At 40.1% G+C, this 72,089-nt stretch overlaps 3 protein-coding genes across 3 annotated transcripts in view; 2 read left to right on the forward strand and 1 right to left on the reverse strand.

The window, feature by feature from the left end:
* Nucleotides 1–11,610: 11,610 nt before the first annotated feature.
* SLC25A14 (solute carrier family 25 member 14) lies at nucleotides 11,611–46,674 on the forward strand (the record flags this gene model as incomplete). Its single annotated transcript, XM_082681720.1, has 10 exons — nucleotides 11,611–11,742; nucleotides 16,648–16,741; nucleotides 18,889–19,036; nucleotides 21,204–21,298; nucleotides 22,697–22,782; nucleotides 26,067–26,162; nucleotides 31,165–31,289; nucleotides 32,087–32,222; nucleotides 45,208–45,288; nucleotides 46,292–46,674. The coding sequence occupies 10 exons, from the start codon at nucleotides 11,611–11,613 to the stop codon at nucleotides 46,331–46,333; spliced, it is 1,035 nt and encodes a 344-aa protein (XP_082537846.1). The 3' UTR covers nucleotides 46,334–46,674.
* An 8,825-nt stretch (nucleotides 46,675–55,499) lies between these two features.
* On the reverse strand, nucleotides 55,500–56,507 carry GPR119 (G protein-coupled receptor 119; the record flags this gene model as incomplete). Its single annotated transcript, XM_082681347.1, has 1 exon — nucleotides 55,500–56,507. The coding sequence occupies one exon, from the start codon at nucleotides 56,505–56,507 to the stop codon at nucleotides 55,500–55,502; it is 1,008 nt and encodes a 335-aa protein (XP_082537473.1).
* A 15,176-nt stretch (nucleotides 56,508–71,683) lies between these two features.
* The window catches only part of RBMX2 (RNA binding motif protein X-linked 2), a 9,141-nt gene continuing 8,735 nt past the window's right edge, over nucleotides 71,684–72,089 (forward strand). Inside the window, exons 1-2 of the mRNA XM_082681298.1 lie at nucleotides 71,684–71,734; nucleotides 71,912–72,027. Coding sequence (XP_082537424.1) covers nucleotides 71,730–71,734; nucleotides 71,912–72,027 — 121 coding nt within the window. The 5' untranslated portion in view covers nucleotides 71,684–71,729. The remainder of the gene's footprint in view (nucleotides 71,735–71,911; nucleotides 72,028–72,089) is intronic.

The raw sequence follows: 72,089 nt of genomic DNA on the forward strand, positions 1-72,089 counted from the left end.
TACTACACAGGGGCATGAATACCAGGAGGCAGGCATCAATGGGGACCATTTTAGACACAATATTTGTAGGTTCTATAATTTATAGTTTATTGACATTCTCAAAGAACCAGCTTTTCTTTGTTTTTCTGTTTTTGATGTGTTTGAATTCTGTCATCTTTACTTTGGGTTTAAGTTGGCTTACTTTAGGTTTAATTTGCTTTTTGTCTTTTAATTTCTTATTTATTTATTTATATTTTTGGCTGCATTGGGTCTTCGTTGCAGCGCACGGGCTTTCTCTAGTTGCAGTGAGTGGGGGCTTCTCTTTGTCGCGGTGTGTGGGCTTCTCATTGCGGTGGCTTCTCTTGTTGCGGAGCATGAGCTCCAGGTGCACAAGGTTCAGTAGTGGCGTGCGGGCTCAGTAGTTTTGATACACGGGCTTAGTTGCTCTGCTGCATGTGGGATCTTCCCAGACCAGGGCTTGAACCCATGTCCCCTGCACTGGCAGGCAGATTCTTAACCACTGCATCATCAGGGAAGTCCCTGTCTTTTAATTTCTTAGCGTGAAAGGTGAGGTCATTTTTTCCAGATCCTTAATGTTTTCTAATATAGGCATTTAGTGCTGTAAAACTTTCTTCAAACCATCACTTTAACTGCATCCCATAAATTTTTCTATGTTTTCATTTTCTTTTTAGCAGTAGAGTTTTTATTTATTTTTTATTGAGGTGTAATTGACATATAACATACTAGTTTCAGGTGTACAGCATAATGATTTGATATTGTATATATTGTAAAATATTCACCACAATCAGTCTAGTTACCTATGTCTTCATTTTATTCAGTTCAAAATGCTTTATAATTTCCCTTTTGTTCCTTTTTGATGTCTTTCTTGACATGCGTTATTTAGAAGTGTGTTATTCAGATTTCAAATACTTGGGGGTTTTCCAGAAATCTTTCTTTTACTGATCTACTTTAATCTTTAATCTAATAAAATGTAATTTAATTTTATTGTGTTCAGAAAACATACTTTGTATAATTTAATAATTTTAAATTTTTTGTTAGGCTATTATTTATTTATTTTTTTAAAAATTAATTTTTATTGGAGTATAGTTTTTTCTCTTTAAGATTTTTTTGATTTGGACTATTTTTAAAGTCTTTATTGAATTTGTTACAATATCGCTTCTGTTGCACGTTTTGGTTTCTTGGCCGCAAGGCATGTGGGATCTTAGATCCCCAACCAGGGATCCAACCAGCACCCCTGCATTAGAAGGTGAAGTCTTAACCACAGGACTGCCAGGGAATTCCCTTATTGGAGTATAGTTGATTTACAATGTTGTGTTAGTTTCTGCTGTACAGCAAAGTGAATCAGTTATACATATACACATACCCACTCTTTTTTATATTCTATCCCCATATAGGTCATTACAGGGTATTGAGTAGAGATCCCTGAGCTATACAGTAGGTTCTTATTAGTTATCTATTTTATATATAGTAAAGTGTATTAATTTTAATACTTTTAAATGTGTTGTGAATTGTTTTATGGCCCAGAAAATGGTCTGTTCTGGTGAATGTTCCCTGGCCGTGAAAAGAATGTATCTGTTGTTGATTGGAATGTTTTATAAAAGCCAGTTAGGTCAACTTGATATAGTGTTAACTCTTCTATAGCCTTACTGATTCTCTGTCTACTTTCACTATCAATTATTGACAGGTGTGTTGAAATCTCTGTGTGTTTTTGTTTATTTTTTATTTCAATTCTGGTTTTGCTTCATGTCTTTTGAAGCTCTGTTATTAGGTGTGTAAATGTTTAGTATTATATGTCCTTTGTAAAATTTATCCCCCTTTTAATAATCATATCAATATAATGTCCTTCTTCCCTGGTGATATACACTTTTTAATTGGATTATTTAAATTTTGTTGAATTGTGAGAGTTCTTTGTCTAGATACTAACCTGTTATCAGATATATGACCTGCAAATATTTTCTCCCTTTCTGTGAGTTATTTTTTCACCTTTTTGGTAGTGTCCTTTAAGGCACAAATTTTGTAAAATTCTGATGAAGTTCAATTTATCTAAATTTTCTTTATTGCTTGTTTTCCATAATATTTTCTTATTATTGTTTTACTGTCTGGAGGACATGTCTCTCATTTCTGATATTGGTAATTTATGTCTTCTCTCTTTTTTCCTGATCAGTCTGGATACAGGTGTATACGTTTTATTGATCTTCTCAAAGAACCAGCTTTTGGTTCATTGATTTTCTCTATTTTCTATTTCCCTGATTTCTGCCCTTAACTTTATTATGTCCCTTCTTCTGCTTACTCTGAACTTAATTTGTTCTTATTTTTCTAATTTCCTAAGATCAAAGTTAGGGTCATTGATTTGAGGCCTTTCTTCTTTTCCTATATAGGGATTTTGTGCTATAAATACTGCTTGAGCTGCATCCCACAGGTTTTGTTGTTTTCATTTTTCATTTAGTTCAAAATATTTTCTAATTTCCCTTTCGATTTCTTGTAGCAGTGAACTCCAGGAATATGTGTGGAATATCTATGCTCAATGATGGGAGAGTTGGTCACATATGCACATCTTGTTAACAACTGGCCATGACCAGAAAACTCAGGACCCTAACATTCTTGTTGACTCCAGCAATGAAAACAGGTTCACATCATCAAGCTTGATATTTGTGCAAAGCAACCCTAACAAGATGGTACAGCAATGTCTATTACTCCAGGTGTACACAACAAAATCGTCAATCCATTGGTGATATAAGGAATACTCTGACAGACATATTCTCATGGGTTGGCTAAGGGTCAATCATAGTTCTCTTGGAGACATGCAAGGAGTAAGTCACCAAGCCTGCTGTGTGAACTCTTTCCTCATAACACCCAAACATGAAATTTCCCTATTGGTAACTCCTGCCAATTTGAGTCACAGGTCTCAGTCATGGGGCAGTGAAAGATGGTTGGGGATTGGGCACCATTTGGTCTGTAATCACAAATAACCAGGAGCCATTTGTTTTAATGGAAATTACTCTCTTTTTCATTTAAAAATGTAAAGAATAGACACGTCTGCTTTTTTGTAGTCTTGCTTTTTCCTGAAAACGTCAACTTTCCCAGACTCTTAGAATAAAATCCAAAGTCTTTACCAGGATATAACAGTCCTACCTGGTCTCCCCGACCCCTGTTACCTTTCTGACCTCATCTCCAACTGCTGTCCCCCTTCATCCCTCTGCTCCAGCCACCCTGGTGAACTTGATGTTCCTCAAACACAGCAGGGTCACTCTTGCTTAGGGACCTTTGCTGTTGCCGTTCTCTTTGCCTGGAACGTTCTCAGAGATCCTTATAGCTCACTCCCTCACCTCCTTCACACCTCTCCTCAAATATCACCTTATTAGAGAGGTCTTCCTGACCATTTAATGTAAAACAGCAGCCCCTGCCATTCTCTGTGTTCTTTCCCTGCTTCATTATTCCTCACACTCGACAATGTTATTAACCTGAATATTTACTTCCTTTTTGCCTGCTCCTCCCCCAACCAGACTGTCTGCTCCATGGAGGCAGGGAATGTTTGTAGTTCACTGCTAGATCCCCATGCCCAGCACAGTGCCTGGCACACAGTAGGTGCCTGTAGGTACCTATCAGTGAACGAATGAATGAATCTGATATAGATATAGACATCTATCTATCTAGATGTATATATATATATATATATATGTATACATAGATATAGGGAAGGAAGGCATTCGGAACACAAGATTCCTAATCCTCAGCTCCAGACTATAGAGGAAAATTGCTCAATGAAATTCTTAACTTTCAGGATTTGAGTATGCAAATATATTTAATATCATAAAATCTCTTTTATAAAGATGATTTGGCTTTTTTTTTCTTTTCATTTTTTCTGATTAGAAGTAACAGTTTTGTAAAAGAAAATGTAAGCAATGCAGAAAGGACTAACTAAGGTGGAAAGTGAAAGTCCTGTGGACTGGAGGTGAGGAGAGAGGGCAGACTGGGTGAGTACACTGTGCCTTGGGATGGGACACAGTGGGAAACAGCGGCTGCATTGGAGCAGCTGTGTCAATAGGGCTCATCAAAATGTCCCCACAGATAAATTGGCCACATCAGACTGTCTTGCTTTGCTGTTTATATCTTTTACCTATTTTTCTAGGAAAATATCTTTAAGTGTTTGTATTTTTTTAAGTTATGAAGCTCATTGTATATTAAAGAGCTTTTAGTCCGTCAAATTTCTTATAATTTTTCCCCAAATTATTGCTCATCTTCTAACTTTCTGGTGTTCTCTGCCATTCAGAAATGATTTTTATTGTGAGATAAGTTCTAGTAATCCTTTGCTTTTATTGTCTCTGCCTCTGATAGCATGCTTAGAAGGTCTTCCTCAGCCCAGGATTATAAAAATGTTCACTTGCATTTTCTTCTAGTACTGTCATGGTTAGATTTTCTTTTTCATGTTTAAATTGTCAGGGGACCTGGAATTTACTTGGTGAAAAGACATGTCTGGAATGCTTGTGGTGCGCCAGGCTCTGTTCCAAATGCCTTATGTGGATCATCACATTTGAATGCTTAGTAACTCAGGAGGTGGGTGCTAGCAGGAGTGTTGTTTTCACAGAGGAGGAAACTTAGGAACAGGGAGGGTGGGTACTTATCCAAGACCACACAGCTGGTGAAATCTGGCCCATCAGTGGTAAAGCCTAAACAGGGTTGTTGTAAGGAATAGAGTCAGCATGTGAAAGGTTTGTGGAATATGGTAGTCAATAGAAGGTAGAGTTTATTATTATTATTACATAGTTCTCATAAACATAATTTCTGATGGATGCATATTATTTGAAAAATGGTATATATTTAAGGCAAGTATATCTCTAAGATATCATTCCTTCAAAAACATGTTTAGAATTCCATGGTAACAAACAAAACCTTTATTTTAAGAAATAATTGTCATAAAAAGAAATCCTGGAAGAATGTTATCAATATGTGAAGAGTTTTATGGGATGATGGGATTAGAGGTTTTTACAAAAATCTTTGTCTTTATACTCCAGTTTTCTTAAAAGAGCATGTTTTTAAAATGTTCTGATCAGAAATTTAGCCACAATAACTGTTTTTTTTTTTTAAAAAAAAAGCTATGAAAAAATGATGCAGCTGCTGTGGAAAACAGTTTGGCAGTTCCTTAAAAAGTTAATTATAGAATTACCATATGGCCCAGCAATTCCACTCCTAGGTGTATACCCAATATAATTCAAAGCAAGGAGTCAAACAGATTGTTGTACACCAATGTTCAAAGCAGCATTATTCACAGTAACCAAAAGATGGAAACAACCCAAATGTCCATCAACAGATGAATGCATAAACAATATGTGGTACATACATACAATGGAATAATTATTGTACGAAGGAAGGAATTTCTGATATAGGGTACAACATGGATTAACATTGAAACCATTATGCTAAATGAAATAAACCAGACACAAAAGGACAAATATCGTATGGTTTCACTTATATGACGTATCTAGAATAGTCGAATTCAGAGAGACAGAAAGAATAGTGGTAATTAGGGGCTGCAGGGAGAGGAGAAGGGGAAGTGATTGTTTAATGAGCTTCTGTTTGGGATGATGGAAAGTTCTGGAAATGGATAGTGGTGGTGGTTGCACATTGTGAATGTACTTAATGCCACTGAATTGTACACTTAAAAATGGTTAAAAGGTTAACTTATGTTATATATATTTTACCATAAACAACAACAACAGCAGCAGCAATGACAAAAGGAGACAAAATTAGACTATCACATAGAGTGCTGGGCTTAAACGAGATAATTCATGTGAAGTGCTTAGCATAATGCTGGGCTTATAGGGAATCCTCAATAAAGGAAGGACAAATGTATTTCTAATAATTGGAACCATTTAAAGATGGAAAGAGCTTCCTTGGGGATGAGATAGTGAGTTTCAGCTACTGGAAGTGTTTAACAGGAGGCAGAACAGACTTCTAAGTTTTGTATGCAAATGAATCGCCTGGGGATAGTGTTAGAATGCAGATTCTAATTTAAACAAGTCTTTTGTGGGGCCTGAAATTCTGCATTTCTAACAACATCAGGTGATGTTGATGCAGCCAAGTGAGCTAGATGATTTTTTGGGGTGGGTGGATGCTGGAGAAGGTATGTGATAATCTATCAGGTGGAGCATAAAGTTAGATCTCTGCTGTCCAGTACGGTGGTCAGATTGCCACACGTGACTATTGAGTATTTGAAATGTATCTAGTCTGAGATGAGTTGTGAGTGTAAAATATACAAGAACTTAGTATAAAAAGAAACTGTAAAACATCTCATTAATACTTTTTATATTGATTACATTCTGAAATGATCTTATTTTGGTTATATTGGGTTAAGTAAAATGTTAAATTTTTTAAAACGGCTATGAATGGAAGGTGATCGGGCAAAATCTAGAGGGTGTCACAGAGTTAGAAGAGGATTTTCTTTCTTTGGTAGCCTGGAAAGAACATGAAGTTAATAAGAAAGGGAGAAGTTGGCTCTCCAGGATCAGTAAGGGGGCGGTGAGTGAGAGAGCAAGGTCTACAAGGAGGCTGGAGGTAAGGCAAGGTTTATGTGGCATGTATACAGTTATAGAAAAGACGGAAAGACTGGAAAGAAACACATAGAAATGTTAACGCCAGTATCTGGGTAGTGGGGATGACATTTACATTTTATTTTTACTTCTTTTGTAATATATGTTTTTGTATTTTCCTTTTTCCTCCATAAAGAGGCATAACTTGGGCTTCCCTGGTGGCGCAGTGGTTGAGAGTCCGCCTGCCGATGCAGGGGACACGGGTTCGCGCCCTGGGCCGGGAAGATCCCACATGCCGCGGAGCGCCTGGGCCCGTGAGCCATGGCCGTTGAGCCTGCGCGTCCAGAGCTTATGCTCCGCAACGGGAGAGGCCACAACAGTGAGAGGCCCGCGTACCCGCCCCCCAAAAAAAAGAGGCATAACTTTTAAAACCGGGGACTTTTAAAATCGGGGAAATATAGAGGGACCATAAATTAGAAGTAGCCGGAAACACTGACTTTAGCACAAGGCCACCCCGCAGGAACTTGTGACAGGAACATGCAAATCACAAGAGTGATAGTATAAGCACGTGTGTAGGCATAGAAAGAGGCCTGGAAGGAGGTGCTCCACACTGTTAAGAGGAGTAGTCTTTGGATGTTTGGCTTTCAGGTAATTTATACCTTCTTTCCACTTTTGTATACAGTTCAAATGTTTTATAATGACTATGTACTTTTTTACAATCAGAGAAATGAAGCTATTGTACTTTCAAAAAATAGGTATAGTCCTTTATCACAGAAAATAATAGTCCCACTATATTCTGCGTGGATAAAACCACATCTTAGGATCTTGTCTACTGCTGGCCTGGAAGAAGCAAGTGGCCGTACTGTGAACTGCCTATGGAGAGGGCCACATCGTGGGAAACTGGGGACTGCTTCAGGGGCTGAGAGTGGCCTCTGGCCAACAGTCAGCCAAAAACTGAAGCCCTTGTGGTACAGCTGCATAGAAGTGAATTCTGCAACAACCTGAGTGAGCTTGGAAGTGAATTCTTCCCCAGTTAAGTCTCGAAATAAAAACACATTCTGGCTGACACATTGATTGCAATCTTGTGAGACTCAGAGCCCGAGGACCCAGCCAAGTCACGCCTGGAACTCCTGACCTGCAGAAACTAAGAGACAGTAAATGTGTGATGTTTTAAGCCACTAAATTTGTGGCATTTTTTTTTAACACAGCAATAAAGAACTAATAGGGCCTCCCACCAGCAGTGTCTGAGAATTTGAAATGCTTTCCATCAAACCTCTTGTTTTTTTTTTTTTTAACATCTTTATTGGGGTATAATTGCTTTACAATGGTGTGTTAGTTTCTGCTCTACAACAAAGTGAATCAGTCACACATAAACATATGTTCCCATATGTCTTCCCTCTTGCGTCTCCCTCCCTCCCACCCTCCCTATCCCACCCCTCCAGGCGGTCACAAAGCACCGAGCCAATATCCCTGTGCCATGCAGCTGCTTCCCACTAGCTATCTACCTTACTACGTTTGTTAGTGTGTATATGCCCATGACTCTCTCTCGCCCTGTCACAGCTCACCCTTCCCCCTCCCCATAACCTCAAGTCTGTTCTCTAGGAGGTCTGCGTCTTTATTCCTGCCTTACCCCTAGGTTCTTCATGACATTTTTTTCCCTTAAATTCCATATATATGTGTTAGCATACGGTATTTGTCTTTTTCTTTCTGACTTACTTCACTCTGTATGACAGACTCTAGGTCTATCCACCTCATTACAAATAGCTCAATTTCGTTTCTTTTTATGGCTGAGTAATATTCCATTGTATATATGTGCCACATCTTCTTTATCCATTCATCCGATGATGGGCACTTAGGTTGTTTCCATCTCCGGGCTATTGTAAATAGAGCTGCAATGAACATTTTGGTACATGACTCTTTTTGAATTTCGGTTTTCTCAGGGTATATGCCCAGTAGTGGGATTGCTGGGTCATATGGTAGCTCTATTTGTAGTTTTTTAAGGAACCTCCATACTGTTCTCCATAGTGGCTGAACCAATTCACATTCCCCCCAGCAGTGCAAGAGTGTTCCCTTTTCTCCACACCCTCTCCAGCATTTATTGTTTCTAGATTTTTTGATGATGGCCATTCTGACTGGTGTGAGATGATATCTCATTGTAGTTTTGATTTGCATTTCTCTAATGATTAATGATGTTGAGCATTCTTTCATGTGTTTGTTGGCAGTCTGTATATCTTCTTTGGAGAAATGTCTATTTACGTCTTCAGACCATTTTTGGATTGGGTTGTTTGGTTTTTTGTTATTGAGCTGCATGAGCTGCTTGTAAATTTTGGAGATTAATCCTTTGTCGGTTGCTTCATTTGCAAATATTTTCTCCCATTCTGAGGGTTGTCTTTTGGTCTTGTTTATGGTTTCCTTTGCTGTGCAAAAGCTTTGAAGTTTCATTAGGTCCCATTTGTTTATTTTTGTTTTTATTTCCATTTCCCTAGGAGGTGGGTCAAAAAGGATCTTGCTGTGATTTATGTCATAGAGTGTTCTGCCTATGTTTTCCTCTAAGAGTTTGATAGTTTCTGGCCTTACATTTAGGTCTTTAATCCATTTTGAGCTTATTTTTGTGTATGGTGTTAGGGAGTGATCTAATCTCATACTTTTACATGTACCTGTCCAGTTTTCCCAGCACCACTTATTGAAGAGGCTGTCCTTTCTCCACTGTACAAACCTCTTGTTTTGACAGTCCTTTTAACTTCGGCCATGCTGGTGGGTGTGCAGTGTGATTTTAATTTTAATTTTCTAGATGACTAATAATGTTCAGCACTTTTTCATATGCTTATTGGTCATTTGGATCGACTCTTTTATGAAGTGTCTTTCAAGTATTTTTCCGATTAAAAAAATGAGTTGCCTGTCTTTTGGTCACTGAGTTTAGGAGTTATTTATACTGGATATGAGATGTGGGATACATGATTAAAAATCTCTTCTCCCAGCCTGGAGCTTGCCTTTTCACTCCCTTAATCATGTCTTTTAATGAAAATAAAAATGTTCTCAATTTAGTTTGTTTTTCCCCCAGTTTTATTGCGATATAATTGACATAATATTGTATTAGTGATGTGAACTTCACCTCAATTAATAAAAAAAAAGGTCTTCTGACTCCAAATAAAATTCTCTTTTCATTTTTTAAGACCAAATGTTTCTCTTGGGAGAGTAGAAAGATGAAAGCACGTTTTGGTTCAACATAAGTGAGAGTTTTCAGAGTTGTCAAATAGTGTAATGGGCTGACTTGTGATCTATACTTACACTGGAAGCATTCTAGCAGGGACCGGACAACTGTCTATAATGAATATTGTAGAAGGGACTGCTAAATCTCCTTCCAACATGAAGATTCAAGGATTCTATTCTCTTGAAGAGCTTATCTCTTGGAGAGATCAGAATTTGAGCATAACACAAGACAGAGTATAATCAAATATAGGTCTGTGTGGTAGAGACTACAAATAGAAGGCGATAATGTTGGAAACAAACTAAGCAAACTGCAAATATGTCAAATAAAAGTGTGCTATGTGTTTATAATGCTATTTTTAAATTCATCTATTGTAGATCTTTTAAAATAAGTCATTTGAAAACAGTGCTCCTTTTTAACAAAATTTACCTAGGTGGTTGGTGAGATTAGCCGGTAGTGGCAGTGGCTGAAGAGACAAAAGTGCAGTGCAGTCTCGTAGAAAAGCTAAGATAGTGATTTGGTCACAAAGAGAGCCAAAATTCTACAAGGTTGAGCAATCTGGATGTGAGGGACAGGCCCAGGCCACAGCCACAGCTGGACATACAATTCATGTCACTGGAGAGAGTATAGTCCTTCCAAATAAGAAAGACTCTAAGCTACAACCCCCTTAGTGTGGCTGAAAGGGAGTACTTTGCTGAGACGTAAATTTAAGGGTATTCGCATTTTGGAATGCATGTACGGGTTTCTCACATTATCTCTACATTTAGTAAGGAAGTTTCTGAAGGTAACAAGGGTATTATTAAAGTTGAAAGCAGTATAGCAGTGGTTAAGAGCCTGGGCTCTGAAGTCAGAACTGAATTTGAGGTCTTAACTTCTTAAGACCTCAGTTTTCTCAGCTATCAAAAGGGGGAAATAATAGCGCCTGTCTCATAGGGTAGTTGTGCGCACATCCTTTTGGAACAAAGGTATTCCCAAAATTTATTCATTTAAAAAATAATTATTTAGGGCCACGGGCCTTGCATTGACTTACTTTTACTTATACTCAACGTCTAAACCATAGTATTTTGTATTCTTGCGTGATTACGGAACCTTCACGCGAGAGGCTTAAAAACATAGCCCATTGGTTCACGTAATTATCTATGGTGCTTTGAAGTTATTCCTTCTGGCTCCTGGGGTGGGGCTAGAGCCCGAAGCTGGTCACCAGGCCCTCTCATCATCTTCTGGCTGATTGTGAGGTGAGGATTAACTCGGATTTCCCCGTTAGTATTTCTACTCTTCATTTTCTTTATCTTGAACTTTGTATGGTCCCTTTTCTGCTTCTAACTTGCTCTTTCTCAACCATGTGCTTTGAGCACCTGGCGACCTCAGACCTGGTGCTGAGGTTATTTGCTTATTTGATCTTTATTTCTGCCCCCACCCTGTCCCACTCCTCACCCCCGCCCCACTCCCCCCACAGCTCAGGCACCTCTGTAAATACCGCTCACTCCCTTTCCCTCATTTTCCCACTTTTGTTTTAAGCATTTGCCCCGCCCCCTCACATTCCCTCCTTTTTGGTACTCTGCCCGCAGGCGCCCCGCTCCGCCCTTTCACTCTGCTGGCTCCGCCCCTCGTACCCCGCCCCTCCTTTCCCTAGTCCTTGTACGCGCGAAGTGGGTGGTGATGCGGTGACGGGGCGACATCTCTGCACCCACGTTAGCTGCAGAAGCTGCCAAATTTCTCATGTCTTAGCCTCCTCTCCCTGCACCTCCCTAGAGTCGGGTTGCCCCGTCTGGGCCTTTGCGCCTGCAGCCTGCCCGACTCCTCCGTTAAGACCCTTGTCATTTCCGCCTCCTATTTCGCGCCTTCTCTTTTAGGCTCGGAGGGGGCGGAGTTGGAATGGCTGTACCACCGTTGCCGAGGCGACGACTTGGTTACTTCCGTTGGTACCAATACTTCCGGGTTGGCGTTGCAGTGGCGCTTCCGACTGTGGGAGCCTCGTCTTCCCAGTCGTCCGATGAGCCCGAGCAGGTGAGGGGGAGCTCCTGGGCTTCAAGGCTGGGGAGCGGGGCTGGGCCGCGCCAGGCCGCGCGGGGCCGGGCTGGCCTGGTTCCCGGCCTGGGAGGGGCTTAACGGTCCTTTGGTCTCTCTCTCCCCTCAGCTGAGTCCCTTCCCTGTCTTTCACTCTTCTGGCATCGGTGGTTTTACTTCTTCGATTGAACCCTGCTTCCTCGACCCCCCAGGGAGGCCGCCTCCTTCAGGCGCCTCCCTTCTCTCCACGAACTCGCTCTGACAGCTGAGGAACTGGCAAGATCCTGCTACCCAGAGGGTGAATGGGTATCTTTCCCGGAATAATCCTAATTTTTCTAAGGGTGAAGTTTGCAACGGCGGCCGTGATTGTAAGCGGAGTAAGCAAACACCTCCATTGTATTAGTGTGACGGATGCTGTTGAAAGATGCTCCCCTTCAGTTTCTACCCCCTGCCACTCCTTGAGGTCAAGGCATTGAAGGCATCTATTAAAATGCAGTTCAGCTAACTAATTAGGATGACAGCCATTATTAACATGAATTAGTTTCTCAGACAAGGTAACAGCAGGGACATTTGTAGTGTTCTGTCAGTGTTTCCTTGTTTTTTTCAGGCTGGGGATGCTTCAAGTCATCATGAACTCTTCCCTCCCCTTCATTCCTTACATCATCAAGTTCCTTTGTGTCTCTATTTTAGAAGTTTATCTCTAACCTCACTGCCAACAAACATCTTGTCTGCTTTACTTCACACCATCCTAAGCTAGTTTCCCTGCCTCTCCTGTTTGTAATCCACTGGTTGGCTGCAGCCCTAGTAGGCTAACTAAATGTGGTAGATTTCCTCAAGTCACTTCCCTATTCAAAAATTTACAGTATCCCTCCCACCCTGCCACACACACTTTGGTTTCAGGACTTTCAACTTAACCTGTTCCTTATCATACTTTTTGTCTGATACTGTTTCAGTCAGATAAAATAATTCTCTGTTCCAGTTAGATTGCACTCTTCCCTCTGGGTCAAACCATACTGATGCTTGCCTCCACATGCTGTGTTTTTCCCCACATTTGTATCTATCCATCCTGTTCTCCTCCCCGCACCCTCTCCTTACCTATACCTGTTGAGATTCTACCTGCCCTCTGTCAAGGCCCACTTTAAGTTCTCTCATCTCCATAAGCCTTTTCAAATTATTCAAGCCCATGCGGATTGTCTCATTTTCCATGCTTCTCCTGCTCTTATAGTTTGTGCTACATAGTTTGGCACTTATTTTTTTCTTTAATGAACTACTCTGATTTCTTCCACCAGTTTATAAGCTCTTGAAAGGCAAGAACTGTATTTCATACAACTTTTATCCCCACACCCATCTCCTTAATTATCCAGGAAACATAAATATTGTCATGGTGTTAGAACATATGTTGTGTGTGTGTGTGTGTGTGTGTGTGTGTGTGTGTGTGTTTGTTTTAAACATCATGTTTATACCCATAGCACATTTGGGCATTTAGTATGCCTTCAATAAACATTTGCTTGACTCTCCATTATTACCTCCTGAATCTGAGAATCTCTAACGCCTACTCTTCCTTAAAGGAGAAAGCAAGAAAGGCACCTGCATTTTTCTGACCAGATCTTTGGAGTAGTGTAACAGGGTTATGTAATTTGTGTTCTAGATATTCTTCTCACTCTTTAGGCTATAAGATTTCCCTTAGTCAGACGTCAGAATACATGTCTGCATTTTGAAGGCATTTTTCATTGGCTTCTTAACACGATAAAAATATTTAAGGTACTATATTTCTACTTCAACTCAGATATGACTCTTTTCTTTTACCCATATCTGGGGATAGCCCCCACAAGTCAAAATCATTTTTAGAGTGCTTGGGGTATTTTACACAAGTAATTCTCTGCAACAAAAGCCAGGGGAGAGAATTAGTAGGGAGAGAATCTCTGAGGACCAGCAAAGTGTTGTGTACAGTGTGTAGCATTGGTCAGGTCCAGTAAGTTAACTTTCAAATTTTCCCTGTAACCTTTTACATACAGGCTGTATACATGCATAAAGGACATCACACTGGAACCAACCAAGTATTTATCAATAATGGACGTGTACCCAGTTCTGTACCAGCTATTGTAGGGGTTATAAAAAGTACTGTGAGACATGGTGTCGGCCTTCAGGGATCTTACCTAGTTAAGAGAGAAAATGACATGGGGCAACCAGAAGATAAACCTCATCCTAGTCATTATTTGTATGCCTGAGATTTAAGATATATAAGGGATACATGAAGGCTCAAAAGAGCATTATACAGCTGTGGAATAGCTATGACATAACATGCATGCATATATACAGCCTTATGTAAAAGGTTTTAGCTGACATTTGAGTGATTCAGTAGTGTGATATGGCCCCTACAAAAATGACTGAAATTTTCAGCTGTAGTAATTGAAGTGTAATATAGAGAATGACAAAAATGAGCACAAAGTAGGGTAGCCAGTCTTATTTTGCCAAATAAGAACACTAAACAATATCAGCTACCAACTACTAATACATTTCATACAAGAAAGGTGATTTTTAAAAAATGCTCCAGGAGTAGGAAGAACATGATCTTGTAATAGTCCTTTACATTAAATACATTTAGCTGAAATAAAAGGCACTAGGTGCCCTTATTTTCTTTAGTTCAAGCCAGAATCGTGAACATTTTCATTAAAGAACCACTGGGCTAACGGACCTGAGATTGTGACTGGTCTTTCTGGTCCCTGCTGTGGCTTTGCCCCCTGCCTTTAATTGCTTTATTATTGCTCCCTGAACCCTGAGCACATCTTCTTTATTAAAAGGCTGGGTAGCAGGTAGTCAAGTCAGGCTTCTTCTGCGATGAAAAGAGTTGAAGGAAGTTATAAAGAGAAAGTGTTGGAGACAAGTATAGCAGCCATTTGAAATGTTTGATTGTTTTGGGCAATCTCTAAATTGGTGAATGGAAAGGGCATTCCACCTTGCCCCAACTTAGAGAAGGGATATGCCATGGTCCTTGCTTTTCCATGCCTACCCTCTCATCATTTGTGTCATGTTTTACTATCAGTTGTAATCTTAAAATATGGGCATAGCTGAAAATGTTGATAAGGTAGTATTTAGTACTCAAGACTTATCTCAAACTGCAGCTGATAATTGAATTGCTTATTGCTACTTTGCTTTTTAGAATTATTTTCAACAGTTTTCCTCCAAAAGAGTTGTCTACTGCAGACTCTGTCAGATGGACTGGCTGATCATACTATGTTTGAAAGGAAGTTTCCATAATTATTTTTCTGGCCTCTAAAACATTTGTCTGCATGTTAGCTATCCTCTCTGGAAAATTGTTCTTTTGTGCTTAGTTACAGAGAATTCCTTATGTGGAAACGAAACAAAACCTTGTCTCCCATAAAAAGAGACTGTGATTCAATGGTGCTAACCCCAGATTGGGCAGTAGGGGAGGTGGGCAGTAAGTATTATCTGTTAAAATGTATATTTGAGTACTTAACTATTCAAAAATGTAATAATGATAATAGCTAATAGTTGAACTAGGTGCCGGGTACTTTTCTAAGTGTTTTACATATATTATTTAATTTTCACAACAACCCTATAATATAGTATTTATTATTATTCCCATTTTACAGTTCAGAAAACTCAGGCACACAGTGGTTAAATAACTTGCCCAAGGTCACAGAACTAATAAGTGGTGGTGTCAGGATTTAAACCTAGGCAAGTCTGACTTTAGAGTCTTCATTCCTGACTGTAAACCACTTGAAGTTGCTTTTGAAATTCAATAGTATGCATACCATGAAGATCTGAAAAAGGAATATTTAAAAGAAATCTGAGAATCCATCCTCAGAAAATAGATTGCTTCCAGCTGGACCAGGATTTAGTAGGCAATGCCTAGAGTAGTAGTTCTTAAAGCGTGGAAGCATCAGCATTATTTGCAAATTTGCAAATTTCCCAGACCACCAATCAAAAACTCTGAGGGTAAGGCCCAGCAGTCAATGTTTTAATCTGCCTTCTAGATGATTCTGGTGCACATTGAAATTTGAAAACCACTGATTTAGAAGGCAGAACTGGAAAAAATAAAATCCAAGAGGGAAATAGCTGGGAGTGGCCGGAAAAAAAGGCTGAAAATATTGAGGGTGACAGGTCTAATGGGGGCGGGATGGGGAAGGAGGTGAGGGGGATGGGGAGTAGTATACATTGTTAAAGAACCCAAACATCAAAGAAAAACAATACTTGTATGTATGTGCTTTAAAAGGCCAGGGAAAAGGAGATTCATTAGATGGATGTATGTTAAATGTCAGAGAGAGGAGAGGCATCATCCATATTGCCATCATTCCTCTGGGAACCAGAAGGAAGGTGAAAATGTGCTTAACTTACCCTGGGCCTAGTGGGGGGAGGTTGTGTGTAGCTGGAAAGTAGCTAGATGAAATAAAACCCTAAAATTTAGTGGAGAGATGAGAGGACTAAGACTATGAGAGGGTAGTGGTGTCAGTCTGCCTTGCACCTGAATCAAGCTAACTGAATACCATGAACTGCTTTTATGAGATGCCTCAGCCTATATAATTTAAAGTCCAAGCTCCTTCACTTGTAATTGTCTAGTTGGATGTCTAAGTTGGGTGTGCTGGATGGAATGAAACCTCTTCTTTGGGTGGGGATGCGAATAACATTAAAGAAACTAGAGAACGTGAAGGGCACAGGTTGATATTTGAGTGAATCGAACACTTACCTCTACAGAATGGCAGTAAAGAACACATTCATGATCATCACATAAAACAGGAGCCTTCATTTTTTGTCATTCCACCTGGTAGGGTTTTTTCTCTACATTTGTTTTATTTGCAAATTTTGTTGATATAAATTATGTGATCATACACTAACAGATGCTCCTCACTCTTGTGCCTTGTTCTGATTTGTGTTTACTTTTAGCACCAGAAAAGTGCCACTGTAAGCCATGAGATGTCTGGTCTGAATTGGAAACCCTTCGTATATGGCGGCCTTGCCTCTATTGTTGCTGAGTTTGGTAAGAAAGTGAAAACTGAGAAACCTGCTCCTTAGGGTATAGATATGGTAGCGTTATTTGTTTTTTGTTTTTTTTTGCGGTACGTGGGCCTCTCACTGTTGTGGCCTCTCCCGTTGCGGAGCACAGGCTGCGGACGCGCAGGCTCAGCGGCCATGGCTCACGGGCCCAGCCGCTCCGCGGCATGTGGGACCTTCCCGGACCGGGGCACGAACCCGCGTCCCCTGCATCGGCAGGCGGACTCTCAACCACTGCGCCACCAGGGAAGCCCGCTTGCCCTATTTAAAAAAAAAATTATCATAAGAAAGTAATGTACTTTAAAAAAATATATTTATTTATTTATTTGGCTGCACCGGGCCTTCGTTGGAGCACGCAGGACCTTCGTTGCCGCGTGCTGGATCTTTGTGCGGCATGTGGGATCTTTAGTTGTGGCATGCAGGATCTTTTAGTTGCAGCATGCAGGATCTAGTTCCCTGACCAGGGGTTGAACCTGGGCCCCCTGCATTGGGAGCGCAGAGTCTCAACCACTGGACCATCAGGGAAGTCCTGCCCTATTTGTTTTAAAAACTGTTGTCTCAAAGCTATCAAGTAATATTTTCTTTATATATGGAATCTAAAAAAAAATGGTTCTGATGAACCTAGGGGCAGGACAGGAATAAAGACGCAGATGTAGAGAATGGACTTGAGGACACGGGGAGGGGGAAGTGTAAGCTGGGATGAAGTGAGAGAGTGGCATGGACATATATACACTACCAAATGTCAAATAGATAGCTAGTGGGAAGCAGCCTCAGAGCACAGGGAGATCAGCTCTGTGCTTTGTGACCACCTAGAAGGGTGGGATAGGGAGGGTGGGAGGGAGATGCAAGAAGGGGGAGATATGGGGATATATGTATACGTATAGCTGATTCACTTTGTTATACAGCAGAAACTAACACACCATTGTAAAGCAATTATACTCCAATAAAGATGTTAAAAAAAAAGATGTACACCTTAAAGAAAAAAAAGTACTACAGACGGTATGGCAAGTGAAGTTAAGAAAAGTCAATTTTAGGAAGCTGTTTTGATAGTTTAATTATTTGTTAATTTGCTATGCTTAGGAAACATACATGCAAATATAGAGGGAGTGAGATAAGATAGGGGTTTCTGTTATATTCTTATACAAGTGGCCTTTCTGTGTGCTCAGTTGTTTATAAATTTCTTAGTAAGTATTCAGATTTCCTTTTTTCAAACCTCTTTCCCATTTTAGAAGATTGACCAAGATCAAACCAGATTCTTTTCTATTTGATTTTAATTTTGAAATACTTTTAGATTGTGTTTTTTCATCTTCCAAATTTTCTTTCCTAAACTGTTCATAAGTGACCCCAATCCACTAGTTTTTATTGACTTTCTTGGCATATTGTCTGGTGTTATGATATCAAGGTCATCAGTGACCAGAGCTGCATAAATATCTTGTTAGTTTTAGACCTTGAAATAGTCCTTGAAATATATTTTGCCAATGTAATGACCACTTCTCTGTGTTGATATAATAAGAGAAAGAAGTTTGGTTAAAGAAAATTTCCCACTCAGCACTGTGCTGGTGTTAGTCCTGAATTACCTAAGGAACCCAGATGAGTAGGCCAAATAGGACTTTGCCATTATCTTTCATAATACTAGAAAACTATTTCTCATAGACAGATAAAAGAAAAAACCCACAAAACTTTGTAATAGTATTTAAGAGTATGTGGAGCAGCAATCCCATGCTTTCCTATCTTCTTGGTGAAGATTTGGGGAGATTTTATGAGGGAGAAGTAGGGAGACTTGAGGTGGGAGGGGGGCAGAAGGAAGAGACAGATAAATGCCAGATTGTATGTTAACAGATGAAATTAAAACATTTACGTATTTTGCATTTATAGTGTATTAGGACTATCCTAAAGCACTTTATTATATCACAGTTTCAGTTATACTGTGGGTCAAATCCTGCTGCCTAGATATAGTACATTTCACTTTATCACATACAACTCTTGTCCTCTGATAGTGATATTTAAGTAGAGACCTAGGTGTTAGAAAAAGAACTTTGTCTTATGTTTTAAAAATTACCATTGGCTTAAATTCATCCAAAACTTAACTGTGATTCTTTGGAAAAACTTATAAATGAGTGTGTTCCTTCACAGGAACTTTCCCTGTGGACTTGACCAAAACGCGACTTCAAGTTCAAGGCCAAAGTATTGATGTCCGCTTCAAAGAGATAAAATACCGAGGAATGTTTCATGCCTTGTTCCGAATCTATAAGGAAGAAGGTGTATTGGCTCTGTATTCAGGGTGAGACTGGACTCTTTCCTTACGTCACGAATAGAAATACTTTTTTGAGAAGCCATGTATTTCAGCTGTCTGATAGTTTGTGCCCTTTATATTCACCATTTCAACTTATAATTCAATATTGATGTGCCAGTTTATATTTCACCTGCTTGTAAATCTTGAGCTTTGGATCTTGTGTTCATTTGGCTATAAGCGATACATTTTAAAGTGGATATCTCATTGCAGCATTGGCTTTTTCCTGTTTTCCTGAGAGTCATCCATAGCCACTGTGAATAGCGGCACCAATTCGCAGTATATATTTCTGTGATAATCTTCCTGAGTTGCCAAATACTGACTTGTAAAAAAAATTTTTCCTCTTTAAAGAAATACTATTCTGGCAGTTTAAATAGAAAATGCAGAATGAAAGAGCGGGAGATCCATCATTTTTTTGGGGGGGTCATCTTTTGGTTATTCATATGTCAGTGGTTTATTGTCCAGTGTGTTGTTTATCTGCTGCCAATTTACTAGTCCACTCCTGCATCTAGGGTACCAGTTTATTGCTCAGAGAATGGATATCAGTTTTATTATTAACTTACGTTAGCCTTAATTTCAAAGATAGTTTACTTGGGGGAAAAAATCAAATATTACATCCTTAAGCAAGTGAATCATGGATCATCTGTTTCACCTTGTTCTTTTATCAGCACAGATGATCACAAGATTATTTTTTTCAGATAGCAAGCAATAAAGTCAGAAATATGCATGTTTTGTCATCATTTTAAAATCTTAACTGTTTGAGCTGCTGCTGTCTTTCTATTTATAACAGCTAAAGTATACTTCTGCAGTTTGGAAGAATCTCAAAGGAGGTATGAGTGAGAATGTCTCCAGTTTATAAGCAGAACTTAAATAGGGTGAAATCTTGGCTCTGGTACCTCCTTGATAGGATTGAAGATATATCTGCATCTGCTAGGAAGTAAGGTTGATTTAAAAAAAAAATCTATGAAGTGGGTAACGGTGTATACTTTTTCTACATTACTGGATTCAATATGCTGATATTTTGTTAAGGAGTTTTGCATCTAAGTTCATGAGAGATATTGGCTTGTAGTTAGTTTTCCTTTTCTGTACTGTTTTTTTGGTTTTGTTAGCAGGGTAATACTAGCTTCATGAAATGAGTTGGGAAGTGTTCCCTCTTCTGTTTTCTGGAAGAGATTGTGTAAGATTGGCATTCATTTATTAAATATTTGGTAGAACTCCCCAGTGAAATGATCTGGGTGGGCCTGGAGAGTTCCTTTTTGGAAACTTTTAAATTATAAATTAAAAAATTTTAATGATTATGAGATTATTCAGATTATCTATTTCATCTTGATCGAGTTTTGGTAGTTTGTAGTTTACAAGGAATTAGTCCATTTCTTCTAAGTTGTTGAATTTATGAGCATAAGGTTGTTTATAGTATTCCTTCATTATTCTTTTAATGACTGCAGAATTGTAGTGCTATTCCTCGTTTTATTCCTGTTGGTGACATTTCTCTTTTTACTACTGGGACCCTTGCTAGAGTTTTATTAGTTTTATTGATTTTTTTTCAAAATAACTTTGTTTCATTGATTTTTCTTTATTTTCCTGTTTTCAAGTTTATTAATTTATGCTCTTTATTATTTACTTCCTTCTGCTTGCTTTGGGTTCATTTTGCTCTTCTTTTTTCTAGTTTCTTGAGGGTAGGAACTTAAATTATTGATTATTTTGAGACTTTCCCTCTTTTCTAATGTAAGCATTTTGTGCTATAAATTTCTCTCTCAGCACTGCTTTGGTTGCATCCCACATATTTTAATAGGTTGAATTTTCATCTTCATTCAATTCTATTTATTTAAAAAATACACCCATGTCACCCATGGATTGTTTAGAAGTATCATTTAATTTCCAAGTGTTTGTGGATTTTCCTTATTGATTTCCAGCTTAATTCCATTATGGTCAGAGAACATATTCTATATGATTTCAATTATTTTAAATTTTTGAGGTTTGTTTCATGACCTAGATGTGCTCTCTTGATGAATCCATGGATGCTTGAAAAAAATGCGTATTTTGCTGTTTTTATGGAATGAGGGGGGTGATGGAAGTGAGTAGGCTGTCTAGATATGTATAATCTGTGAGTGCATGTTAAGTATAACTGACTTTCTTTTTCTTTCCTTCTTTCTGGCAGAATCGCTCCTGCTTTACTAAGACAGGCATCATATGGCACCATTAAAATTGGCATTTACCAGAGCTTGAAGAGATTATTTGTAGAACGTTTAGAAGGTCAGTATAAGACTCCTTATTCTCTTTTAAGGTAACACTCAAAGGGATTGTTGAAATCATGCTTAATGAGAAGTGTTCATCACAGGGTGCCTGAGAATGGGTAGCAGTCATTGCAAGGACAAAATAAGCTTGTACTGATTTGGGATTAATCCTTGCAGAGGTGATGTATAGGTTAGAGGGACCTGCTCTTCAAGTTTGTCCCTTTTCCTATCAAACGAACAAAAAAAGGCTTCTGGTCATCACAGAGAGAACATGGAGCAAACTTGTTGAGAAAATTAATGCTGTCCTCATCTACAAGAGGACTTCAACTATAAGGAATCCTCTAGCTGTGGGTTTTGATAAGCTTTGGTCAGGTAGAGTAGTTTTATATATATACAAAATATGGCCACCTTAACCCACATTCAGCATTACCATATGTCTCTCTATTTGCTGCTGTAGCTTTTTCAGCTCAATACTATACTAAAATGGTTATTTTACTACAGGCCTGAGGCTGTTGCATAGTTGGGGACAGCTGGAGAGCTTTTCGGTTCGTAATGTCCTTTAAATTGCTTTATTGTGTAAGTCAACTTTTTCTGGAGCCTTTTTGCGGTACACGGGCCTCTCACTGTCGTGGCCTCTCCCGTTGTGGAGCACAGGCTCCGGACGCGCAGGCTCAGCGGCCATGGCTCACGGGCCCAGCCGCTCCATGGCATGTGGGATCTTCCCAGACCGGGGCACGAACCCGTGTCCCCTGCATCGGCAGGCGGACTCCCAACCACTGCACCACCAGGGAAGCCCGGTTTACCTAGGTTTTAACTTGTAGGCTCGCTCTGGTGAGGAGGCGTGGTGAAGATTGAATTTTAGAACAATACGCTCTGTGGTTTCTTTGTTCTTTTTTCTAGCTGAGAGGATTTAGTTCCAAATGACTAGTTTTTCCACATTTAACTACAGAAATCTTCTGTCAATAAATAGAGGCTAGTAGATAATATGGCCAATTAAAATTAATATTTAGGTTTTTTTTTTCCTATTAGACATAAGATTTTATCCTTTAACATTCGGTTCCTGAGTCTTTAGAGTTGATGATTCTCCAGAAAAAGACTTAAAAATTTTTTTCTTTAGATGTTTGAAATGATTGAAGGAGAAATAGCACATTCTGAATTTATATGGAATATTGGCAGTTTTACAGAATAATAGGATATATTCCAGTGTGTTTTAGAAATATCTATTTTAATTTTATATGTTTCAGTACTGATTTGGAACCTAGAAATATTTGAGTTTCTTTATTTTCATAAGCTTTGTGGTTCATTTCTGTAGTCAGTTCTCTGACATGGTTCCCTCTCTCTGATAGCTCAGCGCTCTGTTCTCAGAAACTGGTACCTCTTACAAGCAGACCTTTCTTTTTTTTGTTCATTTTTACAGATGAAACTCTTTTAATTAATATGATATGTGGGGTAGTGTCAGGAGTGATATCTTCCACTATAGCCAATCCCACCGATGTGCTAAAGGTAAGAGAAATCTGGCAGCGTTGGATGTATGCAGTGTGACACGAAAAGAGCATGAGCTTTGAGTCAGATTTGGGCTCAGATCCCCACTCCGTCACTTGCCAGCTGTAAAACCTTGGGCAAATCACTTAACTGCTTTAAGCCTCAGTTTCTTCATTTGTAAAATGAAGATAATTCAGTATGTATTGCATAGGGTTGTTAAGGATTAAAGATAATATATGTAAACTGTTATCATTGTACTTGGTAGGTAGTTGATGCTTAATAAATAGTAGTCAATTTATTATGATGTGCATTAATCCATTGGTCTTCAAACTAGAGTATGCAAACCTTTATAGGTTCTTTCCAAGGGGGCTATGCAATTTTTTTTGGGGGGGGCTATGCAATTTTAAGGGAATCAATTTCCAGATCCCTTACTTTCTTTGTACCCTTCTCAAAAACTGATCTGAAAATGAGCTTGTGTTTAGAACAGCCCTTGCCCCACTTTACAAAAGAAAGGCACATTCCCCCACCCATTCCAAAACACAGTATGGTATATTGACCTGTGGTGTAACCTGGAGTATCAGACAAAGAGATAAAGTGAAATACAGTTTTTAGAGAAGCCTCCTTTAATAACTAATTGAAATACTGTAAATCTATAATGTCGCTATCTTTTCCTGTCTTATCCATATTTCTATTAAGAATGAGATTTGGCTTTAAAATGATATATTTTGGCCTATTAGAGATATTCTGAATTCAGAACCAGAACAGTATAGGTTAGTGGTGCTGAGTTTTTTTACAATGTAATTGAATTTCTTTCAGATTTTATCAAAATTCAGAATAAAACATTTATTTAATAATATCAATGATATCAATCTATATCTTATTTAATCTAATAATCTAACTTAATCTAATAATAGCAATCCGCATCTTATTTTTGAGATAAAATCGTTAACATTTTTTACTTATTAACTCATTTACACTTATGATAATTAAAAGCACTAAATATATGATTAAAATGTGTAAGAGGATCCCAAGTTTTTAAAAATCATTTTAGGGGGAATGTGAGAAAAAAGAGTAAGAGAACATATGTTTTATTTATTTGAAACCACAAGTGGCTAGGTTGGTGGAGGGGAGATCTATTGTGATTCAGAGTTTTGAGAACCGAGAGAGTGACTTGAAAAACAACACACGTGAAAGAAACCAGTGGTGGTTGATGAAGAAATGATATGAAATGATATTTCTGGGTTAAATTGAGAATACTTTAGCTACAGAATTTTTATATCACTTTAGATTTACAGAACAAGTATTTTGAAGATAATTGACTATATCCTAAAACTCTAAAATATGTGCAATATAATTACACTGGTTAGAATGTGCTTTTCAAGAACAATAATATTTAATTCCCTAAAACTTCCTTTGTTATCCATCAGGGTCCTAAACTTAATCATATAAGTGATTCACTTCAATTTCCTGTTGCTCTGACCTGTCTGGTACAATTACAACCATTGACCAATGCTACAATCTCCCTTTTCCTTTCATATCCTTAGGTAGGGCTGAGTGGTGAGTGGTGCTGGGACGTGGAGGGTCGGGGGTAGTCACAATCCTATATAGGAGTTATAATCACAGTTGGGCTGTTTAATTCTTTCATTTATCCTTGAATAGATCTTTCTCTGAACTACGTGCCGCTTCCTTGCCTTTGTGCATGTAGTTCTCTTTTTGCCTGCAATGCCTTTTCCCCCTTTCCTCATGAATTTATCCTTCAAGACTGCTCAGGAACAGGGCCAAGACTAGGACAAGGGAGATACTCCCCTTGGGTGCAAAATGTAAGGGTGTGCCAAAAAATTCAATAATCAAGAGAAATAACATTTTTATGCAATATTTTTCAAAAATTAAAATGAATGTGAAAAATTCATGATGAACAAAATAGCAATATTTTGTACAATCCGTCTCACTCACTCTAATCCCGCCCTGTTGGATCCTGTCTTTAATTACAGTTTTGATACTTGGTTCATCATGGGTTTTTGTGCATTAATTTTGATTTTTAAAAATATCACATTAAGATATTATTTATCTGGATTACTGAGGTTTTTTACAACCCCCCCCCACTACATTTTGTGCCTGAGGAAAGTGCCACACTTGCCTCACCCTCATCCCAGCCCTGGTCAGGAATCACCTGCATAAAGAAGTCTTCTACTTACCATAGGATATTTGTGGTTTCAATTTGTCTTTGTGATAGTTTCTATTCCATTTTAATTTGGTTTAGGTTTTATTTCAAAACTCTTAGTAGTAGCAGTTGACTTTCCGCATAAAAACATGCTGCTGTAACATGATTTACCAAGAGCATTTATTAAAACCTAGAGTTGTGCTTCATGAAAATCAGGCCTACATTTGGGCCACTAGTACTTAGTGACTGACTACTATGATCTATATGTGCATTCGGTGGAAATTGTACCAAATCTTTTACATGGCCTTTTAATGCTGTATCTCCTTTCTTGTGCCTCTCAAAGGCTACTTTGCAGAATACAGTGTCATGCTTTTTACAAGTAAAACTCAATTTAAGGTCTTGTAAGCATTAAATTATATTTTTAAACTTTTTTCCTGCTTTTTATACTTCAATAAGCAATGCATGTTCAATGTAGTAAAAAGTGGAAGGCAGGAAAAAACACAAAAGAGAAAAATGCCCACTTGGAGCTTCATCACTTAGACGTAAGCCACTGTCAACATTTGGGTGTGTATGTTTAGTCAGTCTCTTTGTTGAACATATGGTTATTTTTAAGTCTACATGTTTTTGATAAAAATGATATACCATACATACTGCTTTGCAACCTGCTTTTTCTATTTAGCAATTAATTGTTGACATTTTCCAATATCCACAAATATTATTCTACAATAAAATTTTATGGCTGCATAGTATTCCCTTAAATGGATGTATCATAGTTTATGCAGCTAATCCTTTGTTGTTATTTTTGGACATATAGGTTGTTTATAGTTTTTCACTAAACTAATCATAGTTTAAATGGGTTATTTTCTATCCCTACAGAGTACTCATTCTTTCTTTTCCCCAAATTTTTTTCCAACTCCAGAAATGATGGACTTAGTATGAGGAATGTGAGGCTGATAAAAATTGTCTTTATAAAATATACTTTGACACAAATTACATTCTTTCTATATGTAGCTTAAGTCATTAATTTCATCATAATAGTAAGCTGATTTTTAATTCCCAAATACTGTTTTCTTCATTTTAAATGAGTGAAACATCTCAATTTGGTTCTCTGTCAAAATAAAATGTTCACCTCTTCTGATTTTAGATTCGAATGCAGGCTCAAGGAAGCTTGTTCCAAGGCAGCATGATTGGCAGCTTCATTGATATATACCAACAAGAAGGTACCAGGGGTCTGTGGAGGGTGAGTACTCTTTTCTTGGTATTATTCTTTACACAGTTGCTAGAATTTGCAAAAATTACCTTTTATATAAAGCCATAAAATTGTGAATTGTCACCTTATACTATGTAAGATTCTTGGTAACCTAAAAAATAAGGTAAGAAGCTCCTTATCAGCTATGAAAGGACCAAAACTTATCAGTTGTCTTTATTTCTGCTTAATGTTTGGGGATTGTATTTGTGAGAGAAGTTATATTGTTTGAGATAGCCATTTTGGTTTGTTCAAATTCACAGTGAGTTTAACTTTTCAATCTATATTTTTGCCAGTTTTGTATTAACACAGCAATGTATGTTTATGGTAGTCTCTGTAGTGCTTATGATCAAAATTTATTGCCTAAAACAACTTTTTTAACATTATAAAAGGTAAAAGATATACTATAAAATGTTGAGAAAGTATATAAAAGATAAAAATATCCAGTAGTCCCACTAGCTAGAGATATCACTGTTAACATTTTGTCGTATTATCTTCCACTCTTCTATCTATACTTTTTAAAATATTTTTGTTCCTGTAATTTTTTATCCAGTTTTAATCACTTAGGATTGTAATATTAAATAAGACTACTAGTAGTAGAGAGTAGAATGGGAAATCCATTAATAGACTCTTAAAAGAGAGAGCTTTACTTTTATTATTTCTTTATAATTTTCCCTAACTACTTACTATAAAAATTTTCAAACATACAGACAAGTTGGAAGAACAGAACAATGAACACCTACATAGCTGGATTAAATGACTCAAAGTTTGGCCCTATTTGCTTTATCTACTTATGTATATACACACATGCACACACATACCCATACACACACACACACACACACACACACACACGTGCACACTCTCTTTTTTTGTTTAAATATCTAATGAGTCTCTCTTTTTCCTTTTTTTCCTAAACTATTTGAAAGGAAGTTGCAGACATCGTGTTACTCCCCTAAGTACTTCATTATGCATCTCCTAAGAATAAGGACATTCTCCTACATAATAACAATACCATTGTCACACCTAAGAAAATTAATAAGTCCCTAATATCTAATACCTAGTCCATATTCAAATTTCCTTTATTGATGAGGTCAGGTCAGTTTTCTTATATAAAATGTTTCCTTGCATTTCCCCTGTATTTCCTGTAAGCTAGAAGTTAGATCTGTTGGCTTGATTAGATGCATGTTAAACTTCATAGATGACACTATTTCATATGCATCACAGCAAGAGACACAAAATGATAGTTTGTCCCAAAATTGGTGATGCCAAGTTCGTTTACTTGTTAAGATGATGCCTACCAGGTCTTATCATAGTAAAAGATACGTTTTTTTCCCCCTTTGCAATTAGCAAGTAATTTGTAGGGTAATATTCTAACAACGTGCATATATCCTATTACTTAATGACCTTTCACCAAATGATCTTAGCATCCGTTAATGATCCTTGATGTTTGCTTTTTGATAAAAAGCACTTGGAGGTACACTTTCTTTTCCCCTTCCTTCCTTCCTTCCTTTTTCTTTCTTTCTTTCTTTCCTTCCTTCCTTCCTTTCCTTTCCTTTCCTTCCCTTCCCTTCCCTTCCCTTCCCTTCCCTTCCCTTCCCTTTCCTTTCCTTCTTTCTTTCTTTCTTTCTTTCTTTCTTTCTTTCTTTCTTTCTTTCTTTCTTTCTTTCTTTCTTTCTTTCTTTCTTTCTTTCTTTCCTTCCTTCCTTCCTTCCTTCCTTCCTTCCTTCCTTCCTTTCTTTCCTTTCTTTCCTTTCTTTCCTTTCTTTCTTTCTTTCTTTCTCCACACTGCACGGCATGCGGGATCTTAGTTCCCTGACCAGGGATCGAACCCGCACCCCTGCAGTGGAAGTGTGATGTCTTAACCACTGGACTGCCAGGGAAGTCCCAAGGTACACTTTCTTGATTAGTCTAATTTAAAGCCAGAAAATGGAACTAACTAGAACTTTTTTCACAAACTAAGGCTAAGGAAAAGGCAAAGACAGAACAATAAGTAGAATTGGAGATTTTGTCAGGGGAACATAGCTACTTTGTTTTTAATTAAAATAATCTTTTAATTGTGTTAAAATACATATAAAATATCACATTTTTGTACAACCAGTCTCCAGAATTCTTTTCATCCTGCAAAACTGGAACTCTGTACCCATTAAACAACAACTCCGTATTTCCTCTTCCCCTAGCCCCTGGCCACCAACCTTTTATTATCTCTCTATGAATTTGATGGTTCTGGGTACCTCATATAAGTGGAATCATACAGTTTGTCTTTTTATTACTGGCTTATTTCTTAGCATAATGTCCTTACTTAGCATAATGTCCTCAAGGTTCATTCATGTTGTCACATGTGTCAGAATTTCCTTTTTAAGGCTGAATAACATTCCATTATATGCGTATACTACATTTTGTTAATCCATTCATACATTAATGGACATTTAGTTTGTTTCTGTATCTTGGCTCTTGTGAATAATGCTGCTGTGAACATGGATGTGCAGATACCTCTTCAAGACTGATGTCAATTCTTTTGTGTATGTACCCAAAAGTAGGATTGCTGGATTGTATGGTAATTCTCTGTTTAATTTTTTGAGGAACTGAACATAGCTACTTTTATGATCCAGGCTACTTACTTCATCCAGGCATGTAAGGAGAAGTGAAGTATATTGTGTTATGTATTCTTTTGACACAGACATGTATTATTTACATATTAAAATATGGGAATCTTTTTTTCATTTCAACAAGGAAATATGTTTACATTTTTCTTCAAACACATGTCTGTATTTTGTTTTCCTGCTTTGATTGTAACATGGGTACTGGAAACATTTCACTTTCACTGGAAACACTTCACTTTCTTCCAAACTCCATTGTAAGAAATAACAACAGGAGTACAGTAATAAAGAGTAACTGGCACTTAAGTCAGAGTTGGACAGATAGTGGAGTAGTGAACTGGAGAGCACTTGCCCTGTTCATTGCTGTCGTACACCACGTGAATCCAGTGTGGCCAAATTTTCTGGGCTTTCAAGAGAAGCTGGAAATTTGCATTCCTGTGTGAAATAACCATTCCTGTGGTTTTGTTTTTGTTTTATGTTGACAGCTAATTCAGCCTTTTAAGAAACACTGTGTAGGCCACACAAAACATGTCTGTGACCTGAATTCAGCCCGTGGGGCCTTACGGTTCACCAAATTAGTCTTCTGAGGCCATCTTCTAACAGAGTTGAGCAGGTGGAAGGATCAGAGAGGAAGGTACTGCTGGGCCAGCCAGCCTGATCAGCAGAATCAAACATCTCCTGATGACAGCACAGCTATCTCACTTCCACTTTATAAATGGAGTTTGGGAATTTAAAGATGATTGAACTCTTTAATTATAACAGGTATCACAGAAAGCAGTTGTTCCCCATCGTATATTATTTTCAGTTTTTTAAATGATATTTAAATTTAAACACAATTGTAAAAGTAAAACATTCCTTGTGAAAATTTTTACAAAAATTTGGCATGTGTTTGTATACCTTTTCCCCTAAAGTTAGAATAATACTATAAGTAATTTTATGTCTTACCTTCTTCAGCGTTGTAGGCATTTTCTCGTATCATTCATATTCTTCAAAAACAGGACTTTTAATGCTCTGGCAGCCCTATGTTGTAACGTGAGCTGTGATAGGAATACTGTACTAGTGAGTGAAAAGCTGGTAGTGTTATCACAGGAGGACTCATAAGGAGGTACTCCTTTGCCTTGGCCTTCTCCCTGGCTGCATCATACGTTTGCTGTCATCCTAGTGTGTCCTTTCTGCACATCCTAAATTCTGTGAAATAAACTTGAAAGCTCTTTTCTCCCTACTGACTTTTGCTTCCTGGTTTTATTTTTAATAACATCTTTATTGAGATAATTCATATACCATAAAAATTTGCCATCTTAAAGTGTACAATTTAATGTTTTTTGGATATCCACAGACTTGTGCAACCATCACCACTGTCTAAGTTTAGAACATTTTTATCACCACAAAAAGAAACCCCATATCCATTAATGGTCACTTCCCATGACCTCCAACCTTCCCAAACCTAGACAACCACTAATCTAGTTTCTGTCTCTATAGATTTACCAATTCTGGCATTTCTTGTAAATGGAATTATACAATATGTGGCATTTATGACTGGCTTCTTTAGTTTAACGTACTGTTTTTAAGTTTCATCTATGTTTTAGCATTTATCAGTACTTCATTTCTTTTTATGGCTGAATAATAATTCCATTGTATGTATATACCACATTTTGTTTATCCCTTCATCAATTAATAAGCATTTGGGTGGTTTGTACTTTTTGGCTATTATGAATAATGCTGTTATGAACATTCATGTACAAGTTTTTGGATAAATATATGTTTATAATTTTCTTGGGTATGTATCTAGATGTGAAATTGCTGGGTCATGTAGTAATTCTATGTTTAACTTTTGAGGAATTGCCAAAGTGTTTATCACAGTGGCTGCCATATATTGTATTCCCACCAGCAGTGTATAAGTGTTTATCTTCTTTGGGGAAATGTCTATTTAGATCTTTTGCCCATTTTTTAATTGGGTTGTTTGTCTTTTTATTATTGTGTTGTAAGAGTTCTTTATTTTGGATACTAGTCCATGTATAATATATGATATATACTAGTCCAGATATATGATTTGCAAATATTTTCTCCCGTTGTGTGGGTTGTCTTTTCACTTTCTTGATGGTATCCTTTGAATCACAAAAATGTTTAATTGTGATAAAGTCCCATTTATCTATTTTTTCTTTCGTTGCTTGTGCTTTGGGTGTCATATCAATGGTTTTATTTTTTAGTACAGTAAGTGAATTGGAAATTTATAAATGTTCCAGTATTAGCTATTGATTTGAAGGAGTAATAACCCCTATACTTCAGACTTGGATTTTTTCTGTTAGTTTTTAATTCCTGACTTACTTTGTTCACTTTTAGACTTATGTCACTACCAGTGTATTTCCTTGGTGTCTCATGTCACTTATGTTTTGTAGGGTGTTGTCCCAACTGCTCAGCGGGCTGCCATCGTTGTGGGAGTAGAGCTACCAGTCTATGACATTACGAAGAAGCACTTAATATTATCAGGGGTGGTGGGAGACACAATCTTAACTCACTTTGTGTAAGTATGATAGGTTGTACTCATTCCATATATTTAGTACTTTAAGCACAAAAAGCATCTTTCACTGAAGTCCTCAGGTAGAATTGATAATGGCTACATATGGTCTAAATACCTTTTTCTCTCTCATCACCAGAACTTCAAGCCTTCTGATACAGGTACAGAGATTCCAGATGCTATGGGCACTTTGGTACTTGGGGGCAGTGTCTAATACAGTAGCCTATCAGAGGTCTGTAGGATTTGCATTTGTTCATACACAGCCTCTGTATCTAATAAACTCATCTATTATTTGCTTTGGTTAATTTTGGATCAGAAAGCAAATTTTCTCAATGAGAAACAGAATAAAAGGGTGAAATTTTATAGGGCCTGTGAAACAAAACCACAGTTTTGGGCTGAAGACTGTTGCTAATTTCATTCTACGTTTTCTTCATCTTGCAACTTTTATGATATTTTACTACTCAAATGCATTTGGCGTATGATGCTGTGGTTTGAAAAATGTACATAACTAATAGATGATGCATAATACTTCCTGCTTAGGGAACTTGCTAGACTTATATAAACTGTCCCCTTAAAAAAAAAAAGGCTATCTGAATTTTGGATTGAAAAGTGAAGGGGACAACTTTTGAATAATGTAAAGATTAGTAAATATTTCCTTTCTTTTTAGATTGTAATGAAAGGGCAAGTGCCAGGTTTTATCTGATGAGTCTGACTCATTGTACATTTATATTTGGACTAATTTCAGTTTAAGCGGGCAGAGGTGGAAGTGGGGTAGTCTGTCTTCTTAAAGTTTTTATCTTTAGTTCCAGCTTTACATGCGGCTTGGCTGGGGCTCTGGCTTCCAATCCAGTTGATGTGGTTCGAACTCGCATGATGAACCAGAGGGCAATTGTGGGACATGTGGACCTCTACAAAGGCACTTTGGATGGTATTTTAAAGGTACGCACACTGTGAACTTGGATTGTATTTTTAATTTTCTTTGATGTCTCAGACCTTCTTGCAGTCTTTATTCTTAGTTGCTGCATTTCATTCTGAAGGTGGAAGAATCATTATGTCTATTTTTAGTAGCCTCTCAGAGTAACTCCTAGGTAGGAAAGCTGTCTCCTTGGCAATCTGCTGATGCACAGTGGTCCTTAATATTATTATTCCAGTTTGAATGCTTAAGACTGCAGGATACTTTTATCAATAGCACCATGTAGAATTACTGATAGAAAGGACTTAACATTATCCCACATTTGCCCATTTCAGACAAGGCAGAGATGCTATAATAGAAAATCTGGTACTTGGTTTCCATTCAGCATTGTACTATTGTTCACGGTTTGGCTTTGAAAGTTTCTGCTATGTTATGTTTGTAGGAAGCTGAATATCATACATGTATTATATATTATATAATCATTCATGATAATACTTCTACAAAAAACAAATTTGGAGCTAAAATATGATATTGTCATATGGTTTCTCAGTTTAGTTAACAACTATTATCTATCAGGCACCATTTTAGTACGTACAGAGAAATTACAGTGTACCACATGTATACAAACAGATAATCAACACATCTTGTCAAGTGATAAACTCAGGGGTCTATGGGAGGAAATTTTAGTCCAATTTGGAAGTTTGGGATAGGTTTCCTGTAGATGGAGCGTCTAAAATAATAGTAACTCACATCTGTTGAGTGCTTTACTGTGTATCGGGGACTGTCCTAATGCGACTTACATGTATTCATTCATTTAATCCTCACCAGTACAGCATACTGAAGTGCTAAGAGATTAACTAACCTGCCCAAGGTTTCACAGCTAGTAAGTGGGAGAGCTGGGATTTCAACTTAGACCATTGGCTTCAACCCAACATTCTTCACACTGTGGTGCCTTCCTCATGTTGGTGGATGAGGGTTAGTTAGGTTATAAAGGATATTGAATGCTATGCTGAGATGCTTGGACTTATTCTTTTACTTGATGAGGAGCTATTGAAAGATTTTAATCAGGTCAGATCTACGTTTTAAATAGATCATGCTGGCTTTGTGGAGACAGTTGTTCTCAATCTTAGATGCACACTGCAATCACCTGGGGAACATTCACAGCTCTGCACCCACCTTAAACCAATGACCTCAGAACGCCTGGGGTGGGAGCCAGGTTATCAGTATTTTGAAAACTCCTCAGGTGATTGCAATGTTCGCCCAAGGTTGAAAACCATTAATCTAAGGGGATAAGCCTGGAACAGTGGTTCTTAAAACTTTAACATGCATCTGAACCCCCTGGAAGGCTTGTTAAAATGCAGGTGGCTGGGCCCCATCACCAGATTCTGATTCAATAAGTTTGGAGAAGAACCTGGGAATTTGCATTTCTAACCAGTTCCCAGGCAGTACTGATGCTCCTAGTCTGGGACCACACTTTGAGAACCACTGACCTAGAGATAGGGAAACTGATTAGAAGGCTCTTATAGTAGTCTGAGCAAGAGATGATGAGAGCCTGAACTTGAGCATGAATAGTGGGGATAGAGTTGAGAATAATTTAGTTGATAAAGTCAACAGGATTTTGTTGACTTGATGTGGAGAGGTGTGGGAGAAAGAAGATGTCAAAGATAACTTCCCAAAAAAAAAAAAAAGATAACTTCCCAGTTTTTGGCCTTGGTGACCATGTAGTGACATTCATTGACAGAGGCATTACAGGAAGAGGAGCAGGTTTTGTGGGAGACATCACAGTTTTGGATATTTTGAGGAACACCCAGTGAATGTATTTGGATATCTTAGTCTTAACTTGGGGGAGAGTTCAGGGGTGTAGATAAGAACCTGGGGAAGCAGTAGTGTACAGGTGTTACATAACTGGAGGGGGAGGCCAAGGAGAGCAGGTAGAGGAGTTCACAGCTTTTTTGCTTTCCTAGCACACTGGAGTATTATAAAACTCCTTCCATTCATTAACAGTGATTCACAGAAGCAGTGATTCTCATACCCTGGGGAGTAGAGTTTGGCAAAAGACCCCCTTTCTATTTCTGACATGCTCACCCTTCCACTTGACAGTCACTGGTATAGAGAGAAGTGGGACCAAGGAAAGAACTCTGGGGAAATACCAACTTTTAAGGGCTTGGCAGACGAGGAACCCAGGAGAGACACCAAAAGGTAACACTTCAGGGAATTCCCTGGCGGTCTAGTGGTTAGGACTCTGCGCTTTCACTGCTGAGGGTGCGGGTTCAGTCCACTGTTGGGGAACTAAAATCCCACAAGCTATGTGGTGCGGCCAAAAAAAAAAAAAAGAAGAAAAAAAGATAACAGTTCAGAAGATACGAGGAAACTTACAAGCGAGTAGTGTCACAGAAGCCAAGGGAGTAATGAGCTTCAAGAAGGGATGAGCAGTTATTTAATGCTAAATGGAATAGAGAGATCCAGTATAAGGACTGCAAAGTGTCTGCTGGATTTAATATTTTCTAGAGGAGGTTTGCTGGATTGGTGTTTGTAAAAGTCAGATTGCTGTGCATTGAAGAGTGTGTTTAATCATTCATTCATTCATTACAAAAATGTTTGTGTCTTCTGTGCTAGGTACTGTTCTAGGTTGGTGAACAAATAAGTCCTGGCCTTCATGACATTTTAATTCTAATAGGAAGAGACAGATAAACACATAGGAAGTGAGGATGAGTAGACAAGTATAAAATACTCTTTCAAGAAGGTTGGCTAAGAGGAGATAGAGGGTATAGTAATATAGTAATAGCATTTATTGAATGCTTATTATGTACCACACACTAGAGTATATCCTTTAACTCTCAGCAACCCTATAGAGTGGATAATATCTTTGTCATTTTATATAGGAGAGAACTCAGGTTCAGAGTAGCTAAGTATTTACCCAAGATTATATACCTAATAAGTGGCAGATCTGAGATTTAAATCAGGGTTTGTTTGATTCCAGGGTTTATACTTGTAACCACTATGCTGTATGATATTGTCAGAAACATATTTTCATGTTGACAGTAACCTTTAAGTACTTATATTTACTCACTCATTCACTTACTTGCTATTAAAATTCTTTAAAACAACTTTGCTCTTTATTGTCATCATACATTTTTATTTTATCTATAAGAGTGCCATAACACTTTGGTGAATGGAATTATGCATTCATCTCTGATGTAGAAATGAGCAGCTGCAAATCTCATCCTGTTACCTCTATATTAAAACCCTTGAATGGCTTCTCTTTGATGCAAGGTCCATATGACTTGACCCCTTTTTACCTCTACAGCCTTATCTTTGCTACCTTTATTCTGTATTCCAGACATACTGAACAAGTTCTAGTACCAGACTTTTCTTTCATTCCCAAGTTTTCACCCATGCCATATACTTTGTTAGACGGCTAGCTTCTACTCATTCTTCAGATTGCATTATTTTTTCATAAAGGCCTTCCCTGACCATTAAACTGTGTATGTGTATGTAGTTCTGTATACTTGCTCTGTCATAGCATTTAATATATTTTAAAAAACATCTTTTTTTAAACATCTTTATTGGGGTATAATTGCTTTACAATGGTGTGTTAGTTTCTGCTTTACAACAAAGTGAATCAGTTATACATATACATATGTTCCCATATCTCTTCCCTCTTGCGTCTCCCTCCCTCCCACCCTCCCTATCCCACCCCTCCAGGCGGTCACAAAGCACTGAGCTGATCTCCCTGTGCTATGTGGCTGCTTCCCACTAGCTATCTACCTTATGTTTGGTAGTGTATATATGTCCATGCCTCTCTCTCGCTTTGTCACAGCTCACCCTTCCCCCTCCCCATATCCTCAAGCCCGTTCTCCAGTAGGTCTGTGTCTTTATTCCTGTCTTACCCCTAGGTTCTTCATGACATTTTTTTTCTTAAATTCTATATATATGTGTTAGCATACGGTATTTGTCTTTTTCTTTCTGACTCACTTCACTCTGTATGACAGACTCTAGGTCTATCCACCTCATTACAAATAGCTCAATTTCGTCTCTTTTTATGGCTGAGTAATATTCCATTGTATATATGTGCCACATCTTCTTTATCCATTCATCCGATGATGGGCACTTAGGTTGTTCCCATCTCCAGGCTATTGTAAATAGAGCTGCAATGAACATTTTGGTACATGACTCTTTTTGAATTAAAAAAACATCTTTTTTGATGTTTCTTTAACTTCATAGAATTCATAAAATTCACCTATTCAGAGTGAATAGGCTTTTGGTATATTCACAGATATGTGCAACCATCATCACCACAGTCAATTTTAGAACATTTTCATGACCTCAAAAAGAAACCCTGTGCCCTTTAGCTATTACCTCCCTGTCTTCCAGCCCTAAGAAACTACTAATGTACTTTTTTTTTTTTTTTAAACATCTTTATTGGAGCATAATTGCTTTACAATGGTATGTTAGTTTCAGCTTCACAACAAAATGAATCAGTTATATATATACATATGTTCCCATATCTCTTCCCGCTTGCGTCACCCTCCCTCCCACCCTCCCTATCCCACCCCTCCAGGCGGTCACACAGCACCGAGCTGATCTCCCTGTGCTAAGCGGCTGCTTCCCACTAGCTATCTACCTTACGTTTGGTAGTGTATACATGTCCATGCCTCTTTATTGCTTTGTCACCGTTTACCCTTCCCCCTCCCCATAGCCTCAAGTCCATTCTCTAGTAAGTCTGTGTCTTTATTCCTGTTTCACCCCTAGGTTTTTCATGACATTTTTTTTCCTTAAATTCCATATATATGTGTTAGCATACGGTATTTGTCTCTCTCTTTCTGACTTACTTCACTCTGTATGACAGACTCTAGGTCTATCCACCTCATTACAAATAGCTCAATTTCGTCTCTTTTTATGGCTGAGTAATATTCCATTGTATATATGTGCCACATCTTCTTTATCCATTCATCCGATGATGGGCACTTAGGTTGTTCCCATCTCCAGGCTATTGTAAATAGAGCTGCAATGAACATTTTGGTACATGACTCTTTTTGAATTAAAAAAACATCTTTTTTGATGTTTCTTTAACTTCATAGAATTCATAAAATTCACCTATTCAGAGTGAATAGGCTTTTGGTATATTCACGGATATGTGCAACCATCATCACCACAGTCAATTTTAGAACATTTTCATGACCTCAAAAAGAAACCCTGTGCCCTTTAGCTATTACCTCCCTGTCTTCCAGCCCTAAGAAACTACTAATGTACTTTTATCTCTGTAGATTTGCCTATTCTGGATATCTTATATAAATGGAACCATACAATATGTGAGCATTTTTTTTTTTTTTTGCGTTATGCAGGCCTTTCACTGTTGTGGCCTCTCCCGTTGCGGAGCACAGGCTCCGGACGCGCGGGCCCAGCGGCCACGGCTCACGGGCCCAGCCGCTCCACGGCATGCGGCATCCCCCCGGACCGGGGCATGAACCCGTGTCCCCTGCATTGGCAGGTGGACTCTCAACCACTGCGCCACCAGGGAAGCCCTATGTGAGCTTTTTGACTGGCTCATTTCACTTATCATAATGTTTCAAGGTTCATCCATGCTGTAGCATGTATCAGTACAGGCATACCTCAGAGGTGTGCTTCCAGACCACCGCAATAAAGCAAATGTCACAATAAAGCAAGTCACATGAACTTTTTGGTTTCCCAGTGCATGTAAAAATTATGTTTACGCTATACAGTAGTCTATGAAGTGTGCAATAGTATTGTCTTAAAAAAAACAATGTACATACCTTGATTTGCTAAAAAATGTTAACCATCATCTGAGCCTTCAGTGAGTCATTTCTTTGCAAGAGTAACATCAAAGATTACAGATCATGATAACAAATATAATATAATGAAGAAGTTTGAAATATGACGAGAATTACCAAAAGTGACAGAGAGATACAAAATGAGCAAGTGCTGTTGGAAAAATGGTGCTGATAGACTTGCTCCATGCAGGGTTGCCACAAACCTTCAATTTGTTAAAAATCCACTATCTGCAAAGTGTAGTAAAGTGAAGTGCAATAAAATGAGGTATGCCTGTACTTTGTTCCTTTTTATGGTTGGGTAATATTCTGTGGTATGGCTGTATCACATTTGTTACATTTTATTGTATAGTTGACCCTTGAGCAACATGAGTTTGAACTGCATGGGTCCATTTATTTTTTTTTATTTTTATTTTTTTGCGGTATGCGGGCCTCTCACTGTTGTGGCCTCTCCCGTTGCGGAGCACAGGCTCCGGACGCCAAGGCTCAGTGGCCATGGCTCACGGGCCCAGCTGCTCTGTGCCATGTGGGATCTTCCTGGACCGGGGCATGAACCCGTGTCCCCTTCATTGGCAGGCGGACTCTCAGCCACTGTGCCACCAGGGAAGCCCGGGGGTTTCCTTTTCTCCACACCCTCTCCAGCATTTGTTGTTGGTAGATTTTCTGATGATGCCCATTCTAAATGGTGTGAGGTGATACCTCATTGTAGTTTTGATTTGCATTTCTCTAATAATTAGTGATGTTAGCAGCTTTTCATGTGCTTCTTGGAGATCTGTATGTCTTCTTTGGAGAAATGTCTGTTTAGGTCTTCTGCCCATTTTTGGATTGGGTTGTTTGTTGTTTTAATATTGAGCTGCATGAGCTGTTTATATATTTTGGAGATTAAGGCTTTGTCCGTTGATTTGTTTGCAAATATTTTCTCCCATTCTGAGGGTTGTCTTTTCATCTTGTTTGTAGTTTCCTTTACTGTTCAAAAGCTTTTAAGTTTCATTAGGTCCCATTTGTTTATTTTTGTTTTTATTTCCATTAGTCTAGGAGGTGGATCAAAACCGATCTTGCTGTGATTTATGTCAAAGAGTGTTCTTCCTATGTTTTCCTCTCAGAGTTTTATAGTGTCTGGTCTTACATTTAGCTCTTTAATCCATTTTGAGTTTATTTTTGTGTATGGTTTTAGGGAGTGTTCTAATTTCCTTCTTTTGCATATAGCTGTCCAGTTTTCCCAGCACCACTTATTGAAGAAATCGTCTTTTCTCCACTGTATGTCCTTGCGTCCTTTGTCATAGATTAGTTGACCGTAGGTGCATGGGTTTATCTCTGGGGTTTCTATCCTATTCCATTGATCTGTCTTTCTGTTTTTGTGCTAGTACCATATTGTCTTGATTACTCTAGCTTTGTAGTATAGTCTGAAGTCAGGGAGTCTGATTCCTCCAGCTCCATTTTTTTCCCTCAAGACTGCTTTGGCTATTCGGGGTCTTTTGTGTCTCCATACAAGTTTTAAGGTTTTTTGTTGTAGTTCTGTAAAAAATGCCAGTGGTAATTTGATAGGGATTGCATTGAATCTGTAGATTGCTTTGGGTAGTATAGTCATTTTCACAATATTGATTCTTCCAATCCAAGAACATGGTATATCTCTCCATCTGTTGGTATCATCTTTAATTTCTTTCACCAGTGTCTTATAGTTTTCTGCATACAGGTTTTTGTCTCCTTAGGTAGGTTTATTCCTAGGTATTTTATAATTTTTGTTGCAGTGGTAAATGGGAATGTTTCCTTAATTTCTCTTTCAGATTTTTCATTAGTGCATAGGAATGCAAGAGATTTCTGTGCATTCATTTTGTATCCTGCAACTTTACCAGATTCATTGATTAGCTCTAGTAGTTTTCTAGTGGCATCTTTAGGAGTCTGTATGTATAGTATCATGTCATCTGCAAGCAGTGACGGTTTTACTTCTTCTTTTCCAATCTGTATTCCTTTTATTTTTTCTTCTCTGATTGCCAAAACTGTGTTGGACGTCCAACTGTGTTGGACGTCCAAAACTGTGTTGAATAATAGTGGCGAGAGTGTACATCCCTGTCTTTTTCCTGATCTTAGAGGAAATGCTTTCAGTTTTTCACCATTGAGAATGATCTTTGCTGTGGGTTTGTCATATATGGCCTTTATTACGTTGAGGTAGTTTCCCTCTATGCCCACTTTCTGGAGAGTTTTTATCAAAAATGGGTGTTGAATTTTGTCAGAAGCTTTTTCTGCATCTATTGAGATGAACATATGGTTTTCATTTTTCAGTTTGTTAATATGGTGTATCACATTGATTGATTTCCATATATTGAAGAATCCTCGCATCCCTGGGATAAATCCCACTTGATCATGGTGTATGATCCTTTTAATGTGCTGTTGGATTCTGTTTGCTAGTATTTTGTTGAGGATTTTTGCATCTATATTCATGAGTGATATTGGCCTGTAACTTTCTTTTTTTTGTAGCATTTTTGTCTGGTTTTGGTATCAGGGTGATGGTGGCCTCATAGGATGAGTTTGGGAGTGTTCCTGCAATTTTTTGGAAGAGTTTGAGAAGGATGGGTGTTAGCTCTTCTCTAAATGTTTGATAGAATTCACCTGTGAAGCCATCGGGTCCTGGACTTTTCTTTGTTGGATGATTTTCAATCACAGTTTCAATTTCATTACTTGTGATTGGTCTGCTCATATTTTCTGTTTCTTCCTGGTTCAGTCTTGGAAGGTGATATCTTTCTAAGAATTTGTCCATTTCTTCCAGGTTGTCCATTTTATTGGCATAGAGTTGCTTGTAGTAGTCTCTTATGATGCTTTGTATTTCTGCGGTGTCTGTTGTAACTTCTCCTTTTTCATTTCTAATTCTACTGATTTGAGTCCTCTCCCTTTTTCTTGATGAGTCTTGCTAAAGGTTTATCAATTTTGTTTAGCATCTCAAATAACCAGCTTTTAGTTTTATTGATCTTTACTATTGTTTCCTTCATTTCTTTTTAATTTATTTCTGGTCTGATCTTTATGATTTCTTTCCTTCTGCTAACTTAAGGGGTTTTTTGTTCTTCTGTCTCTAATTGCTTTAGGTGTAAGTTTAGGTTGCTTATTTGAGATTTTTCTTGTTTCCTGAGGTAGGATTGTATTGCTATAAACTTCCCTGTTAGAACTGCTTTTGCTGCATCCCATAAGTTTTGGGTCATCGTGTTATCCTTGTCATTTGTTTCTAGGTATTTTTTTTATTTCCTCTTTGATTTCTTCAGTGATCTCTTGGTTATTTAGTAGCATATTGTTTAGCCTCCATGTGTTTGTGTTTTTTACGTTTTTTTCCCTGTAATTGATTTCTAATCTCATAGCTTTGTGGTCGGAAAAGATGCTTGATATGATTTCAGTTTTCTTAAATTTACCAAGGCTTGATTTGTGACCCAGGATGTGATCTATCCTTCAGAATATTCCATGTGCAGTTGAGAAGAGAGTGTAATCTGCTGTTTTTGGGTGGAATGTCCTATAAATATCAATTAAATTTATCTGGTCTGTTGTGTCATTTAAAGCTTGTGTTTCCTTATTAATTTTCTGTCTGGATGATCTGAACATTGGTGTAAGTGAGGTGTTAAAGTCCCCCACTATGATTGTGTTACTGTCGATTTCCTCTTTTATAGCTGTTAGCAGTTGCCTTATGTATTGAGGTGCTCCTATGTTGGGTGCATGTATATTTATAATTGTTATATCTTCTTCTTGGATTGATCCCTTGATCATTATGTAGTGTCCTTCCTTGTCTCTTGTAACATTCTTTATTTTAAAGTCTATTTTATCTGATATGAGTATTGCTACTCCAGCTTTCTTTTGATTTCCATTTGCATGGAATATCTTTTTCTATCCCCTCAGTTTCAGTCTGTATTTGTCCCTAGATCTGAAGTGGGTCTCTTGTAGACAGTATATATATGGGTCTTGTTTTTGTATCCATTCAGCTAGCCTGTGTCTTTAGGTTGGAGAATTTAATCCATTCACGTTTAAGGTAATTATCGATATGTATGTTCCTATTACCATTTTCTTAATTGTTATTGGTTTGTTTTTTTTAACATCTTTATTGGAGTAAAATTGCTTTACAATGGTGTTAGTTTGCTTTGTAACAAAATGAATTAGCTATACGTATACATATATCCCTGTATCTCCTCCCTCTTGCGTCACCCTCCCACCCTCACTATCCCACCCCTCTAGGTGTTCACAAAGCACCGAGCTAATCTCCCTGTGCTATATGGGTTCTTTTTTGTAGTTCCTTTTCTTCTATTGTGTTTTCCACTTAGAGAAGTTCCTTTAGCTTTTGTTGTAGAGCTGGTTTGGTGATTCTGAATCTCTTAGCTTTTGCTTGTCTGTAAAGCTTTTGATTTCTCCATCAAATCTGAATGAGATCCTTGCCAGGTAGAGTAATCTTTGTTGTAGTTTCTTCCCTTTCATCACTTTAAATATACCGTGCCACTCCCTTCTGGCTTGTAGAGCTTCTGCTGAGAAATCAGCTGTTAACCTTATGGGAGTTCCCTTGTATGTTATTTGTCATTTTTCCCTTGTTGCTTTCAATAAGTTTTGTTTGTCTTTAATTTTTTTCAGTTTGATTATTATGTGTCTCGGCCTGTTTCTCCTTGGGTTTACCCTGCCTGGGACTCTCTGCGCTTCCTGGACTTGAGTGGCTATTTCCTTTCCCATGTTAGGGAATTTTTTGACTATAATCTCTTCAAATATTTTCCCGGATCCTTTCTCTCTCTCTTCTCCTTCTGGGACCCCTATAATGCAAATGTTGTTGTGTTTAATGTTGTCTCAGAGGTCTCTTAGGCTGTCTTCATTTCTTTTCATTCTTTTTCTTTATTCTGGTCCACAGCAGTGAATTCCACCATTTCTGTCTTCTAGGTCACTTATCCATTCTTCTGCCTCAGTTATTCTGCTCTTGATTCCTTCTAGTGTATTTTTCATTTCAGTTATTGTATTGTTCATCTCTCTTTGTTTGTTCTTTAATTCTTCTAGGTGTTTGTTAAACTTCTCTTGCATCTTCTCGATCTTTGCCTCCATTCTTTTTCCGAGGTCCTGGATCATCTTCACTATCATTATTCTGAATTCTTTTTCTGGAAGGTTGCCTATCTCCACTTCTTTTAGTTGTTTTTCTGGGGTTTTGTCTTATTCCTTCATCTGGTACAAAGTCCTCTGCCTTTTCATTTTGTCTATCTTTCTGTGAATGTGGTTTTCCTTCCACAGGCTGCAGAATTGTAGTTCTTCTTGCTTCTGCTGTCTTCCCTCTGGTGGATGAGGCTATCTAAGAGGCTTGTGCAAGCTTCCTGATGGGAAGGACTGGTGGTGGGTAGAGCTGGCTGTTCCTCTGGTGGGCAGAGCTCAGTAAAACTTTAATCCACTTGTCTACTGATGGGTGGGGTTGGGTTCCCTCCCTGTTGGTTGTTTGACCTGAGTCGACCCAGCACTGGAGCCTACCCGGCTCTTTGGTTGGGCTAATGGTGGACTCTGGGAGGGCTCACGCCAAGGAGTACTTCCCAGAAGTTCTGCTGCCAGTGTCCTTGTCCCCACGGTGAGCCACAGCCACTCCCCGCCTCTGCAGGAGACCCTCCAACAGTAGCAGGTAGGTCTGGTTCAGTCTCCTATGGGGCCACTGCTCCTTCCCCTGGACCCTGATGCGCACGCTACTTTGTGTGTGCCCTCCAAGAGTGGAGTCTCTATGATTCCCCCAGTCCTGTCGAAGTCCTGCAATCAAATCCCGCTAGGCTTCAAAGTCTGATTGTCTAGGAATTCCTTCTCCCGTTGCCGGATCCCCAGGTTGGGAACTGACGTGGGGCTCAGAACCTTCACTCCAATGGGTGGACTTATGTGATATAAGTGTTCTCCAGTTTGTGAGTTACCCACCCAGCAGTTATGGGATTTGATTTTATTGTGATTGCACCCCTCCTCCCATCTCATTGCGGCTTCTCCTTTGTCTTTGGATGTGGGGTATCTTTTTTAGTGAGTTCCAGTGTCTCCTGTCTATGATTGTTCAGCAGTTAGTTGTGATTCTGGTGCTTTCACAAGAGGGAGTGAGCGCATGTCCTTCTATTTTGCCATCTTGAACCAATCTCTGTGTCATTTAATTCTAATAACCACTCAGTTGGCGTATGTAGGACCTACAGTGTATAAAACAGAAAACTTAAACTCAAAGCATTTTACACTATTCCTCATCTAATCCTCTGGTCATTCACATGAGGTCATCCATGGCATTACATACACAGAATTTACAGTGATGAAACAGATTCAGAGAAGGACAGTGACTTGCCCAACTCCTCTTCCCCTACTCTGCTTTAGTTGTCTTATTAGTACTTATTATTTGTGAATATAATATATATCAATTTATGTATTCGTTTGTCAGGTCCACTAGAGTATGCACTCCATGAGGGCAGGGAATGTATGTTATCTGTGACTGTGTAACAAATTACTCCAAAACTCAGTGCCTTAATACAACATGCATTTATTATGTCACAGTTTCTGTGGGTTAGGAATTCAGAGGCAGCTTAGCCGAATGATTTCAGCTTAGGCTCTCTCATGAGGTAATAGTCCGGATGTCAGCTAGGGTTGAAATCATCTGAAGGCTTGACTGGGGCTGGGACATCTGCTTCAAGGATCACTCATGTAGTTGTCAGCAGGAAGGCTTTGTTCCTCTCTGGCTGTTGGCTGGAGGGCTTAGTCTCTCACCACATGGGCTTCTCTTCATGACATGGCAGCTGGCTTCCTCCAGAGTAAATGATCAAAGACAGAACAAGGCAAAACCTTATTATATACAAAACGTTTATAGCATAGCATTGGCGGTGATGTACGTTCACTACTGCCATACTCTATTGGTGACACAGACCAATCCTGATATGTTGTGGGAGGGACTACACAAGGGTGTGAATAACTGGAGTTGGCTTTCATCGGGGGCCATCTTGGAGGCTGGCTAACACAGACACTTTCTCTCTTGTTTACTATTATTACTATTATCCCAACATGGAGAAGAGTACTTTGCATATTGTAGGTCCTTAGTAAATACTTGTTGAATGAGTGGGTGGGTGGATTTAGAACACAAAATGTATGTCTTTAGAAAAAGGACCATTCATGGATTCTAAGTTGTTGGGGAGGGGCATGGAAGATGAGTACTAAAATAAAAATAATTGTCAGATGTAAAATGTAAGGAGAATTCACTCATTTTTTTATTATATCTTTCCATCAGATGTGGAAACATGAGGGCTTTTTTGCACTCTATAAAGGATTTTGGCCAAACTGGCTTCGACTTGGACCCTGGAACATCATTGTATCCTTTTGGAACATGAGAATGGAAGTACATGCTTCAAGCTCCCAGGTATTCTAGGCTATAGGAAGGAAAATTTGATTATTGAAGCCTTTAGGCAAGTGAGAATCTACTCAAGCATTCTAATGGTGACCACTGCGGGTGGAACTAAGTACAGAAATGGCTTTCAGTTGGAGTCTAATACAAACTAAAGGGATTAGAAAAGAAATGCCAAAGTTTCTTTTCCTCTTTAAAACAAACAACAACAACAAACACAGCCAAATCTGGAAGGGGCTAGGAAGTTTTGGGAAACCCTGCTAGGAGATGTCCACAGGAAGGTCCATGCTGAGGTAATCCATATTTCCTACCCCTAAGTGTATGACTAAAATAGCTGGGGAAATAATAAGACAGAAAACACTCATAGAGCAAAAGAATCCAGAGCGAAGCAGGGCTCTTTCCTCATGGATGACCCTCCTTCCTTTAGCTGTGTTTGAGTGCCTCCTATGGGAAGAGCCATGAGTTGGATAGTGTGTGTGGTGGTGTTTGTACAGTGGTGAGCACTTCAGGGTTGAAAAGTAATCCTTGCCCTTGTGGAGTCTATAGGTTAATGGAGATAGTATCTCCCTCCCTCCTTGGGATTCCTCTGATCGCCTAATGTCTGTAACAGTTACTCTAGCACTGAATTATATGTCGTTGATGTTCTTGGATATTTGTGTGTGTGTGTGTGTGTGTGTGTGTGTGTGTGTGTGTGTGTGTGTGTATGGCCTGTTTGCCCCTGAAGAATATAAATATGTTAGAATTTTAATATGTTTATATTGCTAAATGCCAGCAATCAAAATTGGCACATGGTGGGCACTCAACACATGCTTGATTTGCTAGATATTGTTTTAAAAAAGACTTTTAAAACAAATGCAACTTAGAATAGCACAGACTAAGTACCTCAATTTAAGAGAATGCAATGCACAATTTTAGAACCGGGTTTGACTTTCAGTATCATCCCAGTGATCTTCCATGACTTACTCTTCAGTTTTTTATTACATACGAGCAGCTCAAGAGGCTTCAAATCTAAGGACTGAATATATGTGAGTCAAGCCCTGCCAACCTTTCTACTCTTCTTTTCCCTTTTTCTGTGTTCTAATGTATTTTGACAAAGTTGTAAGTGTTTACTGAATCATTGGTCTCCCAAGGCCCTCCTGATGGAAGAACGATAGGATGGTTCAAAATTGCTCATGTGTTTGTGTTGCCATGTGAACTTTTCCCTGAGAGGGAGTATTAACACTGAGACTCTGGCCCCAGATTGGTATCTTCTGTGAAGATGGATACTGATAGATGACACTCAAAATGACCTTCTCTTCAAATGTGGGTTAAATGTAGTTTGTTAGCCCCAGACTTGGGCTAGAGCAGAAGGCATAGGCCAGGGCAGTTACTGCTATTTATGTTACAGACCTCGGTTCTCATTAAAGTATTTATTGGCAGAATAACTTTGGCTTTGTCTTCATTTACTCTTTTCTCATTTGCCAAATCTTTATATTATATTCTCCAGAAAGCAATAAAGAGAAGGTGACTATGAAGTTGAGTCTGGACTCCCAAAGCACATTTATGGGAATGGACTAAGTACATTGTGCTTTCCCATTGCCATTCATTGTCATAAGGCCACTTGTAAACATCAGACAAGTGGTTCTATCCTAAAGAATGCATAAACAAACAAGGGGCTCATTTGGAAGTTTCCACAGATAAAATGCTGAAAGAGGCTTAAGATAGAACCCTGTGTGCAGGGTTCTAATTGTCTTACAGGCAAAAAGTTCTGGCTACTTTCTTGTACCAGAATAGTGCCTACCACATTGTAGGCACTCAAATATTTGTGAGATGAATACTTTAGTTCTTCATCTTTATCCATTCATTCATTTGTTCAACAAACATTTATTGTTATCTATTATGTCTTAGATGCTGGGGATGTAAAAATAAATTAAAACATAGTCTCTGATTTCAAGGTCACATTATAGTAGAAGAAACAGACATGTAAGTAGGTACTAAGTACAGTACAGTAGGTACTAAGTACTGTCTGAGAGATGAACTAAGTGCTGTAGAAGCACAGAGGAGGAAACAGACAATTACCTAGGGGATTGGCCAAAGGCTTCATAGTGGAGGTGACAGTTGTGCTAAAAAGCAGATGTTACCAGGTAGATAAGGCAGGGAAGGACATTCCAGGCAGGGGAATGGGGGAAATTTCAACATGGCTGAAATAAAGGGTTATGGTTTTCAAATACCACCTGAGGCAGAATCACCTGGAGATCTTGTGAAAATGTAGATTCTTGCACCCTGTCACCTGAGATCCTAACCTTATTTGGGGCAAAGGCATTTGCTTTTGTCATAGGCACTTGATGGAGGGTGATCCTTAGATTACACTTTGAGAAGCACTTGTAAAGAAATATGGGCTAGGGACTTCCCTGGTGGTCCAGTAGCTAAGGCTCCGCCCTCCCAATGCAGGGGGTCTGGGTTCGATCCCTGGTCGGGGAACTAGATCCCGCATGTATGCCACAACTAAGAAGTCCATATGCCACAACTAAGAGCCCACGTGCTGCAACTAAGCCCTGGTGCAGGGCTTCCCTGGTGGCGCAGTGGTTAAGAATCCGCCTGCCAATGCAGGGGACACGGGTTCGAGCCCTGGTTCAGGAAGATCCCATATGCCGCGGAGCAACTAAGCCTGTGCGCCACAACTACCGAGCCCACACGCCACAACTACTGAAGTCCACGCGCCTAAAGCCCGTGCTCTGCAACAAGAGAAACCACTACAATGAGAAGCCCGCACACCACAACCAAGAGTAGCCCCACTCGCCGTAACTAGAGAAAGCCCGTGCGCAGCAACAAAGACCCAATGCAACCAAAAATAAATAAATAGATTAATTAATTAAAAAAAAGATCTGGTGCAGCCTAAATAAATATTTTTTAAAAGGTGATTTGAAAACAGAAAAGTAATGTTAATTTAAAAAAAAGAAATATGGACTAGAATGAAAGGAAATTAGAATAGTGTGGCCAAAAGGGTCAAATTGTGAAGGGTCTCTATATATCCTAAGAAAGAGTTTGGCTTTTATCCTGGAGGGAGGGGCCAGGCAAAGGAAGTTTAAAATAGGGAATAATATAACCAGCTTTTATTTTTTAGGAAGATAATCCTTGTGTGGAGGGTAGCCTGGAAGGGAGCAACCCAAACAAGGTTAAGCCCCACTGAGCTTTACTCCCCTTTTTGTACAGGTAGACAAAATAGGGTCCAGAAAAGCTAAGAAAATTTGTCCTAAGTCACATAGCCTGATTATGGCAGATTTGAGGCCAGCACATAGTTATCAGATTCCTTCTCTGTCTCATTCTACCACCCCACAGTGTCTTCTTAATTGTCAATCTAAAGTACTACCTTTTCAAAATAAATTTTAATAGACTTAATTTTTTAGAGAAGTTTTAGATTCGTAGCAAAATTGTGTGGAAGATACAGAGATTTCCCGTGTACCTCCTACCCCCGCATACATGCAGCTTCCCCTTGATCAAAATTCCTCACCCAGGGTGATTTAATTTGTTACAGTCAATGAACCTACATTGGCACATCATTATCAGTTCACATCCATCATTTATATTAGGATTCACTCTCAGTGTTATACATCCTGTGGGTTTTGACAAATGTATAATGACATGTATGCACCATTATAGTATCATACAGAATAGTTTCACTATCCTAAAAATCCTCTGTGCTCTGCCTATTCAGTCTTCCCTCTCCCCTAAACCCCCAGAATCCACTGATCATTTTACTGTCTCTATGGTTTTGCTTTTTCCAGAGTGTCATATAGTTGGAATCAAACAGTATGTAGCCTTCTTAGGCTTATATGGGCTATACTATATATAAGTATATATCACTTAGTAATATATACTTAAGGTTCCTCCATGTCTTTTCATGGCTTTATAGCTCATTTTCTCTTTTTTCTTTCTGAATGTACCACAGTATATTTATCCATTCACCTACGGAAGGACGTCTTGGTTGCTTCCAAGTTTTGGCAGTTATGAATAAAGCTGTTATAAATATTCATTTGCAGGCGTTTATGTGGACACAAGTTTTCAGCTCATTTGGTTAAATACCAAGGAGTGCAATTGCTGGATTGTATGGTAAGCATATGTTTAGTTTTGTAAGAAACTGCTAAACTATCTTCCAAAGTGGCTTATAAAGCTTTTATGTGCCAGATACTGTTTTAAGTGTATTATGTTTATAAAACTGTTTACATCCTTTCAACGATCCTATGAGATAGGTACTATTCTTATTTTTCAGGTGAGGAACTGAGGCACAGAAAGGTAAAAACTTCATTCCTAGGAAATGGCAGAACCAGGATTCTAACCCAGGCCATCTGGGTCATGAGCCCATGCTTATAATCACCATGCTAGAGGTGTACTGACTTAGCCTTGTCCAGGGTCACTTAAAGTTTATGGCAGGTGAGCAGTAAAGAATACTGATTTCATTAGTTCCCCTGTCTTTATAGCACCCTGGGAGAAAGAAGGTCAGTGGTCGTTGTGGTTGATCACTCTTTGACACTTAACTGTAAGACTAGATTTAAATTACTTTCCTGGAGACCTGTGACTGCAAATATATCATTTTCTTCTTATTCTCCACTTTCTACTGCTTCCTTATGTTTCCTTTGTTGGCCTTTCTTCTCCATGACCTCCTTCCTCACTATCCCCCTCTTCCTCCCCAGTCTAAGTGAGCATACCATACACACAGGAGTTTGTTCTTGTTGTATGTAATACTATTTATTGAAGAACAGATGTCACTGATTTCTTTTTTTTAAAGTCTTTATTGAATTTGTTACAATATTGCTTCTGTTTTATGTTTTGTTTTTTGGCCCCGAGGCATGTGGGATCTTAGCTCCCTGGCCCGCACCCCCTGCATTGGAAGGTGAAGTCTTAACCACTGGACTGCCAGGGAAGTCCCAGGTCTCACTAATTTCAAATTGAGTAATTTGAACATGGGACTAGACTTCTCACCCTCTTTCCTCCTGTGCAAAGAAGTCTGTTGTTAGGCTTATAAATTTATGGGAGGAATGATTAAACTTCTAAGAACCTGATTATAAATACTTCTTTTCTATTCACTAAAACATATCCCTTAAGGGATAATATTTTTGATCTTCATATCTTCTCAGTTAGCATGGCCACTCGCATTAATCTTAATTCCTGAGGTTTCAGTAAAGGATATCTCTTCTGTCTATCCAGTGTCTCAGATTAGCATCAGAATTCAGTTGTATTAGGGGCTGTGCCTAACTCATTATAAACACTCTTCATGCATCCTTGGCTCTCCCGTTTATTTAGCAAATAAGAAAAACAATTTAACACATCATTGCATAAGATTACTAAGGGACCTGGTAATCTTAAAGTGGTAGTTGGAATTTTGGATCATGAGCCCGTTTTCCACATTTGAAATAACCCCACAGCCATTCAGCTCTAATTTCTTGGTTCAGTTTTCTTACTTTTTAAACCACCTCTGAGATGACAGAGATGACTGAGATGACATCAGTTTGCTCTTCCATAGGATGTGCTTTAGTATTTGTCGAATGGCTCAGTGGGCAAATCCGCAGAACTATTATGAGTGGTAAAAGCACACTGAACAGTTTTGTAAGACAGCATGGCATTTTACTGGGCCAATGACTGTTATCTCAGCATGTTCATCATCTTTTTAGTGCCATAATGTCAACTCAGTTGAGATAGAACTGGAACCAATATGGATTTATTATATTAAATGGGAAATATAATTCAATCATGGAACTATTGGGTAACATCCACCAAATGAAAAGAAACCTAAAAAATTAGAGAACCCCCCAGCCCCCAGGTTCTTGGTCTGATTTTAGTCCCTCTGGAGCTTTGGAGCAAATGAATTCTGCCCGTGCCATTGTGTAGAAGGCATTTTGAAAGAAACAGGAGCTGCTTTGTGCATTAAAACAGACTCTGAGACCCTTAGCAGCTGCATTAGTTGTTTCTAGGACTCCTCATGAGAGGGCTCTTTGAGCTCAGTGGCTGCTTATGGTCCCAACAGCTTGTAAATCCAGTGAACATATGGCTGGCTAGTAGCATGTTAAGCTCTCCCACACTTCACCCTGCCACAGTGGATCCATTAGGTGGAGCACATCTTTCCTGGTCAGCAAGGCTGCGAGACCATGGCTTCGAGGCTTCAGCTGCATCAAGACCTGGCTCCTGGCTCCATGTGATCATATTTTCATATTCTCGTGCCTGTTTAGCATTTCATGGTATTGCACAAAGCCACTATCAGAAGATTTTAAGAGTGAAAACACACTGAAATTGGTATCTGTATATCACACGATGCTGTATCAATGATGCAGTTGTCCTGTGAGGGGTGTTGTTAGACTGCTGTGTCCCATTAGTCCAGAATTCTGGATTTGCAGATTAACTCTAGCAGTAGGGCATAGCAACAGGTTTCCTTTTGTTAAAAAAAAAAACTGGTCAGCCCCCTTGGTATGGTTTATGCTTTCAGGAAGCCATGCACTTTTATTTCTTTGAGATATTCATATCACTGTGGTCTGTTCATTTATGGCTCACTTTTGACTTCTCATAGCAAATATCCTAGGGAAACATTACCTTTCAAGAAAGGCCAGCAAAAGTATGAATCAGAATTCTTATAAGTGTTTAATGCTCCTTGACCTAGTAATACTACTTTGGAGAATTTTATCTTAGGGGATTAAACAGACATGTCAAAGATTTATATACAAGGGTATTTACAGTGGTATTATAACAGTGAGGAATTGGAAATAACATAAATGTACAACTATAGAAAAATGGTTAAAATATTATATACTCATGTTGAAAAACATGCAACCCTTAGAACTCATATTTTTGAAGAAAGCTTAATGACATAGGAAAATAGCACAATATAATATTAAGTGAAGAAAACAGATGAAGGAAAATAACAGTGATCATCTCTGGGTGGTATAATTATGGGTAACTTTATGATTTTCTGTATATTCAAAAATTTCTAAAATGAAAAAAATTGCTTTTATAATCAGAAAAAAAATAATGAACATCATGCATACATCAATATATAGCTCTAAAAGAAATCCAGGAAAGCTGGAGTAGTTTTAGCACCTAGCCCTCAATAAATGCTTGTGGGGTAGGTAGATGGATGGACAGATGAATGAATGAATGCCAGCTGACACTTGTAGGTACCATCATTGAGTTTATATGATTGCAAGAAATAACAAATGAAGATTTATTAATTAAAAGGAGAAGATTCCAGACCAGTCAGCCATTTGAAGGATGACATGGAAGGTACTGAAGGAGTCACAAAATAAGTGAGTGGCTGATGGCAGCAAGGGGTTAGGTCTGGCCTTGGGCCCATTGCTGTTCTCATTGCCCAGCTGTCAACACCATGTTTCCTCTTGTTCTGTGTGTCCTTGAAGTATCTCTGGAGCCTGCTGTTTTCACTGGTCTCTGTTTAGTTTGGCCAGTGACTGAGCATGTGAGTCACAAGTTCATTTCCCATGTGAACCAGTAAACACTTCACCATATAGGAAGAAGATATCCCAAGGCTAACTCTGGCTGGCCAACTCTCAGAGATGGGCTTTTTGGTCATGTGGACAAGCAGGAGAGTGTTGGTGGATCAGGGCAACCTGCCTCTAACATTTGTGAAACCACTCAAAATGACCCTGTCCAGAGGGCTGTGTGTACTGTTCTTGAGGGTAGTCCTCTGAAACGGAGGTATGCTGTACATAACATTAGCTACCCAAGGAATTAGTATAAAACTTAGTCATGTCACAATGTTTTTTAATGGATTCACAATAAGCTTTTCATGGAAATTATAGATGGGACCAATTGATCTACATTCTGTCCTATAAGGTCTTAATATCTTTTTGGCTATTTTGATCAAATTGCTGAACAGGATCTGGCTTCTCTGCAAGTCCATCAGGAGACAACATTGGATGTGTTAATGAAATCTAAATGTCTCCACTCCAGTGCATTCCCTTATCTGTGCAGGAGCCTGCGTCAAAGAAAGCCATTAGACTCTTTAGCATAGCATTCTGTATCTCTGCTCTTGGTGGCTTATTAAACACAGTGTTCTTAATTGCGGTTACTCTTAAACCCAAGAATATGATAACAGTGCCTTGTTTATATCTGCTCTGTCTTGATCCTGCTAAAGTATTAGATTTATGTTTGTCTTTTCCAGCCTGAGTCACCTCTCATCACTCATTTTTCCTAATGTCTGCAGATGTGACAGATTCCCTTAAATTGGTCAGCTGGATGTTTTATTCTTTAGGTTTTTTAAGGAAGAGGAAGAGAACATTTTCTGAGTACTAACAATGAAATGTGCTGTGGTGTACTAGGCATTTTCATATGCATTGTCTGAATTAATCGTCACTATAGCCAAATAAGGTAGGCATTATCATCCCAATTTTACAAATGAGGAAACTGTGGCCTTGAGAATTTAAATGACTGAATCATAATTTGAACACTGGTCTGTTGGACTTCAAAGCCTGTGATTTTCCCACTGCTCACACTGACTCCCAGGAATAGCAGGGTGTTTTAGACTGAACCTCATAACACAACAATCAGCTGGCCTCCCCTTAGCTCCTGCCTTTCTCCTGTAACTAGCTTCCATTCCACTTTGCTTGTGTTACCTTGGGAAGATCAGTCCTTTGCAGCAAGGCCAGGAAATTAAGCTTTGAACCACCAGTAAGGAGGGCATTGATTTGAGCCTGCTTTCAATTTTGTCCCCAAACCCAGTTACTATTTGTGTTTGTGTTTGGTACCAAATCCCAGACAAATCAATTCATACTGTTTTGGTTTCTTCTGCCCTTTTTTGTTGTCCACTCAGCAGCTTTCTAGGGAGATAATCTAGTTGAGGGCCTTAAGAGACAAACTCTCTAGGAATGTACTGTGGAGACCAGGAGGTTGTGGAAAGGGTTACAGGAAAGCTCAGGAAGGCTGAGCGTGGTTCCTGGGTTTCTTCCCCACTCTATTCTTGTAGTTTCTGCTGCCAGGGTTGCCCAGGGGGAGCCTGAGTATAATTCCCAGTTGCCAACAGTCATTTTCTGTACCTGCAAGAAAGCAGGATAAGGCTGGTCTCCTGGGCCATTTTGGAGACATCCTCTTATGCAACTGAGTTTCTTAGGAAAATGCAAATTTGGGAGTAAATGGAAGAAGGTCAGTCTCTGAGGAGCAAAGTGGGTCCAGTGTGGAGGGCTTGGCAGTGCCTTTTTTGGTACCTACCCCTTTTTTCCCTTTCTTTCCTTTCAATGTCTCAGAATCTGTGGTTTGGCATCGTCATCAGCAAGTAGCTACAAGTGACATAAGAGGCCAACTGAGGGGAAGGGGCACCACAGAGTTAGGAAGGTGGTGGGTTGGAGGGGTAACAGCAGAAATAATTACAAGACAGGCGATTCGCCAAAGAAACACTGTTTTGAACACCGTGAAGTGTGGAAAAAGACAAGCTTTAGTATCTAATTCAGGTTCCTACATTCGTACAACCTCACTACATAAAATGTCTGATTTACATCAGGGAGGGCAGGACCCCTCATTTCACCAAAGCAATCACTGTAGTACACAGTTAAAAAGAACAGAACCTCATTTCTCTAGTGCTGTGCTTTCTAATATGATAGCCACTGGCCACGTGTAGCTCTTGAGCATTGGCACATGGCTAGTTTGAATTGAGGTATTCTATAAGGGTAAAATACACACCAGACTTCAAAGATTTGGCATGAAAAAAATAGGGTAATAATCTTTTATATTGATTACACGTTGAATTAATGTTTTAGATATATTGAGTTAAATGAAACATTATTTTCGCCTGCTTTTTTTTTTTACCTTTTTAACATGACTACTAGAACATTTAAGATTACATAGGTGGCTTGCATTAGACTTCTATTAGACAGTGCTGCTCTAGTGTATTCAAAAATAAGATTTGAGTTTAAGCATCTTTCCAGTAGTACACTTCTTGCTTTGAGTAAGTATACCTCTACAGGAGAAACAGACTCATCGCAAAAGAAGGGCAGGGAGGAATGGAGATTTGCAAATGGGGAAGCTGATTATAGAGTGAAGTCAGCACCCTGCCTTAGTTACCTCTCAGTCTGAGGTAAGGAGGTGCAGGGGGTGGTCAGTTGCTGGAAGCAAGTGCTCTCTTTTCCCTAGCTCCACCTGGTCTCCTAGCTGGGGCTCTGAGAAGGGAGAGAGGGGCACTTTGAAACTTGTCTGCCCTTACCATCTTAGCCGTCAAGCTCTGAGTGGGAGATGGTGGTGATGTGACGGGCACTTTCCCTGGGCCCCTGTGGGCCACCATCCCTGGCTGAGAGAAAGAGGAGGAATGCGGCGAGCCCCTTCTTCATTCCCAGGGCCATCTGGGAGAACTGTTGCCGTATCTCCTTCTGCCAATAGGCATAGATGAGTGGGTTGAGCAGGGAGTTGCCCACACCAAGCAGCCACAGGTACCGTTCCAGCACTGGGTAGAGGTGGCACTCCTGGCAGGCCACCTGCACAATGCTAGTGATAAGGAACGGGGTCCAGGACAGAGTGAAGCTGCCAATGAGAATGGCCACAGTGCGGACAGCCTTGAAGTCACTGGGGGTCCGTGGGGGCCGGTGAGCCCCGGCTGGGGCTCCTGCATGCTCTGTCTTGCGGATCTGCTGGCTGTGCATGGAAGCAATCTTGAGTATGTCACAGTAGAAGAAGACAAAGAGGAGCAGGGCTGGGAAGAAGCCAACGCAGGAGAGGGTCAGCACGAAGCGCGGGTGAAACACAGCGAAGAAGCTGCAGGGCCCCTTGTAGGCGGTCTGCTGGAATACGCGGACCCCGAGTGGGAGGAAGCCAATGAGGTAAGACACCAACCACAGCCCGGCAATGCAGGCCCCGGCCATGAGCCCGTTCATGATCTGGAAATAGCGGAGGGGCTGCTTGATGGCAAGGTACCTGTCAAAGGCAATCAGCATGACCGTGAGGACAGAGGCAGCTGCAGAAGAAGTGACAAATGCCATCTGAAGGCTGCACAGGGTCTTCTGTGTGGGCCGAGCCGCGCTGGAGAGCTGGTCTGTGACTAGGCCAGAGATGGCCAGGCCAAGTGAGGTGTCAGCCACAGCCAGATTCAAGGTGAAGCTGAGACCGACACCATCATTCTTGTGGATCAACGACAGCACAGCCATGACCACTAGGGCATTAGCAGCAATAATGAGGGAGGCCAGGATAGCAAGGATCACTCCAAATGAGAAAGATGACTCCATGTCTTGAAGTGGCAGTATTTCCACTTACCAGGGCATGCTGGCTCTCCAGCTCAAATTCTCACGGTGGGGAGGCAGAGCGGTGGGTTCAGAGCTGCAACGCAATGCCGGCCATCGCTGGCAGTCCAGGCCGGCAGCTTCCTTTCTTTGGGATACTGCTGGTCACTGAGAATCACTCCCCGTCTCGTTTTCAGTCCTCAGCCTCTTGCCTCTCCAACTCTCTGAAGGCAGCAATCCCAGCGCAGACGTTTCCCTGGGTCCTGAGCTAGTCCCTCCTCCCACCACCAAGTTACTAGACAACTCCCAAGTACCTGCTGCCCATTGTCTCACCAGGCTCCCTCCCTTCACTGATGTTTCAAGGACTTTGGAGAGACTCGGACATTCATCAGGTCTTCCATCTGGCAGAATATATAATTGATTCTAATCACACTTTTTCTTTCTCCATAGCTTGATCTGAGATGTCCACTTCTTTTCTTCCTAAGCCTCAAGTTCTAGCTTAACAACTAATCTCAGTTTAATTAAGCATTTGCTTAATAACAAATTCTCAGTTACTATTATGTCTGCTTTTAATCAAGCAAGATGATCATAATCAGTTGAAGTGGGAAGCAGGGCAGACAAGCTATTTTAGGGTCTAGCATACTTTCAGGGGAGTTACCACACGCTTAGGCTGTTTCTTTTTTTTCTTTTTAACATCTTTATTGGAGTATAATTGCTTTACAATGGTGTGTTAGTTTCTGCTTTATAACAAAGTGAACCAGCTATACATATACATCTATCCCCATATCTCTTCCCTCTTGCGTCTCCCTCCCTCCCACCCTCCCTATCCCACCCCTCTAGGTGGTCACAAAGCACCGAGCTGATCTCCCTGTGCTATGCGGCTGCTTCCCACTAGCTATCTATTTTACATTTGGTAGTGTATGTGTGTGTGTATATATATATATATATATATATATATATATATATATATTTTACATCTTTATTGGAGTATAATTGCTTTACAATGGTGTGTTAGTTTCTGCTTTATAACAAAGTGAATCAGCTATACCTGTTGTTTCCTAACACCTCAGATTCTAATTCTTTCAAATAGGGTGTGCTGGTCCCCTATTTCTCATACCTCAGAACTTGATTAGGTGAGGATTCAGAAGGGCAGGAAAAGCAAAACAGAATTGTTACTAGCTGTCATTCAGTTTAGAATAGAGCCTACTCCCTGTTGAGAGCTGCTGTCTATTGGGTATACTCACTGAGAACTTTTTCTGCACTATGTTGGACCATGTCTCTGGTCATGAGTTGTGGCTGCCAGTCTTGTACTTTCTTTCTTTCTTTTTTTTTTTTTTTTATTTCAGGCCACACCGTGAGGCATGCAGGATCCCTGACCAGGGATTGAACCCATGCCCCCTGAAGTGGAAGTGTGGAGCCCTAACCACTGGACCGCCAGGAAATTCCCTGCCTTCTACTTTCTCGATCCTGTAGCTTTGCCTTTCTTTTTTTTAAAAAAATTACTTTATTGAAGTATAGTTGATTTACAATGTTGTGTTAATTTCTACAGTACAGCAAATTGATTCAGTTATACATATATACATGTTCTTTTTCATATTCTTTTCCATTATGGTTTATTGCAGGGTATTGAATATATTTCCCTATGCTGTATGGTAGGACCTTGTTTATCCATCCTATACATAATAGTTTGCACCTGCTAATCCCAAACTCCCAATCCCTCCCTTCCCCACCTTCCCTCCCCCTTAGCAACCACAAGTCTGTTCTTTATGTCTGTGAGTCTGTTTCTGTTTTGTAGATAAGTTCATTTGTGTCATATTTTAGATTCCACATATAAGTGATATCATATGGTATTTGTCTTTCTCTTTCTGACTTACTTCACTTAGTGTGATAATCCCTAGGTCCATCCATGTTGTTGCAAATGGCATTATTTCATTCTTTTTATGGCTGAGTAATATTCCATTGTATGCATGTACCACAGCTTCTTTATCCATTCATGTGTCGATGGACATTTAGGTTGCTTCCGTGTCCTGGCTATTGTAAATGGTGCTGCAGTGAACATTGGGGTCCATGTATCTTTTCGAATTAGAGTTTTCTCTGAATATATGCCCAGGAGTGTGATTGCAGGATCATATTAGCCTTGTTTTTCTTGATCCTGTAGACTTGAGGTATCTCTGGGACAGGAGAAGGGGAGGTGAGCTCCATTCTGGAAAGTATCTACTCTAATGTTTGGTTGTGGAATTTTCCATTTTCCTGGGATAGAGTTAGGCCAAAGGGCGGCAGTGTTGCTGAGGCAGGTGAGATGGGCCCAGGGAGGGCGGCTGTGTAACTCACTGCTATTTTAGATTGTATATCCATTTGCTCAGGTACATTAGAACTAACCTTTTGCCTGCTACTCTCATCTTGGATACCAAGAAGAGAGGGGTGGGGAGAAGAGTGGTGAGAAGCTTGTTTACTCAGTTCAGGTCAGAGCACAAATGGGAAAGGTTAGTGTTTTAAGTGAGGGAGTGAAGAGCAAGGTGCAGAGTTGGAAGCAAATATTATATTCCAGGATGTTTTGACAGTCTGAGAGGGCCTTTGGCAGATGTCTCTCTTACAAAGGATCAGAAAGGTTGTGGCGTGGGGACTTGGTATTCTGGTTGCCAACCTGAGAACTGTTTTTATTCTTTGGTACATCCATTAGGAGGCTGGTTTCAGTCGCTTAGCACCTGGCCTAATTTTATACCTGGATCTAAGGTGTGCTTTTGTTTCCCCAGCCCTTGACTCTATGCGTGGAGTCAAGGTGGCCCTTTTCAAACCCATGCTAAAACTCAAGAGTGCATCAGAATCCCCTGGAGGGCTGGTTAACACCCAGATTCTTGAGCCTCACCTCCAGAGTTTTGAATGTGTTAGTTCTGGGGTGGGCCCAAGAATCTGCATTTTTAACAAGTTCCCAGGTGATGCTGATGCTGATGCTGCTCTAGTGAAATGCTCCTTAGCCTTCGCTGTGCAGTGGAATCACTTGTTGATTCCAAAACTAGTGATGTTTGGGTCACACACCAAGGGATTCTGATGTCATTAGTCTGGGATTTGACCTCTGCATCTGGAGTTTTAAAAGGTCTGCAGGTGATTCTAATATTCAGCCAGGGGTGGGAACCACTGTCAAATGGCAGAAGCACAGGCTCTGGAGTCAGGGCACCTGGGGGCCAGCCTGACGCTATTTCTGTGCTTTTGTGTGGACAAATGACTTCACCTCTCTGATTTAGCTTTGGCTTCCTCATGTGTGACATGGGGGCAATAATACCTACCTCTCAGTGTTGTGGGTATGATAAAAATGAGATATGATGGATGCAAAAAGGCTTTATGAACAGTAAAATGTTACACAGGTATTTTTCTTGATTTTCTTCTATCCTCTTGTTAATCAAAGGGTGTATCAGATCAGGAACATTGGTATGACCTGACAGCTTGGTAGAAATGCAAATCTCAGGCCCTCCCCAAGACTTACTGATGCAGAGTCTGCATTTGAACAAGATCTCCAGGTGATCTGTAGGCATGGTAAAGTTGTCCTTTCCTCTCTCCTACTGTCAGGTGCCTGGTTGTATTAGTTTCATTTTGCTGCTGTAACAAACTACCATAAACACAGCGGTTTAAACCACACAAATTTATTATCTTAGTTCTCAAGATCAGAAGTCCCAAACTGGTCCCACAGGCTCAAATCAAGGTGTTGGTAGGGCTGCATTCCTTCGGGAGCCTCTAGCGGGGAATAATTTCCTTGTCTTTTTCAGCTTTTAGAAGCTGAGCACATTCCTTGGCTCATGGCACATCACTCAGACCTCTGCTTCCATAATCACATCTCCTCCTCTGACTCTTACCCTTCTGCCTCCCTCTTTTAAAGGACCCTGTGATTACTTTGAGTCTACCCGGCTATCCATGATATCCTCCCCATATTAAGATCCTTAATCACATCTGCAAAGTGCCTTTTGTCATGTAAGGTAAAATACTCATAGGTTCTGGGGATTAGGATGTGCACATGTTTGGTGGTGTGGGGACCATTATTCTGCCTATTGCACCAGTATTCTCTGCTGCCCAGGTCTCTTTTCCCTCCATCCCCAACAGATGCTCTTCTCAGTCTACTTTTCCTTTGCTCATATCCTAGACAGTTATTTGTTTTCTTTTAGCCGTTAACACTTCCCTGTTTTCTGTCTCAGGAACCCACACGCAGATTCAAACTAATTTAGGCATCCTTGGAAAATAGTGAGCTCTCTGTCATTGGAAGTATGCAAGTAAACGATGAATGCCCACCTGTCAGGAGGGCCTTAGAAGGAGATTCTGCAGTGGTGCAAAACATCATTATTCTCACTGAATTGTCTTTCACTCCCTACACAAGCTGTTTTTGATGGGCCTCCAAGAGTCTCCCTTAGCTCTCTCCCTTCATTCTTAGCTACCCCCATCTCTGTTTCCCTTGGTATTTTCTACCCCCTTTCCCACACCACCACCTGGTCTCAGCTGTGTGTCCTAGATCATAGCCACAGAGAACATGGCTCCTTCCTGGGAGGTTGGTTGCTGGTCCTTACAGTCCTGGAGCAGACTGAGGACTCTGAGTCTCCAGTGTGGAGCATTGACAAGGCAAACAAGCTGGGGTTGAGAAAGGGAAGAATGAAAGGGCTTAATCTCCGGTCAAACTATTCTATAACGAATGCATTAAAGGCTGGTCACATGAGCTGTCACCAAGGATGCAACAGGGCGCTTCATCCACCCCTAGGGAATGGGACAAAGGGCCACAGGTTTCAGCTGGAATGGGAGTGCAGGAGATGCCAGGCTTCAACAGAGCCTGGCTTTGGAGCCAGGCTCGTGGGAGAGGAGCTCTAGGAAGATATTCAAGACAAGTTACACCTGATTTCTCATGGTGCCTAGACCAGCCATCTGCCGGTGATGGTTTAGCTGCATCTTTCCCAGGACTTTAATATCTCTTCCTGAATGAGTAGACTGGTACATCCATTACTGTGAAATATTATGCAGTGGTGTGAAAAGAATGGGATGGGTTTATATGTCCTGACACAGAGAGACCTCCAAGACATGTTGTTGGTTGATAAATCAAGTCACACATCAATATGTAGAGTCTGAACCCACTTATGAAAATAAAACCCCAAACCTCAGCTAAATGTATAGAGAGGAGATTGTTAACAGTGAGTGAATAACTGTGAGGTGGGCAGTGGGATTGATGGGGGGTGAAGAGAGACCATCATGATTTACTTTGAATACTTCTCACTTGTTATATATTCTCACAGTGAGGATGTATTCATGTAATTTCAAAAGAAAAAACCTCCTCAAAACTTCCCCTTCCTATTCCAACTCAGGCACTAGTTTGCAAAGGCCTTTTTCGGACTATACAGAAATGCACACGCACACATTCTCAGACAGCCATTTCCAACTGTTTCCTGAGGAAGATCTGGGGGTAAGATTTGGGGGCTGCAGAAGGGGTGGGGGATTGTAACAATGCCTGGGGGTATGTAGAATCTGAGAAGATTATTGTTAATATTAGTAATACCTACATTTTATCACACACACTTTACATGTGTGATCTCATTTATTCCTCACAATATCCACGTGAAATGATATTATCACCAACGCACATGGAAGTTCATTGAAGCTAATTAAACTGCTCAGGGTTCCACAGCTAGCAAGGGGTGGAACTGGGGTTTGAACCCAGGTCTGCCAAGCCTCAGAGTCTATATTCTCCTAACTCTGTCAGCTGGTCTCTTCAGAATTGTAACGTTCTTACAGAAATGTAAATTGCTGACCAGAGAAAGGGTGAAAGCTGTGTGGCATCATCTGAAGGCTTTGAAAACCTGTGCCCAGCCTCATGAAGGATGCTAGCCCTCACCACATACGAGAAGAATGCTGCCAGCCTACATGCAATGTCATTGTGACTTGAGCCAAGACAGGCCCGTCCTGTGCTTCTTTTCTGAGGGCTTTTCTTGCCCCTCAGCTTGTCTCTCTGATCGCCCATCTGATCTAGTCTTTTCAATGATGTGTCTCAGTGATCTGGCTTCTCTGCCCTGTGGCCCACCCACTCCTTTCCCTAATCTGCAGACTGTCTCCTACTCTCTGGATCAGTGTTTCTGGATCATTCCTGCTAACTAGCTTCTTCACCTTGGTCTCTATATGTCATTCTGTGATATGGCTCAGCAACAGAACACCCCAGAAAAAGTCTGGCTCAAATAGTGAAAATGAGGACAGTAAAAGCTGATCATGCAGGGAACATTTTGGAGAATAGGGAGTAGAGCACTAGTCATTGGGTTGGAGATTGACCTGAGTAGGCAGGCTCCTGTCATCCCTCAAAAATGCTTTTCCGGGTTTCCCTGGTGGCGCAGTGGTTGAGAGTCCGCCTGCCGATGCAGGGGACATGGGTTCGTGCCCCGGTCCGGGAAGATCCCACGTGCCGCGGAGCGGCTGGGCCCGTGAGCCATGGCCACTGAGCCTGCGCGTCCGGAGCCTGTGCTCCGTAATGGGAGAGGCCACAGCAGTGAGAGGCCCACGTATCGCAAAAAAAAAAAAAAAAAAAATTGCTTTTCCATTCAGCTCCAGTTGGATTGGCCCAGCTCTGTTCCTCACCCCATCTGGTATGATTGTCCCATTCAGTTCAGTTCAGCACACACACTCCATAGGCCTGCATGCCAATGGGGATTTAACATCATGGATTTAGAGTAAATGTGATTTGTGATTACAGGAGGCTCCTCTTGGATCAGAGCCATTTACTCCCCCAGCAATTTCTTCTTTACTCTCTCACTTTCTTCTCTGGAACTGGATTCTGCTTTCAAAGTCAGCTTATCAGAAATCTTGGCTGCTTCTGAAATTTGTGATGCTTGACGTGTAGAAAGCTGCTGCTTTGGGCAGTGGAGGAAGGGGAAAATGACAGCCAGGTGGTAAAAGGACATCTGTTGTGTGTCTTCTAGAAGGCAAACTCACTCCTGGAAGCAACTTGGCCTCTTGCTCCTCAAGAGTTTGGGATTCTCCGTCCAGTTACTTGGGATTCTACCTAAAGCATCAGATTGCCAGGGACCAACAGTTGTGCTGAGCCTGGCGGGGAGCCCATAGGGGTGCAGTTGTACTTCCAGTTCACCAATACCTGACTCACATAACTCATGCCAGTTCTCCTGCAACACCTTCTTGCTAAGCTTTGCAGACTGCTCTCAATTATCTGTGGATGACAGTATTCACAGATAATCAAAGGTGCTTATCTAAGGCAGTTATCCTTAGCTGTTATTGTGGTATTTTTTAAAAACTGAAGTATAGTTGATTTACAATGTTGTGTTAGTTTCAATTGTACAGCACAGTGATTCAGTTATACATACATACATATATTTATACATATATATAATCTTTTCCAGATTCTTTTCTAAGTTATTACAAAATATTGAGTACAGTTCCCTGTGCCATACAGTAGGTCCTTGTTGTTTACCTATTTTGTATATAGCAGTGTGTATATGTTAATCCCAAACTCCTAATTTATCTCCCCACCCACCTATCCCCTTTGGTAAAGGTAAATTTGTTTTCTATGTCTGTGAGTCTATTTCTGTTTTGTAAATAAGTTCATTTGTATCATTTTTTAGATTCCACACATAAGTGATACATGATAGTTGTCTTTCTCTGTCTGACTTACTTCACTTAGTATAATAATCTCTAGGTCCATCCATGTTGCTACAAACGGCATTATTTCATTCTTTTTTCATGGTTGAGTAGTATTTCATTGTATGTATGTACCACATCTTCTTTATCCATTCATCTGTCGATGGAAATTTAGATTGCTTCCATGTCTTGGCTATTGTAAACAGTGCTGCAATGAACATTGGGGTGCATGTATCTTTTTGAATTACGGTTTTCTCCGGATGTACATGCCCAGGAGTGGGATTGCAGGATCATATGGTAACTCTGTTTTTAGCTTTTTAAGGAACTTCCATACTGTTCTCCATAGTGACTGCACCAATTTAGATTCCCACCCACAGTGTAGGAGGGTTCCCTTTTCTTCATACTCTCTCCTAGCTGTTGTTTTGGAATCATAGAACCCTTTAAAAATCTGATGGAAGCTGTGGACCTCCCTCTAAAAAATGCACATGTTCATGTACATACACATCATACAAACAAATTCAGGGTCTTCATAGACTCCCTGAAGCCCACGCATGGATTCAAGCTAATGTCCCAGGAAGAGATGATAAGATCCTCTGTTAACACAATGTATCATTTCTTATTCCCTTTAGTCCTCCAGGAAACCTACAAATCAGGACCAGATCTTTGAAACAAATACATTTAAACAGCTTTCTTTAACTCAAGTAAAGTGTGGCCTGCATCCATTGTTTTAGGCTTCTGTTTTGCTTCCATCAAGCAGCATTGCCCCTAAGTCTCCAGTGTGGGAGCAGGTAAGTACAGGATGGCATGCTGCTTAGATTTATGGGTCCTCTTGAGTCAGCCTTCCTGATGGTGACATTGTTTTTGGATCAATTGAAATAAGTGGATGAAAACACTGAAAAATTAAAGGTGCTTCTACCAAGAGACCTTTTCTGTAGTGTCTGACAATGTTGATCACCTTTCACTCTTCTTGAATCCTACTTTCTCCTGCTGCTTCATCTTCATCTGTCATCCTCCTCCTCATTTCCTTTGTTGGCTCCTCAGGCACTTTGACTCAACAGTTTACCAATGAATTCATAATCTTTCTCCCAAACCAGTCTTCCTCTCTGCCTTTCTTGCCTCGGCAGAATGTCATTACCCAGCTAGTCTTGAACCAGAAACCTAAGCGTCATCCCTAGATGTTTCCTCACCACCCACATTTACTTCAATCAACATATTGTGCCACTGAAGTCTGTTGACTTTGGTCCTGCCCATCACAGCCAACTGCTCTCCCAACATAAGAACTCGTGTACCTTCAGTCTATTCTCCATAGTGGTTCCAAGGTGATCTAAAATAAAATTGACAATTTCATTCCCAGGGTTAAGGGAGAATGCCAGGATTATATTTTTCCCCCCACATATATGTTTTCCCTTGAGACTGAGCATGTTCCCCTTTGTATTCTCAGTACCTAATGCAGTATCTGCGTATAGCAGGTCCTCAATAAAAGCAGCTGCCTTGTTGGTTGGCTGAATGACTGAATGACTGAGCCATATGATCACCTCTCATTGCCTACAGGCTGGAATCTGACTTTTTTAAAAACATCTTTATTGGAGTATAATTGCTTTACAATGGTGTGTTAGTTTCTGCTGTATAACAAAGTGAATCAGCTATACGTATACATATATCCCCGTAACTCCTCTCTCTTGTGTCTCCCTCCCACCCTCCCTATCCCACCCCTCTAGGTGGACACAAATCACCGAGCTGATCTCCCTGTGCTATATGCTTTCCACTAGCTAGCTATTTTACATTTGGTAGTGTATATATGTCCATGCCACTCTCTCACTTCGTCCCAGCTTACCCTTCCCCCTCCCCGTGTCCTCAAGTCCATTCTCTATGTCCTCTGCATCTTAATTCCTGTCCTGCCCCTAGGTTCTTCAGAACCATTTTTCTTTTTTAGATTCCATATATATGTGTTAGCATACGGTATTTGTTTTTCTCTTTCTGACTTACTTCACTCTGTATGACAGACTCTAGGTCCATCCACCTTACTACAAATGACTCAATTTCGTTTCTTTTTATGGCTGAGTAATATTCCATTGTACATATGTGCCACATCTTCTTTATCCATTCATCTGTCGATGGACAGCATTTTTCACAGAACTAGAACAAAAAATTTCACAATTTGTATGGAAACACAAAAGACCCCGAATAGCCAAAGCAATCTTGAGAAAGAAAAATGGAGCTGGAGGAATCAGGCTCCCTGACTTCAGACTATACTACAAAGCTACAGTAATCAAGACAATATAGTACTGGCACAAAAACAGAAATATAGATCAATGGAACAGAATGGAAAACCCAGAGATAAACCCACGCACATATGGTCATCTTATCTTTGATAAAGGAGGCAAGAATATACAATGGAGAAAAGACAGCCTCTTCAATAAGTGGTGCTGAGAAAACTGGACAGCTACATGTAAAAGAATGGAATCTGACTTTCTTGGCTTCGTCTACAAGGCCCTTCACAAAATGGCCTGAACTCTTCCATCTTCATAGGATGTCCTGCCCCCCATTCCATCCCCTGGTCACACTATACACTTTAAAAAAATTGAAGTATAGTTAATTTACAGTGTTGTGTTAGTTTCAGGTGTACAGCAAAGTTAGTGATATAAATATATATATATATATTCTTTTTCAGATTCTTTTCCATTATAGGTTATTACAAGATATTGAATATAGTTCCCTGTGCTATACAGTAGGTCCTTGTTGTTTACCTATATAATATTTGTCTTTCTCTTTCTGGATTACTTCCCTTAGTATGAAAATCTCTAGGTCCATCCATGTTGCTGCACTTGGAATTATTTCATTCTATTAATGGCTGAGTAGTATTCCATTGTGTGTGTGTGTGTGTGTGTGTGTGTGTGTGTATATATATATATATATATATATATATATATATACCACATCTTCTTTATCCATTCATCTGTTGATGGACCCTTAGGTTGCTTCCATGTCTTGGCATTGTAAGTACACCATACACTTTGATGCTTTTGCCTTTGGTGGTTCTTCTGCTGGTTCCTCTGCTTGAAACACTCTTTCTGCATGGCACCCATCCCCTATCTTCCACCTGCATGGTGATTGCCTTCAAGGTCCAGCTCAACTGTTACCTGCCTTTCTGTATCTTTACATGACAATCTGCTTTCCATCCCCAGCTCCCTCTGACCCCAAGCAATCAGAATTAACTGATTCCTTATCTAGTTCCAATGGCAGTTCACTCATGTCTTCATTTTGACACTTATCCTTTTGTGTTATATTTATTCACATATGTAATTGTCTGGCAACATTGTGAGCTGGTGTCTTGTGGTCTTGTTCACTGTAGTATCCCCAGCATCTAGCCCAGCACCTAAACACTCGCAAACACAGGATATGACTTTATGTTGGTGTTAGATGTGTTCTTATTTATTTTTTTAAATATATTTTTTAGCTTAAAAAGATACCAGCATGGAATACCACCTCCTTTGCTGTCACCCTGAGATAAACCACCAACATCTTTTGCCTGAATTATTGCAGAGCTTCCTAACTAGTCTTCCTGCTTCTACCTTAGGCATTCCCCCTCCCACTTCCCCGCCCCTGGCCACCTCCAATCTGTGGCCAAAGTGATCCTGCTAAAATGTAAGTCAGACTAAAATCCTTCAGTGGCTTCTCACCTCACATTGAGTAAAATCCGAAGTTGCCACCCAACATGGCCATGCCTGATTTGCTCCCCTGAACCCCGCTTATCCTGTGCATAGTGGCTAAGGGTACAGACTTTGAAGCCACACTATCCTGGCTCTCCCATTGTGTGACCTAGGGTAAGTGACTTAACCTCTCTGTGCCTCAGTTTCCTCATCGGCAAAATGGGGATTACAGTATCTCCTTCATAGAGCTGTTGTCAGAAGTAAATGAATTAATATGTGTAAAGTACCTAAAACAATGTCTGGAACATGGTGGGTATTAAATTGGATTTTGTTAAATAAACAAAAATTTGTCATTCTTTCCCTTGCCTGCTCCTCTCCAGTCACTCTGGCCTCCTTGTTGTTTCTCAAACACACTCCTGTCTCAGGACCTTTGCACGTACTGTTCCTGCTACCTAGAACAGTCTTCTCCAAGATACCCCCATGGCTTGCTCCCCAGATACCCCCATGGCTTGCAGATCTCCACCTCCATGTCACTTTATCGGGGGGGCTTCTTTGACTGACCCTTTATAAAATACCAATACTCTCTCACTCTCTGCCCCCTAATGCTGCTTTATTTTTCCTTCATAGCATTTATCAACATCAAATGTATATTTATATGTCTGTTTTCCTTCTTTCCCAACAAGAATGTAAACTCTATAAGGACAGGAATTCCACTTGCCTTGTTTACTGTTATAACCCCAGCACTTAGAACAGTGTCTAGCATATAATAGTTGCTCAATAAATATTTGTTGAATGAATAAAAGACAAAAGCAAGAAAATTAAGATCATAACATGGCAATAAAAAAGTGTGATAAAGGTAAGATAGCTGGATAATGGTAAGAAAGTTCTAACAGTATAGAAAGGGACAAAGGGAAAATAAAAGCCTCTTTCCCCCTACCTTCATCTGTTTCCCTAAAGGTAACCATAGTTGTGTTTTCAGTTTCATTAACCAATAAGTGTATTGTGTGCTTGCTATGTGTGCAGGAAAGTGTTTGAGGTTTGAGGTGCTGAGAGCTTAAAGATGCAGTCTTTACCTTCTGGGATCTCACAGTCTTTTTGGGGGGAGAGCATAAAAGAGCAGCAAAGTGCTGCAGAGTTCAGAAGTGAGAGCCATCACTGCAGGCTGGCAAGGTCAGGAAAGGTTTCCTGTATGAGAGATGCCTTGATGAGAGTTTGGAGCTTGGGCAGGTTTCAGTTAGAGAGAGGCGAGTGGCCCAGGGATATGGGGCTCTCTCAGAAGAGGTATCTGGATTGGATAATGAAAGGGGCCCTTGAGGGAATGGATAGAAGTGGAACCTGGCTGAAGTTGAGGCTTCATGGTGAGGCGCAGTGGGAGAAAGGACTGGAGAATAGGGGCTGGGGCAGTTATAAGAGTACTGAAAGAGCTGGGAGGCATGTGACAATGACTCAAAACACCACAGAGTAGACAGATGTGTTTTATAGACACTGCAGTGACACAATTATTAGGAATTGGTGATTGGATATATATATGTATATATATATATACATATATATATATACGTATATATATGTATATATATATATTTTTTTTGTGGTACACGGGCCTCTCACTGTTGTGGCCTCTCCCGTTGTGGAGCACAGGCTCCGGACGCACAGGCTCAGCGGCCATGGCTCACGGGCCCAGCCGCTCCGCGGCATGTGGGATCTTCCCGGACTGGGGCACGAACCCGTGTCCCCCGCATTGGCAGGCGGACTCTCAACCACTGCGTCACCAGGGAAGCCCTGGATATATATTTTTGGGTGAGTAATAGGGAAGACTGACGCATGACATCCCTGTTTTTGAACCTGGGCAACCAGGAAAATGGTGATAACATTGGGATGTGGTGTGGTGGTGGGAAGTGGAGAGATGAATTTGTCTAGACATATTGTTCAGCTTTTCCTTGAATGTGGGGACTGCCTTCAGTTTCCTTAGCATTACCCACTGAACCTAAAAGTGAGCTCTGCATACAATGGGTGCTAAATGAATGTTATTGGTGGAGAAAGGAGTAGAAGCTGGGAAAGCTAAAAATCTTCCTAGTTTACCTGGGACATCTCCATGAATGTGCTTCCACTTGGTAGGAATTGGTAGGTAAGATGATGCCTAGAGATTTCCATAAGTCTGAGTGGAAAGGGGATGGGAATCCAGAGGACCCTCTGAATTTAATGTCTGAGAGGAGGACCAGCGTTTGCCATCCAAGCTGGCTATTATTTCGTTCATCTTATTCTCCTCTTTTGCTTCATCTTCTTTTTGAACTCTGATGACTAAGGCCCAGGTATTGCTCCAATTCTCTCATTTCACAGTTGCCTGAAGAATCCAGCCAGATAATACTGCATGCTAGTTTACCACTTTGCAGTGACTACTTCAACCCTACAACTAAGCAACCTAAGGTTTCTAGGAGCAGATAAAACCCATATGCAATCTGTCACTGTTTAGTTTTCATTGCCAAGGTAATTCTACAAAGTTAATGAATAGCTGGGTTGGAGTAGGGGAGGGGAAAAGACACAGAATGAATGAAGAGAAACTGTCATTTATGGGCAGCCTCTGTTCTGCTTCTTGGCAAGAGTACATCGTGAACCACTGAGGGTACAGTTGTCATCATCACCATCGTCATCAAAGTACTTTTATGAAGTGCCTAGTTTCTGGGGCTCTGAGCTAGGCCTACACAGAGAACTACACAGCTCTGGAATTTCACTTTTAGACCATGCATGATCTGAGACCGGATACTGATGTCCACATATGCAAGATGGATTCAAGTCTTCAGTATGGTTTATTCACACATTATATGCCACCACCTCTTCTACATGTTCCTGATTATTTCTGGAGTAAAATCTATCAAGCAAATATACCCTGTCCCCTCGATGATATTATAGCTCTTTGAAGGCAGAGAACCCAACCTTACAATCCTGTCTACAGACTTTCTATACAGGACAAATACAGATGCTCAGTAAGGATTGATGAATCAGCCAGACCTGATGGGTAGAGAGAGAGTACCTTTCAAGCTCTTTAACTCCTTTAAACCTCAGTTTCTTCTATAAAATGGGGACCATAATAGTATCTATAGACTTCACGGGGTTGTTACGAGGATAGAGGGCCAACGCATGTAAATTGATTAGCACACAATCTAGCATTTTCTGCTCAACTGTTAGCTATTAATTTAACAATATGAATTTCTACCTCCCGCTTGAGTAGGAAAGTGACTACGGAAAAGGGGTAGCAGCTTTCACACAAATCTGGGTATTCAATTCAGCCTATGGAGGCACACTTGTCAGTTGCCTATGCATTGGGATTTGAGAGACAAAAAAGATTTACCCCCTCACGTATCTTCTTCACTTTTCTGCCATCACTCCTGAACAGGGATGATTTGATGGGGGTGTGCGTGTGAGTAATCGGCTGGAGTGAAGGATGGAGTGGGAATTAGCCCTGGGAGCGAAGGCTGGGACTCAAGTCGCCGTATCAGGCACCTTTTTCAGTCTTAATTCAGCAAACATTTATAGCTAACCCAATCAATGCCAGGCGTCGTCCAAGAGCTAGGAGTCCTGTAACAGACCAGGCTCACACTCTCGCCCAATTTCACAGAGGAAGGAAGGGAGGGAACAGAGAAAAACTCTGACGGAGCAAGTTCACCAGATCAGGAATGCGGCTTCTCGACCTAGTGCGCAGGCGCCGCGTCCGCAGCGCGGCTGCGCTCTTCCGGCGCGGCGCAAGCTCCGCGGAGACCAATGGGAGCGCGGCTGCGTTCTTCCGTCACGGCGCAAGCTCCGCGGAGACCAATGGGCGCGCGGCTGCGCTCTTCCGGCGCGGCGCAAGTTCCGCGGAGACCAATGGGCGCGCGGCGCTGGGGCTGCGCATGTGTCTTACGGCTTCTCCCGGAAGTCTCTTCCTAGGTTCTGAGCGTGAAGGCTGTTCCTAGCTTCTGAGCGTGAACCTGCAGAGATGAAGTAAGGCCCCAGAGCTTCCCTCTGAGGGGAGGTGTCGGGGACGGGCAGCCGGAGGTGGCCTACCGGGGCTGAGGGGCGGGAGAGGCGGGGAGACTAGAAAATTAGTCCCCCAGTTTTGCTCTCCTTTACCTCAGGCCGGGCCGCGCTTACTTGTGCGCTTTTTCGCGCCCTGTGCAGCCCTTTAACTAAGGTTAAGCTGATCAACGAGCTGAATGAGCGTGAGGTCCAGCTGGGGGTAGCGGAGAAGGTGTCTTGGCACTCCGAGTACAAGGACAGCGCCTGGATCTTCTTGGGTGAGGCCCACATCTTTCTCCCGTAGGGCTCCTCATTCTCTCCTGACCTGCTCCCTAACATT

The sequence above is a fragment of the Grampus griseus genome (assembly GCF_964374135.1).
Source record: "Grampus griseus genome assembly, chromosome: X".
Classification (NCBI taxonomy): Eukaryota; Metazoa; Chordata; class Mammalia; order Artiodactyla; family Delphinidae; genus Grampus; species Grampus griseus.